This window comes from Dromaius novaehollandiae, chromosome 21 (genome assembly GCF_036370855.1).
Source record: "Dromaius novaehollandiae isolate bDroNov1 chromosome 21, bDroNov1.hap1, whole genome shotgun sequence".
NCBI lineage: Eukaryota > Metazoa > Chordata > Aves > Casuariiformes > Dromaiidae > Dromaius > Dromaius novaehollandiae.
In genome coordinates, this window is record NC_088118.1 from 308,103 (window position 1) to 376,705 (window position 68,603).

General features: G+C 52.2%; 5 protein-coding genes across 13 annotated transcripts in view; 2 read left to right on the plus strand and 3 right to left on the minus strand.

Moving 5' to 3' along the window:
• Positions 1-19,664: 19,664 nt before the first annotated feature.
• LOC112991648 (phospholipid transfer protein C2CD2L) lies at positions 19,665-46,467 on the minus strand. Of its 7 annotated transcripts, none has more exons than XM_064524100.1 (14): positions 46,275-46,467; positions 36,079-36,174; positions 35,481-35,600; positions 33,467-33,577; positions 32,485-32,598; positions 31,641-31,755; positions 31,382-31,496; positions 30,837-30,901; positions 29,711-29,838; positions 29,024-29,195; positions 28,397-28,498; positions 27,666-27,799; positions 26,871-27,153; positions 19,665-25,415 (listed from the first exon to the last, which is right to left on the minus strand). In XM_064524100.1, the coding sequence occupies exons 2-14, from the start codon at positions 36,079-36,081 to the stop codon at positions 25,195-25,197; spliced, it is 1,683 nt and encodes a 560-aa protein (XP_064380170.1). In that variant the 5' UTR covers positions 36,082-36,174; positions 46,275-46,467; the 3' UTR covers positions 19,665-25,194. The 7 variants fall into 7 exon arrangements, with proteins under 7 accessions (XP_064380170.1, XP_064380169.1, XP_064380172.1 ...); XM_064524099.1 differs by having other exon boundaries at positions 46,093-46,467; XM_064524102.1 differs by lacking the exon at positions 46,275-46,467 and adding an exon at positions 44,947-45,221.
• Positions 46,468-46,719: 252 nt separating this feature from the next.
• LOC135330450 (UDP-N-acetylglucosamine--dolichyl-phosphate N-acetylglucosaminephosphotransferase-like) lies at positions 46,720-52,450 on the plus strand. The gene is made up of 9 exons (XM_064524104.1): positions 46,720-46,874; positions 46,955-47,075; positions 47,158-47,371; positions 47,986-48,132; positions 48,265-48,349; positions 49,212-49,400; positions 50,040-50,127; positions 50,478-50,633; positions 51,855-52,450. The coding sequence occupies exons 1-9, from the start codon at positions 46,720-46,722 to the stop codon at positions 51,918-51,920; spliced, it is 1,221 nt and encodes a 406-aa protein (XP_064380174.1). The 3' UTR covers positions 51,921-52,450.
• Positions 52,451-55,020: 2,570 nt separating this feature from the next.
• On the plus strand, positions 55,021-55,918 carry LOC135330452 (histone H2A-like). Its single transcript, XM_064524107.1, has one exon. The coding sequence runs from the start codon at positions 55,021-55,023 to the stop codon at positions 55,450-55,452; it is 432 nt and encodes a 143-aa protein (XP_064380177.1). The 3' UTR covers positions 55,453-55,918.
• Positions 55,835-66,526, minus strand: LOC135330451 (porphobilinogen deaminase-like). 2 transcript variants are annotated; one of them, XM_064524105.1, is made up of 13 exons: positions 66,302-66,526; positions 64,566-64,638; positions 63,814-63,863; positions 63,650-63,705; positions 62,525-62,602; positions 61,597-61,674; positions 60,278-60,353; positions 59,473-59,586; positions 58,939-58,977; positions 58,147-58,266; positions 57,862-57,915; positions 57,180-57,266; positions 55,835-56,913 (listed from the first exon to the last, which is right to left on the minus strand). In XM_064524105.1, exons 1-13 carry the CDS (start codon positions 66,449-66,451, stop codon positions 56,740-56,742), a joined length of 1,149 nt encoding a protein of 382 aa, XP_064380175.1. In that variant the 5' UTR covers positions 66,452-66,526; the 3' UTR covers positions 55,835-56,739. The 2 variants fall into 2 exon arrangements, with proteins under 2 accessions (XP_064380175.1, XP_064380176.1); XM_064524106.1 differs by lacking the exon at positions 66,302-66,526 and adding an exon at positions 65,033-66,075.
• A 67-nt stretch (positions 66,527-66,593) lies between these two features.
• LOC135330449 (vacuolar protein sorting-associated protein 11 homolog) overlaps positions 66,594-68,603 on the minus strand; it is a 10,114-nt gene continuing 8,104 nt past the window's right edge. The window contains exons 13-16 of one of the 2 annotated variants that reach the window (XM_064524095.1): positions 68,516-68,603; positions 67,809-67,980; positions 67,474-67,696; positions 66,594-66,826 (exon numbers count right to left, since the gene is read on the minus strand). The exon at positions 68,516-68,603 is cut by the window's right edge and continues 115 nt beyond it. In XM_064524095.1, the coding sequence (XP_064380165.1) occupies positions 66,665-66,826; positions 67,474-67,696; positions 67,809-67,980; positions 68,516-68,603 (645 nt within the window). In that variant the 3' untranslated portion in view covers positions 66,594-66,664. Of the gene's footprint in view, positions 66,827-67,473; positions 67,697-67,808; positions 67,981-68,448 lie in introns of those variants that run through there. The other variant, XM_064524096.1, reaches the window with a different exon arrangement.

Sequence of the window (68,603 nt, forward strand, 5' to 3'; positions counted from 1 at the left end):
GGGCTGTTCCAGGGTCCTCGGACGGCAACGGTGCTGGTCGACTTTCCCTTGTGCTGCACAGCAGGACAGCTCCGCACCGTGCCCTCCCAGCACCGCCACTCCTCCCAGCAGCTGCCTAACCGGCCCCAATCCTGAGCAAAGCTACGACCCCCAGGAGCCCGCAGCGCCCTCCTACTCTCCCCGCCCTCCCCGTTTCCAAGAGGGACAGCCCCAGCCCCCGGGGACAACCCTGCCTGGTCACGCTGCTGTCCGAAAAGCGGATTCGTTGCCCGCTGTGCACTAAGCCAATAATGACACGCTCAGGAGAGACATTTGCTTATTTATTTCAGAGTTGTGCAAGCCTGGCTGCTCGGTGTTTTCCCCACAAACCAAGCGCAACTCCCCCCCCCCCCCCCCCCCGGCTTTCCAAGTAGCATTTACACAACTTGCAAGGTTTGCAACTTTCCCTCTTACACCGGTTGGTTAGTGATTTACATACAATTCTAATATTGCTTACACACCATTTTAAAACTACGCATGCTCAGGGGAGGGGTCTTCACCCGGGCGCGGGTCTTTCTGACCTATGGGCGTGATTTTCTTGTATTAGAATGAGGACAGTTCAGTTAGGGGATACCTCGAATTCCTTTGCTAAATTGGCAACGTCTACATAGAAAACAAAACATTTTGATTTACTGTTTCTTTAAGGCTTTAGCACTTCTAGCATGGCCTTGATTAAAGAATTATTTCCTCCCGAGACAGAGAGACAGAGAGACAGAGAGACAGAGAGACAGAGAGACAGAGAGACAGAGAGACAGAGAGACAGAGAGACAGAGAGACAGAGAGACAGAGAGACAGAGAGACAGAGATTCTCCTCATCTGCCTAGTTGAAACAGCAGGAACACTCCTTCTGAGCTTCCAAGGTTGTCTTGCAACACCATCGGAGATGGAAAACGCTTCCTGCCCTGTACCGGGGAAAGACAGGGACATTCCACTGTCCCCCGTGACCTGTGGGGACTCAGGCGTGAGTGACACACGTCCAGTAAGGAACAGACCCAGCGGGCCACTGCTGCAGGGCTGAGAAGGCACCGGCCCCTGGCACTACAGCTCCTGGCCTGCCACATGGCCGGCTGCTGGGAACCCCGCTGGCAGGGACCTGCCGCCCCCCCCGGGGCCACCTCGAGAGGCGCAGCATGGTCACCCAGTAGCCCCCACTGTAGTGAGAAGACTACACCTCCCAGCATACCGTGCACGCGAAAATGGCGTCCCGGAAGCCCAGTGCCGGAAGACTACCGTTCCCGGCATGCCATGCCAGGCAACATGTCCGCCCGGAAGCCCAGTGCCGGAAGACTACCGTTCCCGGCATGCCATGCCAGGCAACATGGCCGCCCGGAAGCCCAGTGCCGGAAGACTACTGCTCCCGGCATGCCGCGCCGAAAGCTACGGCTCCCCGCATTCCCGCACCCCAACTCCCGCCCCCCACCCGCAGCGCTGGGGCACCTTTGACCCTCGGCACATTCCGTTCCTTTCCGTCCCGCCCCCCTTCCCCTTCCCCCCTGTCCCCCCGGAAACCGCCGCAGAGCCCCGAGCGCGGCCCCGCCAGCCCCACCACCGGCCCGGGGCTCCCCCGACACCCCCGCGACCGGCCCCGCCTCAGCTCCGACACTGCCCCCGCCCCTCCACGACCCTCCCGGGGCCTCCCCCTGCGATCCCGCCTCCCCCCGCTCCCCGACACGCTCCCGAGCTGACACAGGAGACACCCCCCCCCCCCCCGACCGCGCAGTAAACCGCACCACAGCCCCGGCGCACCCCCTTGCTCCCCCCGCCTCCGTGGCCCCGGGACGCTCCCAGCCGCCGGGACCCCCGGCGCATGCGGGACCCGCAGCCTGCAGCACGCCTCCCCCGGCCCCGCTCACCTCCTCCGCGGGGCGGCTGCCGTGCTCCACGGCAGCTCCGCTGCCCAGCTCCTGCCCCAGCGCCAGCTCCCCCCAACTGCGGCCCCAGCCCCCAAATGTGGGCCTGCCCTTGCCATCAGCCCCACCTGGGGCCTGTCCTGCCACCCAGCTCCCCCTGGCACTCATCGCAGCCCCAGGGCCCGCAGCTGTGGTCCTGCAGGAACTGGGCAGGGGGCCTGGCCATCAGCCCCTTCAGGGACAGCAGGGGCTGCCAGGGCAGCAGAGGCACCCCCACTCTCCTGACAGCAGCTTGCTGAGAGCTGAAGGGAGAGCCCTGCCTGGGGTGTGGAGTGCGGAAAGGGGAGTATGCGGAGCACAAGAGAACAAATCGAGAGCTCTGGGTGCAACACAAGGCCAAAAAAAAAAAAAAAAAAAAAAAAAAAAAAAAAAAACCAACCATAGAGCAAACAGAGTGACTCTGGGGGCACCAAAAGGAGGGCCCTGGGGCACACCCAGAAGCACCCAGAAAACTCCGGGACAGGAGAAAAAGCTAAACAGAGACCTCTGCGGCATGCCGCAAAACACACACGGGGCCCCGGGGCGCACCGAAAGGCACGCAGAGGGCTCGGGGGCAACCCAGAATGTGAACTGAGGGGTCCTGAGGGCATCAGAGGGCAAGTGCAGGGCTCTGGGGCAGACCAAAATACAGAGGAAGGGCCTTGGCGCACACCAGAGGGCTCACGAGGCACGCCGCAGGGCTCAACGCGGCTGACAGGATGGCGCCTGCAGGCTGCCCCAGGCACACGAGCGACACTGCGGAGTGCCAAAAGCAAAGCCGGGAGCGGTTCGGGGACCTCACGCAGCCCTGGAGGGGCTCTGGCTGCCCTCGCGATGAGGGGAAACACCCCCAAGAGCCCTGAGGGTCCAGGCAACGCAAGGGAAATTCCCCGCAGCTCTGGGAACAGCACCGGGCTCTCTGGCAAGCGCAGGCACTCCAAAGTACACGGGACTCGGGGACCAGCTCCCAGCCCCGGACACAACGCGTAACCTCCTCCCCCGGGCATCGTCTTCAGGCAAACCGCCCTGGAGCTCGGCACCAGCGTGCCTCCCCTTACCTGCGATACCCAAAGAGTCACCACCGCACCAGCGTCTGTCCGTCCGTCCGGGAAGGGTCAGCTCCTGCCCCTGCCCTCGACGTGGCAGGTGTCCGAGTAGCCGACAGCCTCCCCCCAATGCTTTTTCCTTCGGGGCTAGGATTCAGCTCGGAGAGCTGAGAGGAAAATGCCTGATCCCGCCTGCCTGCACTTCTGCCCTAGCCCAGGCCAGAGCCCCTCAGGTTACTTAGTCCTCAGCGCTGCCTCGGGGAGGCCAAAATGACTGCTAACGGTCATCAGCGATACTTACCTTAGTTACCCGTGCCAGAACGCCTCCTCCTGCAGCAGTTCCTGGTGATATCGAGGGGCCGCTGCATTCTGGCTTCCTCGTTTCATCCCGTCCCTTCGGTATTAACCACAAGAAAACGCTTGTCCGTCTCTTCTCTTCGTCAGCATTTGCTGTCCTGGGTTCCATCTCTGTAAGGAAGCGATACACTCGCGTTTTACTTCCAGTGAAACACTTAGGTTTACGCATGATCTTTTTCTCTTTACCCTGTTTTCTTTTTTCCCCTTTTCTTTATTTTATTTTCTTCTTCTTTTCCTTAAGGGAAAGGTCTTAATACGGCACTTTGCGCCATACGTCACGGGGTAAGCAGTCTGGAAACGTTACACACAGCAATTAGGGCTAGGTTATTAGGCAGGCGGGCACGTCGCCTAATACCTACCTAACGCCATCTTCCACAAAACCTTATTTTTATTCCGCTTCAGTATTACTGTTACTGTTCTCAAACCCTCGCAGACGCGCACTTAACGGACAACTCTCTCAGTCTTTAACTATGTGGAAGAACGATAGCCCTCGATTTGCCTGTCTCCCTTTCACACCTATTACCTTTTCGAGACAGCTCCTAGCTTCCTCTTACGCTCGGACGCTGGCCTCACAGGCGACGACCAAAATGAACCACTGGATCCCCAGGTCTCGCTGCTTCTCTTCGAGACGTCCCCCTTCGGTGGGCTGCCCTGCCAAACAAACCAAAAAGACTGCCGAGGCCGCGAGGGTACCAGATTTTCAGACCGCTTCTCCCAGGCTTTCGGGGTGACTGACGTCACCGCTTCGCTTCACGTTACTCGCAGCTACCTTCGTCTATTACTTAGGGCTAAACCTGTTTCTGTTTGCAGAGGGGCTTGTTGCTTGTTTAAACTTGACATATAGTCCATAACCTGCTCTGCATGCTCCCTAGTCCCTTCTGCTTTCGCAACACTTGTGGTAATTCGAGGCGGTAATTAAGAGTCCCCATTGTCCCATAGGCTGGAGCGAGACATTGCTGCTGCTCTGAGGAGGTGCCTAAAAGCCACGCTGTTTTCGCTAGCATCACTGGGGCTTCCCAGAGCCCATCGGTGTTCTCTTTGGCTTTTCCCGAGCCTTTTAGGTTTTTTAGGCTATTCCTTAGCCCGCCATTTTAGGGCAATGTTCTCCTTAAGCACTGCGCACAGCACGATTATCCCAGATCAGCCACATCGTGCACATACAGAGGCTTCTCAGAGGCGGCTCAGAAGAAAAGAGAGAAAAATCTCTTTGTCATCTGCGCATCCACCCGTCAACACTCTTCACCAGGAAGTGCTCTAAGTTCCTGTTTCTCTAAAGCGGGACCGAGTCGAGGCGGAGACGCAGATCGCACCCCATCTTTGTTAGAACGCCTCACTGATGCGGGCACTGGGTCTGGCAGCAGTCTGAGGAATGTTTGGGGCCTTGCACAGAGTGCAGGGGAAGGTCTGGAGTCAGTGACAACGTTGCGGCAGGGCTCGGAGGCGTTTTGGGGCCTGTGGGGGCGTTGGGGCAGGATTTGTGGGTGGTTTAATGGCTTTGGGGGGGCTGGTTGCAGGAAGGGAGGGACTCTGCGGGGCCCTCAGGGCAGGGGTGCCATCCCAGATGCATAGGGAGCGCACAGGGGTGCCCTACGTGGCTCTCAGCTCGGCGGCAGGAGCCACCGGTCTCCCACTCCACCAGACAGGGGAGCGGGGCGGGGGGGGGGGGGGGTGAGGGGAGAGGAGGTGGAGGGATCTATGAGCTCGCAGAGAACACCAGAGGAGGCAGCAGGGAACTCACCAAGGGCCCCGCATCCCAGAAGAGCTGCGAAGGACCCCGCGTCCCAGACGAGGCTGCCGTGCCGCTGCTGGAGACATCCAGACCCCCGCGCAGACACCCCCCGTACACACTCCTCCAGGCTGCGTCCGCAGGGGCGAGCGCACGACCCGGCCCGCGCTGGGGAGGAACCGGGGCCCTGCAAGCGACACACGCAAAAGGGAGAGTCAGAGCCGCGCTCCGGCAGACCCGGCGCCGCGCAGACCCGGCGCGGCGCGGCGCCGCGCCCGACTCCCCCCCCCCCCCCCGCCCCGCCGCCTCCACGCAGCGACGGCCCCGGCTGGCAGGACACAGCCCGACACCCGCGGCCACCCGAAGGCACACGCTCGCCTCACCTCGGCCCCCACATGCTCGACTCCAGGCCGCCTCTGCCCTCGCCCGCCGCCGTCTAGCGAAAACACCCGCCCTGCTCGCCGCCATTTTGCCCGCCGCCGCACCGCGCGTGCGCCGGCCGCCCAGGGCTCGCGCCGCCGCACCGCGCGTGCGCCGCCCAGGACCGCGCGGGAGGGGCGGGGGAGCGGAGCGCGAGGGGCGGGGGGAGCGGAGCGCGAGGGGCGGGGGGAGCGGAGCGCGAGGGGCGGGGGGAGCGGAGCGCGAGGGGCGGGGGGAGCGGAGCGCGAGGGGCGGGGGGAGCGCAGCGCGAGGGGCGGGGGGAGCGCAGCGCGAGGGGCGGGGGGAGCGCAGCGCGAGGGGCGGGGGGGAGCGCAGCGCGAGGGGCGGGGGGAGCGGAGCGCGAGGGGCGGGGGGAGCGGAGCGCGAGGGGCGGGGGGAGCGGAGCGCGAGGGGCGGGGGGAGCGGAGCGCGAGGGGCGGGGGGAGCGGAGCGCGAGGGGCGGGGGGAGCGCAGCGCGAGGGGCGGGGGGAGCGCAGCGCGAGGGGCGGGGGGAGCGCAGCGCGAGGGGCGGGGGGAGCGCAGCGCGAGGGGCGGGGGGAGCGCAGCGCGAGGGGCGGGGGGAGCGCAGCGCGAGGGGCGGGGGGAGCGCAGCGCGAGGGGCGGGGGGAGCGCAGCGCGAGGGGCGGGGGGAGCGCAGCGCGAGGGGCGGGGGGAGCGCAGCGCGAGGGGCGGGGGGAGCGCAGCGCGAGGGGCGGGGGGGAGCGCAGCGCGAGGGGCGGGGGGAGCGCAGCGCGAGGCAGCCCAGACCCGCAATGGCCCCACCCTCGCGTGGTCGCAGCGCCGCGCTGCAGCCGGCCGGCTCCCGCGCGCCAACCGCAGCCCGCCGCGCCACCCCGGCGCTCAGGCCGAGCAGCGAGCGCCCCGAGGCTGCTCTGCCCGCGCCCGAGAGAGCGGCGGGGATCAGCGAGCAGGCGCTGGGGCTGCCCCGGGGAGAGAGCGCCGCGGAGCAGCTCCGAGACGGCACTGCCCGTCCCCGCGCCCCCAGGAAGCACCGAGAAGGAAAAGCCCTCTCGGGAAAAGCGCTCCCGGTCCGTGAGCACCGGGCAGGGGGCACGAGCGCGGCCCCTGCGCTTACCGTTACCGACAGAGCGCAGAGTAGCGGCGAACACGGCGACCGGCAGCGCGCACGTGTGCGCCGGCTGCCCGCAACGGTCTCCGTACGCAGCGGTGGCCGCCGGCGGCTGCAGTGCTGCCTTGTCGACACGCGAGGGCAGCCGTGAGCGCGCCGGAACGCAATGCGCATGCGCGCCCCCCCTCCCGCGTGCAGTGCCGCCTTTCAGACACGCGGGGGCAGCAAGGAGCAGGGCGCAGCGCTTTCCTGCCCCCCTTGCAAAATACTCGCTAGGCAAAAGTGGCTTGGGCTCCTCCCGAACGCTTACCTGGCTTCATTACTGCAGCTATTAGGAACCGAAGTGCATAGCCTTCTAGCAAAGGGAACGACCGTCTTTTCAAAACTTCCCCTGACTCCCCAGAATTGTCACTGCCTTGCATCAGCAGCCAGCTTCTTCCAACCCAGCCGCAAGAAACATTTTGCCTTCCCGGCAGAACTTTCTGCTCCCCGGGGGGGGTCCAAAGGAAACCCGTCACTCACTACTGTCTGTCAAAACGTACCGGAAGCCCTCAAATACAGGACAAGACGCCTTCTCTAAGGAAGCTGACTACTAGGTCTGCTTCACAGCAGCTTTTCCCCAGTATCAGGGTCCACTCAATAAGCAAAATAGCACGAGAAATGTTTTAATCCGCTCCAAGTGCTTTCGTATAAGAGAACAACATCAAAATGAGGTATTATTGCATTTAGTCTCCACTACACGTGCTACCCCAGCGCCACGGACTTGCTTTAAAGCATCAGTGACGTACGCGGTCTGGCAGTAATAAATATTCACAGAATGAATACGCACTCGATCGAGTACGGGTGTTCATGAAAAGCTTTGCCAGTGCGTCGCTAGGTAACAAACCTAGACAAGCAGCTATTTGCCCTGATCCTTCGGCTTACATTTTTTCTGCCGGATGTAGTCAAACGTACCTGAACGCAGTGGCCTTGCGAGGCAGTGACACGGTGTCCGTGGGGTGGCCGTTCCAGGGTCTCTCGGGCTGTTCCAGGGTCCTCGGACGGCAACGGTGCTGGTCGACTTTCCCTTGTGCTGCACAGCAGGACAGCTCCGCACCGTGCCCTCCCAGCACCGCCACTCCTCCCAGCAGCTGCCTAACCGGCCCCAATCCTGAGCAAAGCTACGACCCCCAGGAGCCCGCAGCGCCCTCCTACTCTCCCCGCCCTCCCCGTTTCCAAGAGGGACAGCCCCAGCCCCCGGGGACAACCCTGCCTGGTCACGCTGCTGTCCGAAAAGCGGATTCGTTGCCCGCTGTGCACTAAGCCAATAATGACACGCTCAGGAGAGACATTTGCTTATTTATTTCAGAGTTGTGCAAGCCTGGCTGCTCGGTGTTTTCCCCACAAACCAAGCGCAACTCCCCCCCCCCCCCCCCCCCCGGCTTTCCAAGTAGCATTTACACAACTTGCAAGGTTTGCAACTTTCCCTCTTACACCGGTTGGTTAGTGATTTACATACAATTCTAATATTGCTTACACACCATTTTAAAACTACGCATGCTCAGGGGAGGGGTCTTCACCCGGGCGCGGGTCTTTCTGACCTATGGGCGTGATTTTCTTGTATTAGAATGAGGACAGTTCAGTTAGGGGATACCTCGAATTCCTTTGCTAAATTGGCAACGTCTACATAGAAAACAAAACATTTTGATTTACTGTTTCTTTAAGGCTTTAGCACTTCTAGCATGGCCTTGATTAAAGAATTATTTCCTCCCGAGACAGAGAGACAGAGAGACAGAGAGACAGAGAGACAGAGAGACAGAGAGACAGAGAGACAGAGAGACAGAGAGACAGAGAGACAGAGAGACAGAGAGACAGAGAGACAGAGAGACAGAGAGACAGAGAGACAGAGAGACAGAGATTCTCCTCATCTGCCTAGTTGAAACAGCAGGAACACTCCTTCTGAGCTTCCAAGGTTGTCTTGCAACACCATCGGAGATGGAAAACGCTTCCTGCCCTGTACCGGGGAAAGACAGGGACATTCCACTGTCCCCCGTGACCTGTGGGGACTCAGGCGTGAGTGACACACGTCCAGTAAGGAACAGACCCAGCGGGCCACTGCTGCAGGGCTGAGAAGGCACCGGCCCCTGGCACTACAGCTCCTGGCCTGCCACATGGCCGGCTGCTGGGAACCCCGCTGGCAGGGACCTGCCGCCCCCCCCGGGGCCACCTCGAGAGGCGCAGCATGGTCACCCAGTAGCCCCCACTGTAGTGAGAAGACTACACCTCCCAGCATACCGTGCACGCGAAAATGGCGTCCCGGAAGCCCAGTGCCGGAAGACTACCGTTCCCGGCATGCCATGCCAGGCAACATGTCCGCCCGGAAGCCCAGTGCCGGAAGACTACCGTTCCCGGCATGCCATGCCAGGCAACATGGCCGCCCGGAAGCCCAGTGCCGGAAGACTACTGCTCCCGGCATGCCGCGCCGAAAGCTACGGCTCCCCGCATTCCCGCACCCCAACTCCCGCCCCCCACCCGCAGCGCTGGGGCACCTTTGACCCTCGGCACATTCCGTTCCTTTCCGTCCCGCCCCCCTTCCCCTTCCCCCCTGTCCCCCCGGAAACCGCCGCAGAGCCCCGAGCGCGGCCCCGCCAGCCCCACCACCGGCCCGGGGCTCCCCCGACACCCCCGCGACCGGCCCCGCCTCAGCTCCGACACTGCCCCCGCCCCTCCACGACCCTCCCGGGGCCTCCCCCTGCGATCCCGCCTCCCCCCGCTCCCCGACACGCTCCCGAGCTGACACAGGAGACACCCCCCCCCCCCCCCCGACCGCGCAGTAAACCGCACCACAGCCCCGGCGCACCCCCTTGCTCCCCCCGCCTCCGTGGCCCCGGGACGCTCCCAGCCGCCGGGACCCCCGGCGCATGCGGGACCCGCAGCCTGCAGCACGCCTCCCCCGGCCCCGCTCACCTCCTCCGCGGGGCGGCTGCCGTGCTCCACGGCAGCTCCGCTGCCCAGCTCCTGCCCCAGCGCCAGCTCCCCCCAACTGCGGCCCCAGCCCCCAAATGTGGGCCTGCCCTTGCCATCAGCCCCACCTGGGGCCTGTCCTGCCACCCAGCTCCCCCTGGCACTCATCGCAGCCCCAGGGCCCGCAGCTGTGGTCCTGCAGGAACTGGGCAGGGGGCCTGGCCATCAGCCCCTTCAGGGACAGCAGGGGCTGCCAGGGCAGCAGAGGCACCCCCACTCTCCTGACAGCAGCTTGCTGAGAGCTGAAGGGAGAGCCCTGCCTGGGGTGTGGAGTGCGGAAAGGGGAGTATGCGGAGCACAAGAGAACAAATCGAGAGCTCTGGGTGCAACACAAGGCCAAAAAAAAAAAAAAAAAAAAAAAAAAAAAAAAAAAACCAACCATAGAGCAAACAGAGTGACTCTGGGGGCACCAAAAGGAGGGCCCTGGGGCACACCCAGAAGCACCCAGAAAACTCCGGGACAGGAGAAAAAGCTAAACAGAGACCTCTGCGGCATGCCGCAAAACACACACGGGGCCCCGGGGCGCACCGAAAGGCACGCAGAGGGCTCGGGGGCAACCCAGAATGTGAACTGAGGGGTCCTGAGGGCATCAGAGGGCAAGTGCAGGGCTCTGGGGCAGACCAAAATACAGAGGAAGGGCCTTGGCGCACACCAGAGGGCTCACGAGGCACGCCGCAGGGCTCAACGCGGCTGACAGGATGGCGCCTGCAGGCTGCCCCAGGCACACGAGCGACACTGCGGAGTGCCAAAAGCAAAGCCGGGAGCGGTTCGGGGACCTCACGCAGCCCTGGAGGGGCTCTGGCTGCCCTCGCGATGAGGGGAAACACCCCCAAGAGCCCTGAGGGTCCAGGCAACGCAAGGGAAATTCCCCGCAGCTCTGGGAACAGCACCGGGCTCTCTGGCAAGCGCAGGCACTCCAAAGTACACGGGACTCGGGGACCAGCTCCCAGCCCCGGACACAACGCGTAACCTCCTCCCCCGGGCATCGTCTTCAGGCAAACCGCCCTGGAGCTCGGCACCAGCGTGCCTCCCCTTACCTGCGATACCCAAAGAGTCACCACCGCACCAGCGTCTGTCCGTCCGTCCGGGAAGGGTCAGCTCCTGCCCCTGCCCTCGACGTGGCAGGTGTCCGAGTAGCCGACAGCCTCCCCCCAATGCTTTTTCCTTCGGGGCTAGGATTCAGCTCGGAGAGCTGAGAGGAAAATGCCTGATCCCGCCTGCCTGCACTTCTGCCCTAGCCCAGGCCAGAGCCCCTCAGGTTACTTAGTCCTCAGCGCTGCCTCGGGGAGGCCAAAATGACTGCTAACGGTCATCAGCGATACTTACCTTAGTTACCCGTGCCAGAACGCCTCCTCCTGCAGCAGTTCCTGGTGATATCGAGGGGCCGCTGCATTCTGGCTTCCTCGTTTCATCCCGTCCCTTCGGTATTAACCACAAGAAAACGCTTGTCCGTCTCTTCTCTTCGTCAGCATTTGCTGTCCTGGGTTCCATCTCTGTAAGGAAGCGATACACTCGCGTTTTACTTCCAGTGAAACACTTAGGTTTACGCATGATCTTTTTCTCTTTACCCTGTTTTCTTTTTTCCCCTTTTCTTTATTTTATTTTCTTCTTCTTTTCCTTAAGGGAAAGGTCTTAATACGGCACTTTGCGCCATACGTCACGGGGTAAGCAGTCTGGAAACGTTACACACAGCAATTAGGGCTAGGTTATTAGGCAGGCGGGCACGTCGCCTAATACCTACCTAACGCCATCTTCCACAAAACCTTATTTTTATTCCGCTTCAGTATTACTGTTACTGTTCTCAAACCCTCGCAGACGCGCACTTAACGGACAACTCTCTCAGTCTTTAACTATGTGGAAGAACGATAGCCCTCGATTTGCCTGTCTCCCTTTCACACCTATTACCTTTTCGAGACAGCTCCTAGCTTCCTCTTACGCTCGGACGCTGGCCTCACAGGCGACGACCAAAATGAACCACTGGATCCCCAGGTCTCGCTGCTTCTCTTCGAGACGTCCCCCTTCGGTGGGCTGCCCTGCCAAACAAACCAAAAAGACTGCCGAGGCCGCGAGGGTACCAGATTTTCAGACCGCTTCTCCCAGGCTTTCGGGGTGACTGACGTCACCGCTTCGCTTCACGTTACTCGCAGCTACCTTCGTCTATTACTTAGGGCTAAACCTGTTTCTGTTTGCAGAGGGGCTCGTTGCTTGTTTAAACTTGACATATAGTCCATAACCTGCTCTGCATGCTCCCTAGTCCCTTCTGCTTTCGCAACACTTGTGGTAATTCGAGGCGGTAATTAAGAGTCCCCATTGTCCCATAGGCTGGAGCGAGACATTGCTGCTGCTCTGAGGAGGTGCCTAAAAGCCACGCTGTTTTCGCTAGCATCACTGGGGCTTCCCAGAGCCCATCGGTGTTCTCTTTGGCTTTTCCCGAGCCTTTTAGGTTTTTTAGGCTATTCCTTAGCCCGCCATTTTAGGGCAATGTTCTCCTTAAGCACTGCGCACAGCACGATTATCCCAGATCAGCCACATCGTGCACATACAGAGGCTTCTCAGAGGCGGCTCAGAAGAAAAGAGAGAAAAATCTCTTTGTCATCTGCGCATCCACCCGTCAACACTCTTCACCAGGAAGTGCTCTAAGTTCCTGTTTCTCTAAAGCGGGACCGAGTCGAGGCGGAGACGCAGATCGCACCCCATCTTTGTTAGAACGCCTCACTGCTGCGGGCACTGGGTCTGGCAGCAGTCTGAGGAATGTTTGGGGCCTTGCACAGAGTGCAGGGGAAGGTCTGGAGTCAGTGACAACGTTGCGGCAGGGCTCGGAGGCGTTTTGGGGCCTGTGGGGGCGTTGGGGCAGGATTTGTGGGTGGTTTAATGGCTTTGGGGGGGCTGGTTGCAGGAAGGGAGGGACTCTGCGGGGCCCTCAGGGCAGGGGTGCCATCCCAGATGCATAGGGAGCGCACAGGGGTGCCCTACGTGGCTCTCAGCTCGGCGGCAGGAGCCACCGGTCTCCCACTCCACCAGACAGGGGAGCGGGGCGGGGGGGGGGGGGGGTGAGGGGAGAGGAGGTGGAGGGATCTATGAGCTCGCAGAGAACACCAGAGGAGGCAGCAGGGAACTCACCAAGGGCCCCGCATCCCAGAAGAGCTGCGAAGGACCCCGCGTCCCAGACGAGGCTGCCGTGCCGCTGCTGGAGACATCCAGACCCCCGCGCAGACACCCCCCGTACACACTCCTCCAGGCTGCGTCCGCAGGGGCGAGCGCACGACCCGGCCCGCGCTGGGGAGGAACCGGGGCCCTGCAAGCGACACACGCAAAAGGGAGAGTCAGAGCCGCGCTCCGGCAGACCCGGCGCCGCGCAGACCCGGCGCGGCGCGGCGCCGCGCCCGACTCCCCCCCCCCCCCGCCCCGCCGCCTCCACGCAGCGACGGCCCCGGCTGGCAGGACACAGCCCGACACCCGCGGCCACCCGAAGGCACACGCTCGCCTCACCTCGGCCCCCACATGCTCGACTCCAGGCCGCCTCTGCCCTCGCCCGCCGCCGTCTAGCGAAAACACCCACGCTGCTCGCCGCCATTTTGCCCGCCGCCGCACCGCGCGTGCGCCGGCCGCCCAGGGCTCGCGAAGCCGCACCGCGCGTGCGCCGCCCAGGACCGCGCGGGAGGGGCGGGGGAGCGGAGCGCGAGGGGCGGGGGGGAGCGCGAGGGGCGGGGGGAGCGGAGCGCGAGGGGCGGGGGGAGCGGAGCGCGAGGGGCGGGGGGAGCGGAGCGCGTGGGGCGGGGGGAGCGCAGCGCGAGGGGCGGGGGGGAGCGCAGCGCGAGGGGCGGGGGGGAGCGGAGCGCGAGGGGCGGGGGGAGCGCAGCGCGAGGGGCGGGGGGAGCGGAGCGCGAGGGGCGGGGGGAGCGCAGCGCGAGGGGCGGGGGGAGCGCAGCGCGAGGGGCGGGGGGAGCGGAGCGCGAGGGGCGGGGGGAGCGGAGCGCGAGGGGCGGGGGGGAGCGGAGCGCGAGGGGCGGGGGGAGCGGAGCGCGAGGGGCGGGGGGGAGCGCAGCGCGAGGGGCGGGGGGAGCGCAGCGCGAGGGGCGGGGGGAGCGCAGCGCGAGGGGCGGGGGGGAGCGGAGCGCGAGGGGCGGGGGGAGCGGAGCGCGAGGGGCGGGGGGAGCGCAGCGCGAGGGGCGGGGGGGAGCGCAGCGCGAGGGGCGGGGGGAGCGGAGCGCGAGGGGCGGGGGGAGCGCAGCGCGAGGGGCGGGGGGAGCGCAGCGCGAGGGGCGGGGGGAGCGGAGCGCGAGGGGCGGGGGGAGCGCAGCGCGAGGGGCGGGGGGAGCGCAGCGCGAGGGGCGGGGGGGAGCGCAGCGCGAGGGGCGGGGGGAGCGCAGCGCGAGGGGCGGGGGGAGCGCAGCGCGAGGGGCGGGGGGAGCGCAGCGCGAGGCAGGCCAGACCCGCAATGGCCCCACCCTCGCGTGGTCGCAGCGCCGCGCTGCAGCCGGCCGGCTCCCGCGCGCCAACCGCAGCCCGCCGCGCCACCCCGGCGCTCAGGCCGAGCAGCGAGCGCCCCGAGGCTGCTCTGCCCGCGCCCGAGAGAGCGGCGGGGATCAGCGAGCAGGCGCTGGGGCTGCCCCGGGGAGAGAGCGCCGCGGAGCAGCTCCGAGACGGCACTGCCCGTCCCCGCGCCCCCAGGAAGCACCGAGAAGGAAAAGCCCTCTCGGGAAAAGCGCTCCCGGTCCGTGAGCACCGGGCAGGGGGCACGAGCGCGGCCCCTGCGCTTACCGTTACCGACAGAGCGTAGAGCAGCGGCGAACACGGCGACCGGCAGCGCGCACGTGTGCGGCGGCTGCGTGCGATGCTCTCCGTGCGCAGGGGCGGCCAGCCGTGGCTGCAGTACTGCCCTGCGGACACCGGAGGGCAGCAATGAGCACGGGGAATCCAGTGCACATGAGCGCCCCCTTTACGCGTGCAGTACCGTTTTTTTCCCGCTAGCGGGCAGCAGGGAGGGCCCCGGAAAGCAATGCGCATGCGCACCCCCTCTTCTCGTGCAGTACCTCTTTTCTGACGCGCGGTGGTAGCAATGAGCGTGGCCGTATTTAGTGCGCATGCGCCCTCCCTTTACCTGTGTAGTACCTCATTTTGGACGCGCGATGGCAGCAGTGAGCGAGGCGGAATGCACAGCGCATGTGCACCCCGTTTTCGCGTGCAGTACCACCTACTCCACGCAGGATGGCAGCAGTGAGCGCAGCCTAATGTAATGCGCATGCGCGCCCTTTTTACTCTTGCAGTACCGCGTTTCTGCCCCGCGATGGCAGCCATGAGCGCGGCTGAACTCAGCGCGCATGCGCTGTGCCTTTACGGATGTAGTACCGCTTTTTCAACGCGCGATGGCAGCAGTGAGGACAGCAGAACCCATTACGCATGCGCGCCCGCTTCACTCGTGCAGTACCTCTTTTTTGACGCGCGATGGCAGCAATGAGCCCGACCGAACTCAGTTCGCATGCGCCCCGCCTTTTCGCATGTAGTACCGCTTTTTTGACGGGCGATGGCAGCAGTGAGCAAGGCGGAATGCACGGCGCATGCGCGGCACATTTACGCCTGCAGTACCACCTCCTCCACGCGCGATGGTAGCAGTGAGCGCAGCGGAACTCAGTGCGCTTGCGCGCCTGCTTTTCTCGAGCAGTATCGGCTTTTCAACGCGTACTGGCAGCAGTTAGCATCTCCGAACTCCGTGCGCATGCACTGCTTTTCCTTTTTTCTTCTTTTTTTCTTTTCTCTTTTTTATTTTGCGCTTGTATTACCGCTTTTTGGACGCGGGATTGCAGCAGTGGGCGCCGCGCAACGCAGTGCGCATGCGCGCCCCCTTTACACGTGCAGTACCTCTTTTTCCCCGCGGGAGTGCAGCAGTGAGCGCCTCGGAGCGCAGTGCGCATGCGCTTTTTTTTTTTTTTTTTTTTTTTTTTTTTTTTTTTTACTTGCAGTACCGCTTTTCGGACGCGCGATGGCAGCAATGAGCACCGCCGAACGTAGTGCGCATGCGCACCGTCTTTACACCCGCAGTACCGCTCTTTGGACGCGCGATGGCAGCAGTGAGCGCGTCCGAACGCCGTGCGCTTGCGCTTCCCCCCCCCGCTTGCAGTACTGGTTTTTGGACGCGCGATGGCAGCAGGGAGCCCCTTCCGCGCGGTGCCTGTGTGCCCCCGCTTTACGCGTGCAGTTCCGCTGTTCTGACGCGCGAGGGCAGCAGGGAGCGCAGCGTTCCCCAGCGCGCATGCGCGCCCCCGTCTCCGGGTCAGTGCCGCTTTTTTTGTCCGTCTGCGCACACGCATGTAACAGTTCCTCATCTGTATTAGAACATGAACCTGTCGGTTTCTTGTAGAGCATGCATGCACATGCAGATGGGCCACTGCCCTACTGCTGGTTAAGACCAATTAGCTAGTAAATTGAAAAATAAAAGGAAACAGAGTTCCAGTCAGACCCTTCCTATCAGCAAAAAATGGAGAAGTTCTAGCTGAGATTACAAAGCTAGTATTAATAACAATCGTGTGTTATATTTTTGTCTCCCCTGAGCAGAACTGAAGCCTAAGTAATCCATTCTAACCCTGTGGATAGCGTTAGCCATACGTTGCTTAGCTTTGCTTTCATTGGTTTTTGTTCATTTTGTTATTGTATATGAATATCTGCAAAGGGGAAGATGCAACTCTTAAGATGAACTCCTGAGGCCGAAGTTAGAGAGACCAGAAGAAAGAGATCGATCCAATTTACAGGTGCCTCCACCCAGAAACAAGAGAAACGCTGTTTCTCTCACTAGAGATACACGTCCCTCCTGTTATTACTGGCTGTGGTGATTAACAGATCACCCGCGTGCAAGGCAGCATCTCTGCCTGTAACATGAAAACGTGCACTATATGGAGAAAGCTACCATTTCACGTACTTACAAAATATACTTATGTTCTGGAGAACTATGAGAAGCCCAGCTAAATCATTTAAGTCTAGAAAAGCCTCCCACAGTGCACTGTACTTGAATGGACCGTATAGCTTTTCAATATTGGGATTTCAGTACAGCCTTGCCCTGGGAAGAGCAGAAAATTACACACAGCAGAAGACAGAGGTTCCTCAGTTGTGGGCATCGTGAAACACCACACGTGCACAGTGTGTACTCACCTGTCAATGTGATGGCAAAGGGATTTCTGTTACTGAGATGACTAGTGCACTGTAAAAATGCACAGCTCCCGTGTTCCTGCCTCAGGAAAATAGCAGCAGATACTAATCCCTGCAAAGAAGCTGTTCAATCTGAGAACCGTCTTCTCAAGTCTGGAAAAAGCAGTACGCAGTATCCTTGCAAAAAGGAACACGCTTTGAAGTTGAAAACCCTGCTTTACGAAAAGGAACTTGCTTTTCTGCACATCCAGTCAGAACTGCGCTCAGATGCATAATGGCACATATCAAAAGCCACATTTAGCACTTTGTAATGGAAACCAGTATCTTTCAGGTCTGCAACACCAGAGTTGTTACTGTTTTGTCCAATTATCGTGCTACAAGTACTGTAGACTGTGGCATTACTGTGTTACGCAACCACCTCTCTCTTTTGAGAGCAAAACCCAAAGTATAACAACCGCATATTTGTAAAACACCAGTTGTGAAAGACTTTTGCCCTGAGACTACAAACACTACTGGAACCTGCTGACTTCACGGAGGGAGGAACCAGGACAGCAGAAGGGAAAGGAGTTCCAATTTACCCAATAATCAGTGTTCAAAATGTACCTCTTCTTCAAGATTCTTAAAGCAGCAGCTGGAAGAACACCTGGTGATCAGGGGAACTGAAGAGGACGGTACAGCAGGCAGAACAGCTCACTGAATGCGCACTGGTGGCATAATTAAGGGATGGCAGCCAAAAGGGAACTGTGTTTTTCACCTTATTACATACCCAATTGTGAAATTAATTACGTTATTGAATTATTAATCATTATATTTTAGCCACCTTGTAAGGTAAGACACCTATACACCATGACACGTGGATTGATAGGGTGGAAAAAAGACCAGAAAACTGTACAGAAGTGAGGTATCGCTGGGTACGGACAATACCCAGAAGTTTAACTCAAGCATCAGGATGAGCGGTGGTTAAATGTCATCCAAAAAAAAGCCACACGCACAAGAACAAATGCGTTCCTTAAGCACAACTGAAACATAGCTACTATAAGAAAAGGCCGAAGGGGAAGAGGTACTGACTGCGCTCAGAGAGAACTGTAAGGCTCATACGCCAAAGCTTCTCAAGGGCTGGCCAGCAGATGAGCCAAAGAGTGGGTTGTTCTCCAGAAGAGCTCTAATGGATAGGCTGGCAGGCTGGCTGCTCCCCTGACCCCACTAAACAAGATGCGTGGAGGGAAACAAACAAACAAACAAACAACAAAAAAAAAAAACCCAAAATGGATGAAACACCCACAGATCCTGTAACTCAGACTGTACATAAAAGGGGTAGTTAGTGGCTTGTGTAAGCACAAGCCTCAGAACTGTATAAAGCCAAGATAAAATCAGAAGCCTCTTTCACGGGCTTCCCAAACTTGTTTTGTTCAGAAGCTAGAAACTTTATGAATGCCTAGAAGCAACTGAGGTTCTGATACGACCTCTCAAGTATTGCTCCGACTCAGGAGTTATGAATTAATAACCTGTGTGTGAATGATACAGATGCAGCTCATTCACGCACGCACAGATTAAACACGCTGACAGATCCAACAGAACAGTGTTCTGAAACTCTCGGGTTCTCCTACCCTCTTCCCCCAGGCTCCCGCCTCTTATCCCAGTACGCAGCTGAGATGAAGCTGGTCGAGACTGCTTACCTTCCACAGGCAGATGCAGGAGTGAAAGGACAAAGCTTGCAAAAACGGTCCCCTGCTGAGCAGCATCCAGCCTTTCCGCACTTACGCTGTTGACAATTCCTTTTACCGTGATCAGGGATCAAGTTAGGGGAGGCACACACCGCAAGCAATGTTCATTCAAAGAGATGGCTTATGTTCATTATTAATTCAATTACTATTATTAATGCTGGAGGTCTATAATTAGCACCATTTATAATAGTACAGTGTTACAATAACATAATACAACTGCTAAAATTGTTACTATATGGCACAGAATGTCAGTGAAAAACCTGTGCAACTCACAGCCCAACTGGCTCCTGTTCACGTTGCCTGATGTTAGGGCCAAGGCACTGAGCAGAGCAAGCCTTACCTTCCCCTTCGGCTTTCCAGAGATGGGATTTCTTCTGGGAGCAGGGTGGGGGAGTCAAACTAAACCGCCTAAGTCTGCTCTTTCAGGAGCTGTCCACCTTCTTGGCAAAATCACATTCGAGTCCATCATTTTTTCACCCCTGCAGGGGCACAGCTGAGAAACACAAACTCACTTACATTTACCATTGTCCTCATCTAGTTGATGTGTTACAGGACTTGTCCTGGAAACGTAATAGGGCCTCTACCATTTTGGCTCTAAAGCATGTTGATTTTCATCCAGGTTCAAACACGTTACTTGGTCCCTATATTGGAAATTATATACAAATTTGAAAGTTAATTTCCCATTCCCCCCCCCCCTTTTTGTCACTTTTACTGCTTTACCAGATCCTTAATTTCTTCTTTTTCCTGTTGTAATGTTTTTACCCATTTCCACTGATCTCCTTCAGGATCCTTAGGGTGTCATGCATTGGGACACCAGGCCATGGGCTGTCCAAACATAATATGCCACGGTTGTAAAACAGTATGTCATCTAACGCTACTCCCTAAATCTGCTAATATCAAGGGTAAATTTCAGGCCATTGCGTTGCATATTGTCCTATAATTTTATTAAGACTACTATTTAATAACGTGCTTCGTTCTGGAGGACCGGCGCAGGGTCATCCCGAAGGGGCGCATCGCCTCGCCCGGCGGCGAGAAGAAACTCGTCCACGCTGCGCGCTCGCCCCTGCTGCTGAGAGAAACGGGGCCGGGTGCCGATCTCCTCGCCGGCGTGAGTGCGACCCGGCCCCCTGCTCCCGGCCGCCGCCGCCCCCCCGGCCCGCAGCGCCGGGACTTCTAAAAAGCCGAAGCTTTCCTCGTTACACTCCAGCAGGTAGGAAGCGAGACTCGAGATCAGGTTTGCAACTTCCATGTAGTTTAATAAGTTAACAGGTTCGGCCATTACACAGCAATGGAATTCTTCTTAAACATTTACAAAGGTGCTGAATTTCATTCATTTAGTCTGTAATTAATTTTTTTTTTAGTTGTCATCTCTTAAATAGCTAAACAGTTCCTATTTTTTCCTCTAAACCATCTGGGATTAAAATAATCCCCCCAGAGAGAAGGCATCCAAGTACAAAAGAGCACGCACATGTGGGGCACTAACTCAGATTCAGCATGGATATTCGGTCCAGTACCTGTACAAACGAGGAAAGGTGTTGTAGAGCAGTCATGCCTGTAAAAGGAGCTGTGATATCACAAATACACAAAGACCTTTTCCAGAAGTTGGACCACCACTGAGATCATTATACTCATTGTGAACTAGGGGGAGGAAGGGGAGAACAGGACAAAAGACTCCAAAACACACAAACGCCACCCACCCAACATTCAAGTATTTTGAGAGCTGCCCAGAAATGATCTCTCTGTAGGATCAGCAAACAATGAACTGAGAGTAGTTGTCATAGGAAGCAATGTCACTAAAGATAGAAAGCAGAACAAAAACGTTTTAAGCGTACACATTGCCATACGGACACATTTCTAGTCTAGAAGCAGAGCATGCCCACTGCTCCTTTACATCAATCTGAAGTTTTCATTATGCTCCTCCCTGCGGCACTAGGTTTTCTGACCCGCTCTCTCCCTAACTAGTCTCCCCTCCCTCTCCTGCACTTCAGCTAACCTGTTTAAAAACCCAGCCTCAACTACATAAGCAGTGTGAGGGGTCTAGCAGATGCAAAAGTCGGATTTCCTTTTACAAGCCCACCTCTAGTAAGGTCTATTTGAATTTATTTCGTGGACACCACAGAAGCTATTAAGGCCACTCTCATTTTCAGTCACTTCCCACTGTGACCAGGACAGGTCTTCACAGAGCAGGCTCTATTTACAAGTGCATGCAAACACAAATGCATGTGCGCACTGTGCCTCCCTCTCCCTCCCCCCCGCAAATAAGTAGCCTTTGACCTTCCCCTCCAAATATCAGGCCTCAGTCACACATCCATCACACTAAAGCCTATAGTTCCCCTAAAACACTGAGCTCTTTGCAGTTCCCTTCATTCATGCACATGGTTTCTCTTGCCTCGGGAGGATATCCCTTGCAGACAGATGCCAAGGGCTTTTTCGCCAGAGAGATTCTTAAAAGCCTTACCAAAACATGAGAAGAGGGTACATCCAGACAGAAATATACTTACAAGCATACAGCTAGAGAAATCTATTTTCTTCAGGGAAGTAAAAATACACAGTACGGGTAAATTCTAGTAACTCTGTTCAGCCAAGACAGAAAATAAAAAGTTTACTTTGGCTTCATTGAACAGTCACCCTTTCAACTTGTGTAGCCAGCAGTGAAATGCAGCATTTGGAACACAGGCCCTCATAAGCAGGTTGAACTATTTCAGAAACCCCTCTGTGATCAAGCCCACCTCCCTGCCACTCCTCTTCCCCCACATATTTGATCAAGGACCAATCTCACGACGTGCAAGTATTGGGCCTACCCTGAGGCAGCCACATAGCACCCACGGTTCATTTCAGTCTAAAAGTTAGATGGCAGACTGCTCTGCACACCGGAGTTGCTTCAAGCCCTGTTGTTACGAAATGCCACAGACTCTGCAATGGCACCAAGATGAGGGTGTGAGTACACAGAAGTTAAATAGGGAACAGCAGATCTCAAACTTCGAAACAGAATTTCTTTTGTCCTAAAGCAAGAAGCACAAACAGAGATTAAACACATAAGAGATTTCTTTATGCACCAGTTTTAGGGGAGAAACAGCAGTTTTTGGAGGGCAAAGACTTACATGACCTTCCCTTTCCTTCTGAAAGGATCAGGTTAGAAGAATGATTTGGCATGCCAATAATGTCATACACACACACACACACACACTTACCATTCTTGGCTTCCCAAGAGATTCACACAGGCTCATGTGGCTAGGGCAAACAAAACCAGCCACCTACTACTTGGAGGATTAAAAAAAAAACGTGCATGAGAGAAAGGAAACTCTTAAGGGATACAAAGATAAAGGAACAGCACACGAAGCAGGAACATACCAGAACTAAAAAACACCAAGTGTACACAATTGAGCATTGTTCCCCCTACCCCTTGGTTCCTCAGTCACCCATTTACCCAGATACTCTGAAAAAGATTCTGCACTCGTGGGGAACATTCAGTAGATAAGAAGAGATTGCAAGATCAGTTCTATAATGCAGAAATTTGAGAAACAATCATATAGCACAACGCACATCTCCACTAGAACGCACAGACAGATGTGGGAATTAATGTTTGGGGCAGTGCTCTGTCTGAACTTGAGGACAACGCTTTCCTTTGCAAGCAATCTAACCAGATGCAAACTTTCAGGTTCAGTTTACTGCCCATGATAAAAAGCACTGCTCAAAATTCAAGGGGAAATATACACCAACCACTCCACATCTCGTGTTGCATTCATTCCATAGAGTACAGTGCAAGATATTTCCAGATGATTCTTCTGCCAGGTCAGAGCTCAAAATCAAAACAGCAATTCCACCGCAATTCATCTGCAGGAGTATCCCAGAGCCAACAAGCTGGGAACAAATTCAGTATGTGTTGTAAAGCCCACATATGTATTGCAGGAACTGCCTATCTAACACAGCTTCAAAGAGAACCTCAGTCTCCTGAGGTTGATGAAGAACTCTAGTTTTGGTTTTACTTCTAGGTTTCCTATTGCCTCCTTCCTCTCAGGCAGACCAAAGTGTTCTGATTACAACCTAAGTATGCATTTGTCAGACACAAAACTTGCTGACATTTTCCACATCAGGTTTATACCAAAGAGGACAATACTCACTATCCCTGGCAGCCCTTGTGATGTACTCAAATGCCATAGCTGAGTTTCAGATGTGCAGGTGTGAGCTCTGGATATTCACCACCAGCTGCTCCACACGCTGAGACAACTCACTCTGCTCACAGTTTAAAGAAAAAAACCCAAATCTTGAATTTGAATCATGAAAGGTCAAATGCTAAGCCCATAATTGGAGAGCTGCTGACTTCTCTTAAAGTTCCTGTCAATTCAAGCTAGCATTTCTAGGGCAAGGTTTCATGGCCATTCCGATAGCGATGCAGCACTGTCTAGGTTCAGTGCATTTCATTCAAAGCAACCTCAAAATCTAACAAAACGAAACAGAGAATTCAAGTAATGTGAGTGGCAGAGGCAGAGTCATAGCAGGGATAGTGCAAAAGGGAATGCCAAACTGGAACCAAACCCTGGAGCTCTGGGAACAAGGGTGCACCTGTGAATGACACTGCCACGCATGACACTGATCCAGAGAAGGAAGCCTGCTTCCAGACCGACAGCTGAGCTCCTAACAGCCTAGATGCAGACTGCCAATTTCCAACAGTGCTGCAGCAGGAACTGGCCAACTCCATCAAGAAAACTGATTTTCAGTGACTAGTAGTGAGCGCTCTGACATCTGTAGCAAAGAGAGCTGTGAGCAAAGCGACAAAGGCCTACCCACAGCAGTTTGCTGGCAAAAAAAGAAACAAGGGATAAAAAAAAAACATTAAAGAGGTTGGGAATGATAGAAAGACTTCTGGACCAAAAAAAATAGATGGAGAAGAGATTCCTGGTCAGCTAGCTGGACCAGTCTGTTTTATCATGCATGCCCAATCCAGTGGGAAATCAGAAGGAAAAACAGGAATGAGAGTCCTTTCATTTGGCACACATCAGTGCTTTCAATCCAAGCCCCAGGTGACTCAGGCCTTCCCTAATTCCAGACACCTTCAACATAGGCCCTGAAATTCCCACCTGTAAATCCTTTCACGGTGGCATGCCACCAAGCCCATTCCAGTCCTTCAATATGTCCCGTGATGGCGACACCAGTAAGCCAGGATTTGTCTTTCTGAATCACACAGTGCATTGTTTCACACACGATTTGAGAGAACTTGTAATTTTTAAATTGGTCACATCCTGCATGAGGACTAGCGACACTCCCCATCTTGGGAGCTACCGTAAGACAGCAGAGCTAGAGAATCCAGGGAGGCCTAGGTGAGCTCTTCACTGCGATTTTCTCCCTTCTGCTCTGTTCTATTAAGTCTACATCCTGCAGAAGAATGAGAGCTTCCATTCAAACCATTTGCTCCTACAAGATGCAAGCATTTTTCCCAAACACTGCTGTTACACTGATCCAAACAGGGCCTCAGGGGACATTCGGAACATGGGTGTTGTGGTGGAAAACCATGCATTTAAAATGGAAAAGCCTCCTCCAACACAAGCAGTTGATTTTCCTCTGTGCAGCTTTCCCTCAAGAAAACACACACCCTGCTTGAACACAGTGAATCAGATCCTCCAGACTAGTATCCGATGCAATCAAAAAAGGTTCCTTCTACTACAGGAAGCATTTCTGTCAGCAAAAACATGTAAACTCTTGACTCTTTCCACCACATGGCTTCAAGTTGCACAGCAAACTGCCCTTTCGCTAGCATCACCGCAGCCCTCATTATCAGTTTCCCAGCATGACGCTGGTTGTCAGTGCTAAAACTGCTGGAATGCAAGGCCAGGCACTCCACGAGACCAAAAGACAGCATCCACTTTCCCAGTGACTCACCAGTAACACTCCCTACCACCTCTTAAGGAAAAAAAGTCCACTCGTACAAGAAGACACACATGGAGGCACAGTCCCTTCCCCATTCCTGAATACAGGTACAGAGGAGACTGGCGTCAGAGGGTGGCAGCACTGACAGCAGTGACCAGATGTTCTTGCAAGGGCTTGGCCTTCTCTAGAATCTTGCCCAGTGGTCAAGACTTCCTTCTCCTCAGAGACTCCTTTCTTCATCAGAACAGAAGAGAAAGCAAGCACCTCTCGGCACTCTCTGAACCAGAGACCATTCCGACAGCAGAGCTGGGTGGAGAACCACGGCTCATTCTGCTGATAGCTCACAGCCCAGGAACACCTTGCCCCACACCACATCGCACCTCAGTCAGGTTACGGCCTTTGCACGCAGCAGAAGTACTGCAAACATTTAGACTGCCAGTGACTGCACCATTCTCTCCCACCAGAAGAGCCAAACAGGGCTGCATCCCGCACCTCTTGGAGAGGCAGCTATTCTGGTAGTCTCCCAAATTTTAACTCCGAGGCTGTCACATGAGGGGTCCCTTCTCTTTCCAGGAGGGGTCAGATGAAGCTGGATGGCTACGCATAGTCACTTCTGCAGCTCCGGGGACCCCTGTGCGGTTTAGCATGCCAGCTGGATTTCTCAGGAGAGCACAGTGGGTCACAACAGTCAGAGAAGGCCAAGCCAAGGCAGGCGAGCAGCCTAAGCCCTGGGTTCACCACGCCTTTGCTCCCCGAACACTGTAAAGCACTGGGGTGTCTTCCCTCAGCCAACACTGGAAGAAACTGGACTGTAGGTCACAGATACCGTGGAGTGGGAAGACAAGAGACGAGAAAAGGGTTTCTGTGCAATCTTTCTGACTGACTTCTCCCTCCTTCAGTTCTCACCTGTTGTTGTGCTGTCACTGGCTTTAGATTTGGATTTAGACTTGAAGGAGAAGCGCTTGATGAGGCGGCGGGAGAAGCTGCCAGCTTTCTTCCTGGTGGCAGAGCTGGTGCTGACGTTAGACAGGTCATCATGCGACTGGCTCAGGCCTGCTTCCTTCTGCTTGCTCCTTCTCCGGAAGATGAGCTTGGTACCGCTCCGAAGAAAGCTAACTGCAGAGACAGAAGAAGCAGAAGGAAAGCACAATGGTATCCTGCCCTGGCAAGTCTCGGTGTCAATATGCATTGTTTTTGGGCCACTCTCAAATGAGTGGTAATCAAAGACCTCACACACCTTGAGCAGTGAAAGCACACAGCAAGTCAGCGAGTCCCAGCTCCCAAACACAAGGCAAAGTGTGCATTCAGGACAGAACGCAATACCAGCAAGCTGTTTCACTGAACACATTGTCACATGTCCCCTGCCACTCTGAAACTCCTTTTCCAACAAGGTCCTCACTTCTGCAGAATTGCAGAGAATTGTAACAGAAAGGTAAGATTGCTGTGAATAAAAAAATGAGTGGGAATGTGTGGGTGTGGAGGCACCAGCCGGAACACACAGCATGGAAAAAGCCTCTCACACTGGCTTGTGTTAATGGCACCCAGATTAGCTAGTCACCAAGCCTCCAGCACAACGGCTGCAGTTTCACAAGCCACCCAGATCTGGAGACAAAAAACAGCGATGGCTCCTGATGAATCACAGAGGTGGGACGGGATGGAGACACTGTCAGCTCTAAAAGGGAACAAAAAGGCATATCCAAAACCTGCACGTGAAACAATGTTGCAACAGTATGTCCTACAGAGGGGCTTAATTTCTTCTTCTTCCCCCTGCCCACCAGGTCTCTCGGGAGTCTGGGCCGCACATCTTTTTGCCTGCTGATATGCGAACAAGGGACCGACACAGCTCAAATGGTACCAGGGCACAGACTCCAAAATGCTGAAGACTCTCCCATCCCCGTACTCTGAGAAATTGAGATTTTGAGGTTGCTTTTGTTTATGTAAGTTTGTAGCTAGCTGCAAATGTCATGGTCACAAGCAAAGAAATCCAAGGCATAAGGCCTGCCTAACTGACAGCCCCAGAAAGTCTAGAACAATAGCTCAATCAGGGCAGACCTGCTCTATTGCTAAAGGAGGGAGTTAATGGGGTCATCCTATGGCATTACAGGGCAGGGGTGCTAGCTACTTTGATATTAACAAAGGTGATAATGAAGAAAGAGGGAGGGCATCTAGGCCTGCACAATCTACTTTGTATGGCATCCCATTCTGTGCCACGTGCTGTAGACTTCTGGGGAGGAATCGTTATTTGCAGACATGAGTACACGTGCCTGATCTGTACACCCAGAGGCCAGAGAGTCAAAAATGCCTCTCGGCAAGCTGTAAAAGGTTCCCATCCAACAGAGCACAGAAATCTTGAGACCCTCAAGTAATTGGACACCCGCAAATAGAGACGTTTGGACCATTCCAAAGGGGAGAGCAAGAGAGAGATGGGCTCTTCTTGGGCTCTGGTGGAGGCCAGCCATCACTAAGCCAAAAGCTGGTAGCAAATCCACACTTTGGTGGGATACTCAGCCATCGTTTCATCCTCAAGCGCAACAGACTGATGTTAGTTACCATCCAATAGCACATCCTCACCTTTGTGATCTTTCAAGCTCCTGGTCTCCAGGGCTCCCGTGGAGCCAGTTTCAGACTCAACATCTTCCACTGACGGTCTCTCAGAGATGTCCGATCGCGTTGTCTCATCCAGCTCCTGACTGGCTCTTTGTCCTGACAGCGACGCTTCGAACAGCTGTGATGATTCGGTAGAATCATGCACTTGGTCAGCTGCATCTGCCGCTACAGGATCCCGGTATGCGGTGGCCTCCATGGATGCAGCATAACCCAGAGAAAGTGCCATTTCATCTTGGGCAATAGGTACCTGGAAGGGGTTAAAGGGCAAACAAAAAGGAAGACAGGGCCTAGAAGATAAAATTCATCCCTTCTCTTCCATCCATACCTACACACGGATTGTCCCGTTCAGCTCCTCAGTGCTAGAAAGCACTGAGACGCAGTCTCTGCTTTTTGTGCTGAAACATCCTGGAACGTATCAGTATTCCGCACCACCTCCCTCGCTCCCATAGGCAAGTCCCAGGATAACTCCTTAGATTCTCTACGAGGCTCCCAACCGGCTACAAGAGCAGCTTCCCTCTCTGCTGCTGCCCCTTGTGAACTGCCACTGGCAGCTGCACTGCAGACCGGCCAAGTACCTTTGACACCTGTTGGGAAGCAGCAACAAGCTGCAAGGAAGCAGCAGGATGATTCTGCTGAGCAAGTCTTCTGTGCTGGAGCATGCCCTCCCACACTGCTCCCTACGGGAAGGACTGCTTTCACAAACATACTCTTAGAAACAACCTCCCAGAATCGAGATGGAGTCCCCACACTACCAGTTACCTTGGAAACTCCTGAGATGATTAACGTGCTACGTTTTGTTGGGGTCTTCTTGGCAGGCTTGTTGTTTGTCTCAGTTAGCTGCCGGATCGCTGTCTCAGCCACCGGATCCAAGCCATTGGGCATATGGCTGTCCCCTGAGCACAAGGAGAATACAAACAGCATTCTTTAGCAGCGGCAAAAGGTCACTTGCTGACCACGATGCTTTTAATGGGCAACTACAAGTGCGTGACAGCAGAGAACAGTACTTATTAGACTTGTCTGAATAAACTGAAGGAAGGAAGCTCCACATAGCTCTCAGCTCTTCCAGGCACTTGAGAAGTTTGAGCTCCCACCAGGCATATCACCACTACCCACCCCCAACATAGACTTCCAAAGACTTCCCAGAGGCCAGGCAGCCTCTGTTGCAAACTGTCAGAACAGCCACAGCACTGTGCCCTGGAGACAATCAGTCACCCAAGCATAGGGCTAGTAGAGCTCTTTAGGTCCAGATGGCTTGAGGATGTTCTTGTCAAGCAAGGGAACATCCAGAGCCAGGGCCTGGAGAGCCATGGTGGAATCTAACTCCTCTCCCCATTCCACTCAAGCACTTGGACATTCTCTTCCACAGCAAATGCAGATGAGCTAAGTCACCCATACAGGGACATGGGTGATGTGCCTCACCAACCCTGTCTCCAAGAAAGGCTAAAGAACATCACTGCTCCAGTAAGACTCTCAAGCTTCCAAGCACTTACAGCTACCACTGGACAAGGCGCTGCGAGGACAGCTGCTCTCCAAAAGCACCGTTGTCTTCTTCTCAGTCACTTCCACCTTGGATGGTGACCTTGATGGTGAATCTTCGTGGTGAAGGAGAGACAGAGATACAAGATTAGCAGTAAGTAGACACGAAGCTTGGGCAAGTTCACCAACTTATGAAATGGAATTCACACGCCCTCGAGCACGCGCAGAGAGCCTGGAGTGGCTGACTCCATGTGGCACAACATCATGCAGAAGTTCTGCAGCAGCAGGTACAAAATTAGAGTCGGGGCCTCCTGCCACCAAATCACGTCACAGAGGCTCATCCCTTTCACATCTCTCCCTAAACATCGTGCTACACCAGTTCCCTCCTCTGGAGCCACATACAGTTCTCCAGCCAGCCACAAGAAAGGAAAGGAATAGCAATGATGGTCACATGCCAGCCCAGAAGCCAAAAGTGCTGCCCACCCATCCACTGTTCAAGATGCCAGTCAGCAGCAACCACATCATACAATGGCTAGGCGGTCTGGCTACCGCCTGAGTGAATAGCTTTGGGAATATCACAGCCAATTTTGTGCCCCCATAGCAGCCACCTGTACAAGATGCCTGTTCTAGGGCAGCCTTACCCAGCTTGCAGTCTGCCTTGGGCCGGGACTGAATTGTGGTGACAGTAGTCACGATGGTGCCATCGGGCATGATGGTCCGGTCCATTTCAACCTTCTTGGTGGGGGTGATGCTTGTACGCAGAGATGTGGCATGCTGAGCATTCAGAGATGCAGGACACTCCTGGTACAGCAGCTACAAAGAATAAACCATAAGTCAGATGAGGCTCTCCTCCTCCCAGTAGGAAAAGTAGGCAATATGGATGACAAAAGCTACTGCTCAATACTTTCGATACTCCCACAAGCCATCATGCACCTTGGTCTCCACCTAGTAAGCCTGCCCCTTCTGAATGTCTGAGATAGTCCGTCTCCTGTAGGCAGCAAAGACTCCAACTAGCACCTATATCAGAGCGGTGCAGACCCGGGCAGCGTGCTTAGCCAGGAAGATACTTAGACCCCTCGCACTATATCAGCCTTCCTCCCACCAGCGAGGTGAGGCACCAAGAAGCCATCCTCACTGTGGTGTCAGTTGAATGGAGGGATGCTCAGGAACTGCAAACAAGGTGCAAGGTGACACCCCTCCTCAGCCTGGGGATCTGCCAGTCCCCTACAGCATGCCCAGGCCTTAGCACGCTAGTCTCCAGTGAAGGACTAGCACCATAAATGATTCTGGGGCATGCATTTGCAGAGCTTATAAAGTCATAAGCTCACCTCCAACATAATAGTAGCTTCAGCTGCCAATGACTGCCCAGCTCCCGGAGCCAGCAAGCAGACCTGTCTTCCAGACGGTTGTTTGCCCAAAGAGTCAAGCAAAAGCGTAGCATGTGCCAGCAGCACATCTGTGAGACAAAAAGGGAAAACAAAACACGCTGCAGAACCTCAGCAACTTAGAGCTCTTCCAAACTCCCCCTGCTCTTGGGAAGTAGCTCTGTGGGCCAATAAAGCAGATCCCCAAGACTCCAGTAGCTCCCAGGTTCGGCAGGGGCCCCTCTGCTTTACTGATTCACAAATCAACTGAGTTAAAGAAGGTTTGGTTCTGTGGCTTTCTTCAAAAACAGATGCTACGGCTAGTCCCTAACTGAGTGCAAATGAACAGAATTACAAGCCCTCTGCAAAACAAGGGGAAAAATCCCTGTGTCCTTCTCTCCACTTCTGGGTGGAGAATTACAGGCTGTGGGAGCCTCCCAGGTACCAGAAAGATCAGTAAGAGCATGTGTATGGGAAAATGCGGAAGAATGTCAAGGAGACAGGTGACAGAAGCCAGCCAGACTGCTTCGTGGGAAAAGGAGCATCAACAGGGCACATTGACCCATAGTCACGTGGTTGAGCCTGTGCCAGTGTGGTGCTGCACCTGGGCTTTGAAACAAGAATAACGATGAGCTCAATATGCTTACGGCGCATGTGCATAGTACATAAAAACTTCATCTAGTGCCCCGCCCTCGCATTCCTCGCCATGGACCGACACTCAGTGGTGCCACGGACTCTCCTGCTTCATTATTGCCTCAATCGGGAAATCGCTGGGGAAGCTCAACTCAGAGGCAGAGGTAATAAATGCTCAGTATCAACCATAGTGTGCCTTGTGTTTGCGTATCTGTCTCTGCCAGGAGTCCAGAAGGTGCTCCCGTCTCACCCTTACAGCGTGCAACTACGAACAGACTCAAGAGTTATTTCACACAAGGGTCCATATAATGGAGTGGACATTATGGAGTATGAACATCCTTTCCAGAGTTCACAACACATCGCACCAAGACAGAAGACCCACAGACTCAAAGCACAAAGTCCCTTAGGCTCTTTGTCTTCCAGTAATAGAATCCCTTTTATGGCTGCCCATACTCACTCTCTCCTCTGCCATCGCTCCCCAGCACTCGTAGCTTCAGCTCTTTACTTCTAGGCCCCAACTCCCTGTTGAAACAGAAACAGACAGGCTGGTCTTGCAGAACTGCCACAGAGTAAACAACCCCATTGCATATTTTCTCTCCCTCAAACCCACGTGCCTTGGGCATGCTGCAGAGAAGAGAATTCAAGCTCATGTCCCATGCAGCACTGTGCAGACTGTCTAGGGAAGCTGGAAAAGGCTGTCTGGAAGGCTGTGAATGCCAGGCCTTCTCCCCCTGCCACTCCCCCACACTCCCGTAATCAGTGCTTCTGTCCATCCAGTCAAAACACAGCGTTCAGGAGAGCAAGGGACTAGATACGCGGGCTGAAGCTGATCAGCAGAACTGCCTGGCAGCCCAACACATGGGCAGCACAGATGCACACTGCCCTGAGGTGCAGACTTCACCTCTACACTGTCTGCATCAGTTACTGCACAGCAGGAATGACACGCAGAGGCTGTGCCAGCCTGCCTCTGCTGCCCCAGCCAGAAGGAGGGCTGCCACTTACAGAAAGAGCTCCTCGTTCCATTCCATCTCTGCTGCAGCACCAGCTTTCACCGGCTTTGTGCATTTCTGCTGCAGAGGGCTGTCTAGCTCCACCACACAGTGTATTTCCCCAACTCCTGCCACAGAAGAAGAGAGAGCACGTGTGCACTTCTCAACACAATGCACATCTTTTCCATTCAAACCCATCTAAAACTTCCACTTCTCTAACCTCACAATCTATGCACTTCCCACTGGAGATCTAGCAATGCCTTCATGCTTACCTGCCTTCCCTGTGCAGCCCAAGTTCAGCACTTGCAGATTCCGGAGCAACAGCTTAGACCCCAGAGGGGCTGCCACACTGGATGGGGGCTCTCGAGTCACCTTATCGCTGCATACCTGAGGAATGACGAGAGCAAGACCGATGCCTTATCGTTCACTCACCAGCAGACAGCAGCAAGACGCACAGCATTAGTCTCTGCATGGCCTAACTAGCTCCTCACACCAACGTACAGGAATACCCGAGGAGCTGTCAAGAGAAGCTGCAGGTTTCCAGAGCTGGTAGCCTGCAGCAGGCCCACTATTTTTTCAGATATTATAAAGCAGACAGGGAAAGAGAGAGTCAAGAATCAGCTCGCAGGCTGCTAGAAGGGGAGGTGAAGAAGACTAAACACTCAGTTCAGTAAAGACTGTACTGCTCAGGATCTATCCTGTGCTCACCTGCATTTGCTCCCTGACCTCTCAGTCCAAATTCCCTCCCTATCGCTCCTCTTCAACCAGTTTCTGGACTGTTCCATGATTGTAAATACTGCCCCGGAGCCCCAGTGTTCAGAGCAACAGAGAGACTGCTAAAACACAGATTTGTCTCAGGTAGTCTGGCTTCACCTCAAAGTGGCTGGCACCCAAGTCTCAGAAACAAGATACAAATACAACTGCTCTTCAGAGCAATTCTAATTCTTCCTGCTCCCTGGGTCACATACTCCATTCCTGTGACAGTGCAGGCAAGGATGTGGCTGCTGCCCATCCTTGGAGCAAGATTCAACCCTTGGGTTCCTGCCTAAGCCTCAGCCCTCAGAAACACGCCAGGGCACAGCGTTAAAGGCACAAGAAAGACAAGGAGAGCCTTACCGCAATGGCCCCTGCAGTGCAGGCCTTCAGATTCACCATCATGGCTGGCTGCGTGCTGACAATGGTATCCTCTATCAGATCCTTTATGGTGGACAGATCCACTCTTCCTTCATTCTTCTCTCCGTAAATCAAAAGGAAATGCAGCAAAGTGATAAAGAGGCAGACTCATTTTCTCCTTATACAGCTGGATTCTCCAGCTGCCTAAGCCACCAAGGCTCTGCACGGCCTCTCTCCCAGGGTCACACTCTTCCTGTATCATGCTATATTCTTTCTCCCCAGTGCTTAAAGCTTCTGTGTAAGAGCTTCAAGCAAACATAAGCTGCCTAAATAAGATAAATTAAAACTTTACATCTGTAGTCTATCCCACTGCAAGTTTTGACAATACAGCCTTTACAGTTTGTCACATCCTCACAACTTTGTGAGATGCCACTGCTGCACTTTCAGGATAGCAACCAGATTCCTACATCTACTCTGAATAAGGCAGCAAGGGTGCCAATAAAAACACCCATTTGGATCAGAGGGCCTGAACTGAACATGCTATGGAAGCACAAGCACATCTGTGTTTAGTTTGTTAAACCACTAATACCCATGGGCTCTGCACACAGTAATTTTGCAAAAGAAAAAAAAAGAAAGGAAAAAAAATGAAAAAAAAAGCAGCTCGTCTTTGCAACTCTGGCAACAATAGTGGGAGCACCTACGTAGACAGAAAGCATTTTTTGCTATGCATACTCCCATTCAGATGTTACGTGAAACTCAGACAACCGGCACTGGTACTGCCTTGGCTCTCTTGAGGCTGCGCTGTTTTGGTACAACTGAGCTAGCACCGATTCCAAGGTGAAAGAATCCCTTTCCTTGCCCACAAGGGCTGCAACAGTGAGCTGCCAATCTTTCCCTTCTGCAGTGGCCTTCTTCCTGGCTCAGTGCTGTTTCTGCCCCTCCTGACCTTCCTCTATTTGAGTCTGGCCTCCCATCATTTGCTCACCTCATGAGGCTGAAGTCTCGGAAGAACAGAGAGATTCAGGTCTGGTCTGTCCTTGAATGTCCACGACACCAGGAGACCCTCATTCTGTATCTCCTGCAAGTGGATCTCCACCTGGGCCAGAACAAATATACACTGTCAGGAACACCCTCTACTTTCAGTAAATCCTTTTCTCCCCTGCTTCAAATTCAACAACTAAAAGGGCCCCACAAAAGTGTGACAGTAAGAGACAGAAAGCAAGAACACAAGTAGTCTTGGTGCTATGGGAAGAACCAGCTGCAAAAGCCTCACAGCTCCACAGCAAGACCTGACCTCTTCACTGCCATTGGATGCACAGGGACCATCAGAGAGAAGAAAGAAAATGTTATTTCTTTGGCTGAGGGAAAAGCCTGCAGGACGCTGAAAAAGAAGAAGTTGGGTACTATCGTAGACCATTTGCTGAGCAAGATCCATCAACCACTGCCAAATCTGAGCGCACTTCTAAGTTAGTCATACTTCTCTAGGAAAACATTTTCGCACTGAAAACTCATCCAGGTCACCAAGTAGCTTGCAACAACATACCAAGTTCGATTCCATCCTGCGGTTTAAGTGAAAAATTCCATATCCATACACCTGAAAGGTATCATTAACACAACAGCCAGAAATAGAATCACACAGAAAGAACTCCTGCCCCAGTATCTGTAGTAATGACAACAGGGTGAAATTTAGTATCGTTCAGAGAAATCAAAAGATTAACAACTAGAACATTTACCATGAACATAGAAGCTCCTGAGTTTAAAGTGACAGATTTGGGACATGGTAGCCAGATAGGTTACCAAGCGGAGGGGCATGAAAAAAGACAAGATGCATTTGGGAATGGAATACTTGAAGTATTCAGCCCAAGAGGCATACAGAAACATTGTCAACATTTAAAAGGCAGCATAAAGACCTCAATCAGAATACCGTATGCAATTCTCTACAAGAAAGATCAAATCAAAACTTCAGCAGGTGCACACAAGGAGATCTAGAAGATTCCAGTGAATAGAGGAGCAATCTAGAAGATGTTTCAAAAACCACCTGGCTTCTACAGACCAAACAAAGATGAGCAGGGACTGCAATTGCGAGCTATAAATACATCAGCAGCGGACGAGATAAACACCAGGGAGAGAGAGGAGCTTTTTAAATAAATGTGGAACATATGCACAAGAACAAAACAGCATGAGCTGACAAATGTAGGCTGAAAATTTTAATAAAGCTTCTAACTATGAGTGCAGACAGATCCTAGGAAAACTTTCCAATTGTAATATCTGCAAAAACATGGGATTGGCCTTAACTACTCCAGAGGTTACTTCTAATCCTGCTGCCTCTTCGTAGCATACAGAGCAAGCAGTCTCCAAGCAAGATACCATCTCCAGCATCAAGCCCTTCTCCCTGAGGGGGAAATGAAACTCTGGAGGAGCAAGTCCAGCTGGACAGCAACTATGGAGTTACCGCCTAATGCAATTTCACAAAGTTTGTTTTCTGGAAAAAGCATTTCCAATATCCAACGAAAAGAAAAAAAAATGGAATGACACTCCTGAGAAAGTGCTTAGGAGAACACTGACAAGCAGACGGTTCCTCACTGTGAATTTCTTTTTCACTTTGACAACAATACAAAATGGTATTTGTAAATACACACAGGATCAATCTCTCCCTATCCACTGCACTGCAAGAGGTGTTGAACCGCACGCACCCTCTGCTTCTTAAACGGCTGCTTAAAAACACAGTATAGAACATTGCTATGCCTCAAATCTCTCTAGTCCTGGATTTTGTTATGCCTACATTATGCAGGCAAAATCTGCAGGACAAGACTCAGAAAACATAACTCAGTACACAGATCAGGAATTTTGCCACACTGCTGAATACTAGTGATGGAACGATTCTCATTCTGGCACAATGGGGCCTTTATTTGCACTAAGTCCAGTCTTCCTCCCTCAGTCAGCGTAGGACCAGGTGAAAGAACAAGTTCAGCGACAAACTTTTTACAACTGTTTGTTACCTGAGCCTGCAGCAGAGCCAAGGTGACATGATAGGTATCCACAGAAACAGCAGCTGGCGACTGCTGAGTAACAGAGACAGGGAATTTCACAGCTTCAGCTGACAGATTGCAGTGTAGCACCTAAAGAGAAGAGATGGGTTTATACCCTGGGTGAGAGGCAGATGTGTGATGGCAAAGCCTGTAAAAGCAATAGGTTGACCCACTGCGGCAAGAAAGGAATGCCAGGCTTAACAGCCAGCCCCTTCTGCACTGAGAATCTGCCATTTCCAAACCCCGTAAGTGAGGCAGTAAAGATGTACTAGTGATGGAAGATCCTTTCTCCTCTCCACTGAAGGACCCTGACATTCAGGCCCAGCACCACACACCTCAGCTCCATGAGCACGTCCCCCTCGCTGTGCTTTCCCAGAGCTCACCCGTTCACAGCCCAGCACCACCCTAGAGCCTTAATCTCACAGGTCTGTTGACAGGCCTCTGAACTGAACCACAGCCTGTGCCAAAACCTCCCCCAGGTCCATCATCACCATCACACAGGCCTTGGCAATCTCTGCGGAATCCACAAAGAAACCCCACACCGCACAAGAGAATGGCAGAGCCTTACCATGCTGTGGTCTGACTGGCCCTTGCATGTCACGTGGCTGAGGTTTGCTGCTGGTGGTAGCTGAGGACCCTCTTCAAACGTGATCTGCACCGAGCTCTATGGAAAGAGAACTCCGTTAGTCCCCAGTGGTCAGGGTATCCCCGCCAGTTTCAAAGAGGACGAGCGACTCCAGCAAGGGGCTCCAGAGACATTCTGGTGAACTTCCATGAATCCCACTAGTACACAGAACTGCCCACACCGCAGTTCTACCCAGCTGAGCTTGTCCAGGCGGAGAAAGGAAACAAGGTCTGCTTAGACTCATGAACGCTGTTATTCGTTTCAGATAGGTGACCCCAAGTTAGAACGGAAAGTGATTCTGGGTAGCAGTCAACTCTCTAAGGCAGGTGCTTCAACTCCTCATCATAGAAGCTTTGCCGTTTCTTTTCTGTCTTCTGTGCTCTGTTTGACCAATCCTGCCCCAACTAAAAAAAAAGAACCAGCCCCCCCACCCCAAACCAAAAAACAGCAACAAAAAATCCTTATCAGATGACACGTCAGCTCACGTGCTTGGCTTGTTGCCTTTCCCCATGTTCTCCTGATTTATTAGATTACAAGCTCCACTGTCCCCCTTCTTTGTTTGTGGATTTCCCAACGTAACAGGACCAGTTCTCCCCACAGGAGCCTTCTCATAAAATACAAGGCCAAGGCAAAGAGCTGAGAGCATCCCTGCAAGAGACCTAGCCCTCAAAGATTCCCTTTGTTCACAAGGAGCACAGAGAGGTAGAGACGCTCTTTCCTTCAGCAGGCAATCTGAGCACAAGGACCTGACAGTTTTGCCACGCTGCTTGTGTTTTAGGGCCAGGGTCACTGAGGGGCGGAGAGAGGCGTGGGAAACTGCACTCCCTTTTCTCATGTGAACGAAACTGTGTGCTACCACCTACGTGCAACAGGCAGACCCAAATGACGGGCAGAATGGGAGTGGAAGGAGTTCTCAGATACTAATCCGGTAGGCATACGTACTATGACCAAAAGAGCTACTCGCCCACCGAGAAACAAGCCCAGGCACAGGCCCTCATCACAACACAGACACGAGGCAGCTCTCCAGCGAGCAAGCTTCCAAACTGAAAGAATCAAGGAGAATCGATGCCAGCCGAAGACCTTTCACACAACTGGGCCGCAGCTCTTCAGCCCGCAGTCTGGATCACCTCCCTACGCCCAGCAGTGAAGAAAGGGCAAGGACAGCAGAAACTTACACTCCCTCACTATAGCTGCCTCCCCCAGCCTTCACATACGCCCAAAGTCCCCTGGAACTGACCTGTGCTGGCCTGGGCATCTTCTCATTTCATACTAGCAATGCTAGCTGTTTCTTCTCCTTGCAAACCTCCTTCACTCGATCTGCGTGTTCACCCACCTAGATCAGTCCAAAGTATCAAAAGGCCCACCTCAAAGCTGAACATTCAGTACTGCTGAAAAGCGTCGGTCTGACAGCTTGAGCACAGTGCCTTCCATTTATTCAACACAGAGCAGGTCTGGTGCTGGCAGAAATGGGAGGACCGCAGACAGCCTGGTCTCCGTGGCTCTCTAGATCCCAGTGCTCTGCTAAGGCCACCAATGAGGGTGCACAACTCATCATCACAGACAACTGCTGTGATTACAGCCAGCAGTCCAGACAACTGAAATGAAGGATTCCAGTCCCTATCTTGAGGAAATTCAGACATCGGCACCAAGGCTTGAGACAGTCCCCTGCCGTCAAAGAGTATCCACCAGGAATGCCACTTGTGACAGAACTCTGAGCAAGGACCCTTTCCGCAGGAATTTTCACTACAGCTTCAACTACCTTATTATTATATGGAGACACAAACTGACATCAAAGTACACGAGTGATTGAAACACTGCAGCACACCACCAATGCTTATCTCAGGATAGGTGTAGTGGACTACGCAGTCGTTACTCAGAGGTTAAAAAAAAAAACCCTCCTTCCTCCAGAATACGTACCAAGTCAGTTGCAAAGCTGCACACTTCATGTCCTGCTTCGAGCATCTGAAAACCACAGATCAACCCTCCCATGGCCAGCTAGTGCTTCAGCAGTAAAAATTGTAGAGATTCATTGCGTGAATCAGCAGTTCACCATTATTTGGACACTACACACAACACTGCTAATCCCATGTCCTAACAGGAGCACTGAAGAATTAGAGTGGATTAAGAGAAGAACGAAACAACAGGAAGGATGTGAAGTAACTCGCAGGAAGAACGGCTGAGAAGATTAGATCACAACGCAAAACATTATTTTGTTTCCATGGAGGGTCTCAAAACCACATAGTAAGTAGAAGCCAGAGAGGAAAAATTCTGTAACCTTCACCACTAACTTTCAAACACTTTGCAGTTACCAACTATGTTTGCGCAATAATCTCTATCTTACTGGTGAGCATCTTTGCCTAGAACCATACTTCGAGACAGTCACTTACTGGAGGTGCTCCACTCCTGTCATCTAGACTCCAATTTTCAAGATGATTCATCATTCTTATGTCCAGAGGAGATATTAAAGAAAAATCTCAGCCCAATGACTCAAGTATATAATTATAAGCAGCGAGTTGTCTCAGTTGCCCTGTTCTTCCTAATACATCACAGTCTCATTGAACTGGAAAGGACTGGCCAACTTCAAAAGACCACATTACTCAGCCAACTTAGAATAAACTACAGGTACAAAGTAGTATTAATCTATGCATGCCTCAAGACAGAGAGAAAACAAAGTGGAGGAAAAAAAAAAACAAGAGGAGGGTAGCTTGTGCTTGAGAGGTAATTCGATTCATTTAAGTCTTTGACCTACTTTGAGGCAAGTAATTCAAAATCCAAAAAAGGAAATATGAAAGATCGGCTGCTAACATTTAAACGCCTAAGGAAAAAAAAAAAAAAACCTCTTTGGCTAAAGCCGATCTCTTGAGTACCAGGGTTACAAACGATACGTGGCTGTGAAGCAGACTGCCCTTCATCTGCCCACCAACGGTTTCCTCGGATTGCTCTTCCAGAATCCACTCAAGTCCAGATGCTGGTGCACTCTGACTACAAACATGCTCTTATAAAGTTACTACGTGTGCTACGTTCTCACATCCACTGCGATTTGGAAGCACGAGGAAATACAGGCAAACTAGACCTGAATGAGACTAGGACTTTTCGGTTTCTTAATTCACAAAGCTGAAAGAAGCCATGCAGAAAGAGCGAAACTACAGAAGAAAACAGACTATGAAGATGGAAGGAAGGAAGCAGCATTCATCCAGGACTAGAATTCAGGAACATTATCTTCCCTCCACTACCCTTTTTTGGCAAAACATGAGACTTTTGCCCCAGTTTCTGCTTCTTCCTGTCCCCTTCCTGGGACTACACGCAAGGGAGAATGAGACAGCAAGCACAGAGGATGCAAAACATCTGAAAACGCTGAAGAATTCAAAACCATAAAACAACTTAGAGCATGGCAGTTCTCCGGCATGTAAGGATAGCTACTGAACAGGAAAAATGAAGAGAGGAATCTATAGCTCTTCCCCAGCCATACCAACAAGCCTGTGGAAGCAGACTTATAAACCCAAGGGCCAAGACCCTCTGCTCTTCTTCTTTCACACTGAAACCTTGAAATACTTATGACCATCCACTCCACCACAATAATTCCACTACTAAATCCAGCCTTGCAGAGCTGCATTTCCTTGTGGCTTTTCCTCAGCCGACAAAAAAAATGTGACAGCAGAAGGAGCTAAAAATAAGTCTACCTGGAGGGAAATGAGATCGCTTGCTTCTAGAGTAAATCTATCTCCGAGTCCTCTTGGGATCTAGAAAGGAGAGCACGGACGAAGCTGGACTGGGAACTGGGAAGGAGTTGCTGTCAACTGCAAAGAGCAGTATCCAGCCCTATCTCCTTTCCCTCTACCAGGGGCAGAAAGGCACAGATGGGGTGGCAGGGGAAGCTTCTTACCACAAGGTTAGGATATTTTCAATGACAGATAATTACTTTGAGCCACAAAAGAAAGAGCTGGCTTTGTGGATACACCACCAGCAGACTCTGCATGCCTCAGTTTCCGAGCGATAGATCAACTAAGCACATCCTGACATTCAGAGTTTTCCCGCAGTGAAAGGGTCCCTTTTCTTTTCAGGCTGTTGATCTCAGCATCAACAACGAATCTGGCTATTTGCACAACTCGGGGGAGGCTGAAGGGAGGCAGGGAGGGAGGAAAGGAAGCGAAAGCAAGAGCTTTATCAGCTGACATGTTACACACCAGGTCAGGCTTCCCATATCTTCCCATACCCAGCGTAATTATCGAGGGCATAATTTTACAGCATGTAATCTAGTCTTGTTTAGATCCAGCCAAAAGACTCAATTCCAACAGCTGGCAACGGGTAGTCCTACACTGACATTATATAGCACCATGTCCCCGTTCTTCGTGTACCTCACCTTGTAAGATCAAGGACACTGCCCAGTTGGTACTCGCTAGGCTACTGCTCACAAGCAGGTGACCCCGTACTCTGGACTCTTCCCACGCTTGGTATATTTAAAGGACCATTTTCTAGCTTTCCTAGAGTTTGATGAAGGCTACTGAACTAGCACAAAGTAATCAGTACATGAAATGGGACAAGAACACAACAACAAGGCCCGTCAGATTTTTTTTTTTTTTAATTAAAACTTCTTCCCCTCTTTTTAAAGGGGCACATTACCATTTTCTCTGTAGTCAACCATCAAACACAAGCAATCAACACCAATAAACAACATTAAGAGACAGAAAGAATCACCAGAGAAGGACCATCCTAATTCACAAAAACAGGTGGTATACGCTTGCTTTGATACCCCATGTCTAGCAGATTAAATGCATCTTTGTGAAAAGCCCCATTTTCCCCACAAACTTCTTGGGAGCAAAGCACTTGACCTCTTGAAAACCAGACAGAGGAGAAACTTACCCAGAAACCAAGGAATAGCTCTGAATACTCTGTCCTTTGACGCCACCAAAAACTGGACAGGAATATAAACAGGCATTCCCATTTTCTGATGCTAGCCAAATAGATCTAAGGCAGAGAAGAGAGGTCAGAAGCCACTGCATTCCTCTGTTGAAAAGCACAATTTCACTTGCCACAAATAATAACAAATGAGAAACTATGTCAACCTTTCCCAAGACAGGCACAACATGCAAGCATGTTTGGAAAAAAAGAATGTTGATAAAGAGGAAAAAAACTAATTATTTAATATCAAAAAGAACTAATACTCTTTTGTTTCTACAGCTTGTGGACATCAGCATTTACAGGAGAGATCAAAAAAAGAAAGAAAGAAAGAAAGAAAGAGAAATGTCAGTAAGATGACATCAACTGCTACAGCCACTTTTCTAACAAAGAAAGCCTAGAAATTCCTGCAGGAGTTTGCTCAGAAGAGGCCCAATAAAATTTCACGCACGTTCATAGATTTCAAAGCAATCAAACAGACGGCAGTTTTCAGCCAAAAGCAAGTGTAACTCTCACTTTTAAGTAACTGGATGAGGATTTTTTCTCACAGTCCCCGTCGCTTCTCTTGCCTAAGTTCGGCTTTGTGCTCTCCTGAGCCCTCCGTTCAGGGCGCAAGGGCAGCTACCCTCCTCTCCCCTCTTCCTTGAGATTATGGGTGTCCATAGCAACACCCTCCATAAACTCAAGTAAAATATATGCCAGCTCCAGAGGCACCTGTGCCCCCCCCCCCAAAGTTTTTACAAGTAAAACCATTCCATGCTCCTCGTTTTTATTCAGAAGCTCTGGACCAAACAGAGCAGGGCATCAGAAATGCCCTTTTACCACCACCATCAACCTTTTCTACTCAACCAGTCTGTTCTCTAAATCGATACCAGATCGTCTAGTAACTGCACAACACATACTATGACTACCAGCAAGGTACAAATTGAAAAACAATAAGTTATTTAAAGCAACTATCAGGTGGAAAGACTTACAACACTTCCACAAAGTTTCAAGCGATTCCTCAACCTTGCACAAATTTGGCCCAGTCGGTCAAACTAACAAGGCAAAGGAGGGGACGAGAGAGAAGTCGTGCTGTGGAGAGGAGAGAACTTCTGGTGGGAAGGTGAATGCCTGAATGCAATGGAACAAAGAAAAAGTCACCTTGGGTTTCTTCATCATAAGAGAAAGATAAAAACTAGCTGGGGAGTGTCAGTGAGGTGGGTCCAATGAACCAACTCTGTCAAAACCAGCAGTAATAAGCAACACCCAGCTTTATAAGTGGGGTCACTGGCACACCTCAAAATAGTTAGACACAACATACATGAGACAAGTATTAAGAAAGCTAACATTTGCAAAAGATCTTTTCCCAGATCCATCCACAACAGGCAAAACACATAACTGAGCAGGTAAAAACATCACACAGGTAATAGGAGGGCAAAATCCTACACAGAAAGCCCATCTGAATTCATATCTGCACAACACTTTCAGTGGCAGTTTCTACATATTTCTTATGACAACAAAACTTGCTTTGAAGCAACTTGCTTCAAAGCGCTTTGAAACACACTGTTGTTCCAAATAGTAACGCTCAACCACGTCCCCTAGCAGAAATGATGGACAACGAAGTCTCCCAGAAAACCCATCCTCTCCACACAGCAACATACCGGGTACCAGGACCAGATAGCACTGTGTCTGAGTTACTTTAGGAAAACATAACAGTCTATACTCTAAAGATACATTTGCATTTCTTGAGTGACTTTGCACATCCTTTCAAAAAGAGCAACAGACAATATTGTTGAAAGTCCTTTGCCCTGTAACGCTTGACAGCATTAAAGAGTTAAGTCACACCCCATGTTTTCTTTCTGCTTTTCTCTGAGGCTGGAAAAGGAATTCAAGTGTGGCTCATTACTAGCAAATTTCCCACTCTGTTAGTTTTTCACCGCTTAATGCGAGGAGGTAACTATCAACTGAAAAGAATCGCAGGGAACGTCCACTCTCTGCGCTGCAGAGTTCTGCTACGACTAAGGACTTCAGAACTTAACGAACACCAGGAGCCACACAATTAAGATTTGTTCTGTCTCGTGCAGCTACTTTAAAAGACACCTGGTTAGCAAGGCTCACTAACACTTCTGCTCTATCTCTACTTTAAGCAAGAAAAAAACAGGCCAAGACAGAATCACCCTACGCTTGCTGGTGAGGTTAAACCCTACTTCAGTCAAACTGTAAAGAAAAGTCTTTTAAGTTTTGTAGCCTTTATTCAACAGCTTGTATTGCACGGATGTAACTTAAACTGTACTGCCTTAGGGGAAAAAAATCCATTTCTTCACAATGCAGACATGCTCTGTACCGAAATACGATCCTGGGACAATGACTTTGCTTTCTTCAGCTTTATGAACAGCCTAAGAAATTAATTCTCCTTTTGAACACTGCTTTGTGCAAGTAAAAAGGACTTCTCTGAAAGAGACAACAGTACAGCTCAGGCGAGACATAACAAGACAAGTGTTTCTTCCTGTGTTGCACAGGATTCGACAGCTCCGGTGTCACAACTAACTCGCCTTCCTCAACGGTCCGTCTCCCTCATTTCATCCCAGCGAGTTATCACGGGGGGGTCACGCTCAGGCAAAGGAAAACGCAGAGGAATGAGCTACTACACGCCGTGTGCTGGAAAAACTAGCGTTTAAACATCCACAAAGGAGACAAACTCATGGCATTACCGATGAGGTTAGACTTTACGAGACATACCGCGTCGATACAATTAACAACAACGAGGGGGACAGCGGAAGAGCAAACGCTTCTCCTTCCTCCCCTCTTCCAGCAATCCCCGGTACTTTTCACGTTCTCGTGCTGCACTTTTTTCCCTGCCTGTCGTTCAGGATTTAACTCATTTTGGCAAAATGAGATTTTCCATCCCATGTCAGCATGAGCACGATTTAACACGACATTCCTCGCGAGTTTAAGCTCTTTCCGTTACAGCACAGCAGCCTCACCGGACCTTCCGGAGCTCTCGGTTTTCCCACGTACCTGATCGGAAAGGAAAGGGCCATCTCTCGATTCGCCCGCCCAAAGGAAGCAGCCTGGCGCAAACGGCAGACCCTGGTTCTCGCGGGCGAGAGCCCTCACCCTCGCAGGCCGCGCGCGCTGCTGTGTCACCGATCACGTCCTTACGAAACCGGTAAGGTGCAGTCGTCTCACCGAAGCCCGACGCTAAACGCGTCAATGCGACAGTAACACCGGGAGACTGAGGGCAGGGGACACCGGAAAACCCGCAGGAGGTTGCTGCGGGAACCCGGAGGCAGCTCCGCCGGCCGGGCCCGAGCCGCCTCCAGCCCACGCGCTGCTGACCGCGCACCCCCCCGCGCCGCCGCTGCCGCTGCGCCCCGCCCGCGGCCCCGGCCCCCCGCGCACAAAGGCCGCGCCCGGCGAGCCGCCCCCCCCCCCCCCCCCCGCGGCCCCGGCCTACCCCGTGCCGGCGGGCCTGGCCGTTGAGGGCGCGCACCCAGGCCCGCTGCCACTGCTCCCGCAGCGAGCGCAGCGCGAGCAGCGCGGCGAGCAGCGCCCGGGCCCCGGCCTCCTCCGCCGCCGCCGCCCGCGGGGCCGCCGCCCGCCAGAGCTGCAGCAGCCAGGCCGCGACGGTGAGCAGCGAGGCGGCGAAGAGCAGCACCAGCGCGGCCCAGCCCGGGTCCGGCCCCATGGCGCCGCGCCTCACGGCGGCCCGGCTCGCATGGCGGGCGGCCGCCGCGGGCCCAGCGCTGCGGAGCCGGAGCCGGCGCCGGCGCCGGCCCCGCCGCCCCCGCCCCCGGCCCCCGCCCCCCGCGAGGGGCGGAGGCCGCCGCGCCGCGCCGCCCGCCCTCCTCGCGGCCCCGGCACCGCAGCGGCCGCCACGGCGCCCCCGGACGCTCGGCTCCCCGCGGCCCTGGGCCTCGGCCCGCGCCTCACCCCCGCGGCCCTGCTCGCCTTCCCCTCCGTGCGGCGCGCCCCGTGCCGCCAGCCGCCTGCTCGTCTCCGCACGCGCCCCGAGCCTCCTCTCCTGGCTGCCTGAAACAGCAACGCAGACACGGCCCGGGCGACACGCTCCCCGAGCGTTCCTCCAGCTCTGACTAAAAACACTGTCCCTCCAGTTCGTGCTGCTTTTCCGATGCAGCAACGGGCATGCTCACCCCGGGCACGCAGTCCGTTACAGAGCCGGCGGCCATTCGCTTGCCTGCTTCTGGCTTAGGTGACCCTCGCTGCGGAGGGCAGGTAAAATGAACAGTCACCTTCCAAAACACCAGCTGCGAGACAGCAACTAGAGCTGCGGGGGGTCTTTGCCCAACCATTCTGCCTCTGCGCGGCACTTGCCCCCCTCGGAGCAACACGTGCCTGCCTCAAAGTTTATTTCAGCCTCCACTAAAGCGTGCAAACTCCTTTTTACAGAAGTTCAGGAGGCAGTACACCTGCAAAGGCTTCCCTCAACACAGCTGCAGCTCTGTTATCAGCACAGAAAAAGCCATCGGAACCATCCCGGGTCACCCCACCCCACCAGAACACACACGGGACAAAAGGCGGCGATTCTCGCCACTGCTGCCCCTTCTGCTGTGTTTTGCCCTCTCGTGACTAACATCGGATATTCCACCGCAACGCCAAAGAACAGAAATTGCAACTATCCTGTCTTTCCTGCAGAAATGGTTACTCGAAGACCAGAGACTTGTTACAGGTTTCCTGTCCTGGTGCGTGAAGACCAGTGCCACATTTTATTTATTTTTCAACGAGCGAGGAACTGTGGGGGGCAATAAAACCGCGAGCCCCTCCCCCGTTCACTCTTACGCAGCGAGCCAGGGCTCCCCAGGCAACCCGAGCAACCACCAGTCCACCAGCAAGCGCGCAGCCGAGCACGGCGGAGACAGGGCGGCCCAGAAGTCACCCGCAGCTGCCACCACCAACGCCGCATCCGCGGCCTCGGCAAAACGCGTTTCTGGTGATCCCAAAGGCTGCGGGGGGGGGGGGGGGGGGGGAGGAGGTTCTGGTGCTGCTGAGGGCCGCTGCCTCCGCCGTCCCCACTGTCTGCCACGAGCTCTTCCGCCCGCACCGCCGTCTGGCCGTTACCTTCGAGGCCACCCGCCACCACGAGGGCCCTTCCCAGCACCGCCGCCCGCCGGGACCGCGCACCGACTCCCCATGCCTCGCCGCCACGCAGCGGGCCCTGCCTGGGCCGCCCCCGCCCGCAGCTCCGCCACCCCGCCGCGCTCCCGGTGGCCCAGCACCCGCGGCCGGAGGAAATTACGTACCTGGCGACGAGCAGGAGGTGACGCGAGGCTCGGCAGGCGCCGCGGCGGCCATGGCGGTTGCGGGCACTGCGGCCCGGAACGGAGCTCGTTGCTGGGCCGCCCGCGGCTGGAACAGGGACTGCCTGCCGCGCAGGGCGCTTTGTTTTGCAGAGGCGCGCGAGGGCCAGCGGAGGCTCCGGCGCGGGGCACAGACGCTTACGTGCACCCTCAGCACAACCGAAAGCGCCAGCGGGCCCGGCCCCCGAGCAGAGCCCCGCGCCGCTCCCGGCTCTTGCCAGGGCCAAACATGGCGGCCGCAGCCCGCCCCTCACTGCCAGACGAGAGAGGCGCGGGCGCCCGGTGTCTCCTTTTATAGCGTCCGGCTGGAAACGCGCGGCCGAGGGCGCCGGCGGACGGCGCGGCCCCGCTCCGCGCCCTCGGCAGGGGCAGCGCCCGCGCTGCGGCCATGGCCGGCTCGCCCGCCATGCCGCTCCTCATCAACCTCGGCGGGTCGCTGCTGGGCTTCGTGGCCACGCTCACGCTGATCCCGGCCTGCAAGGACCGCTTCCTCGCCGCCAGGCTCTTCGGCGAAGACCTCAACAAGGCCTGCCGGCAGCCCATGTGAGTAGCGGTGCCCGCCGGGCCGCGCCGCGCCGCGCCGGGCCGGGCCGCGCTGACTCCCCGTCCCCCCTTCCTTCCAGCCCCGAGGCGCAGGGCGTGATCAGCGGCGTCGTGTTCCTGATCGTCCTCTTCTGCTTCATCCCCGTGCCCTTCCTGAGGTACTTCGTGGAGGAGCAGTGCGCGGCCTTCCCGCACGATGAGGTGAGGTGTCCCGGCCCCGGGAGCGCCGCGGGCGTGGGCGAGGCGCAGCCCCGGTGATCGGGTCCTGCTCTCTGTCCTGCAGTTCGTGGAGCTCATCGGCTCGCTCCTCGCCATCTGCTGCATGATTTTCCTGGGCTTTGCTGATGACGTTCTGAACTTGCGCTGGCGCCACAAGCTGCTTCTTCCCACCATGGCTTCCCTCCCGCTGCTCATGGTTTACTTCACCAACTTTGGGAACACAACCATTGTGGTGCCTAAGCCCTTCCGGGTGCTGCTGGGGATGCACTTGGACCTGGGTAAGTTAAGAGCTGCTGGAAGACAGTAAGTGACAGGTGGAAGCGGTCACCTGAAACTGGGACACGTAGCAGATAGCAATTTTCACACTGCAGAAGAAACTCAGGAAAGATCTTCTTAAGCACCCACTAAGAAGGCATAACGACACCAACTAAACCCTGGGCTAGAAAGTGCCCAGCTATCTGCATAGAAACCCAGCACGCACTGACCTATGCCTAGACAGGCACCAAACATTTTTTGCAGAATCCTGGGGTATGGCATCTGATGGGGTATATGGCATATGGGGTATGGGCACCGGAGTGCCACGTCCATCTGGTACCTAGATGCCAATACCAAAACGATCAAAGCACAGAAAGAGTGCTGTAGCCATTTGCTATTTTGCAGCTCTTGGTACACATACTCGCTTTGCAGCAGTAGCCATGCTGTACGTGTGCGTACACATGATATCAGATTCATAGGAGAGGGAGTTATTTGTTAATAAGCTACCGATTTTGAAATTTGCTGAGATTGCTGGGTAGTAGACTGTTGTACAAGGGTAGCACTTTACTTCAGTACACTGCATCACAGCCTGCTTCAAATGTGAATACTAAAGCACTTGCATCACTCTGATCTGCAGGTATCTTCTACTACGTGTACATGGGCCTGTTAGCCGTGTTCTGCACTAACGCCATCAACATTCTCGCTGGAATTAATGGGATTGAAGCAGGACAATCTCTGGTGATTGCCGCTTCCATTATCACATTCAACATTGTAGAGTTAAACGGTAAGGAGGAAAACATATTTTTGAGGTATAAAGAGCAAAAGGAGTTAGAATCCTAGATTTCAGTATCTGGTATTACTAAAAGTGAACTGATCCTGACTTACCACAAACTCATTTTGTTTCTTTCTTCTACAGGGGACTATCGAGATGATCACATTTTTTCTCTTTACTTCATGATTCCCTTTTTCTTTACCACACTGGGCCTGTTTTACCACAACTGGTAAGAGGATGGACATTCAGAGAAGTGTCCTCTGTCTTTACTTTCTCCCTTTTCAAACAAATAAAGAAGGAATTCCATGCAGGTGGAATACTGGAGCATAGCAAGATTCTTGCCAGAACCAAGAATGCAAAACACTGATCCATTGACAGCTTTTGTTTCTACTTAAACAATTCAGGTCACACTGGTTCGCTAAACTGCACGCAGTACTCTGCCTTGGATGCCCCACTACACATATTTACACATTGTTTTCTCTGCAAGTCAGGCTGTGGGTTCCAGTCCCACAGTTTCTACCATACATACCTGCAACAGTTGTTTTTGCTGTGTTCTTCAGGGCAGAACTGAGATTTGCAGGCAACAGTCTTGCTGTTCTAGGATCTGCATGACCAAAAAGATGACGAGGGGTCAGTATTCGAAAAAACCTCTGCTCAGAGCATTTCAGTTTTAAACTCATGGACCAACTGCAACATTGCAGGTGCAGCTCTTGTATCGTGCTCTAGGCTATTGCGTGCACGAGTGGTAATACTTGACCAGGGATATTGCTGTTGCTTATGTAGCATGAAGGTATGTCAGCTCAGGAAGTTTCTCTGTGGTTCTGGGATGTGGTATGCTGGCTGGCTGCTTCATCCATTTTCCACAAAAGAACTATGCTAGCAGCAATTACATTAGTATAGTGTGAAATCATTATTACACTTCTGTTTAGCAGAGAATTAATTGTCTACATTACCTGAAACCAAGCCAAGTGGGGCTGCAGTTCCCTCTTGACCCCTAACCTGCCACATGGAAATGCGTGCACTGATTATAGTCATTCTTATGGCAACAGTGATCTTGACAGACCTTTGCTCTTTTGGCTTGTGGATTGCAGGTACCCATCCCGAGTCTTTGTTGGGGACACCTTCTGCTACTTTGCTGGCATGACCTTCGCCGTGGTGGGGATCTTGGGACACTTCAGTAAAACAATGCTGCTTTTTTTCATCCCACAAGTGCTCAACTTCCTCTACTCATTGCCTCAACTCTTCCACATCATTCCTTGTCCCCGACACCGGCTTCCCAGGTAATGTACATGACTCACCTGTAATGTTACCAGAGATGGGTGCTTTTTATCTCCAGCACCAACTAAGAAACAAGAACCATGGTGGGTACATGTTCTTTTTTAAAACCTATCAAAATAGACTGTATAGTTAAAAAGTAGCTGCCTCTCTCCGCCAATTATGGTTGAGTCCTACAAAGTCATACAGGTTTCTCAAGGAAATTAATAATTTCTTTTCTAGGTATAGAAGACTGATCTTTAACAATGTTAGACTTGATTTATTCCCAGCTACAAAATTGAGAGAAATTGATACAGGCCACTGTCAATGTTACTAGAGTACGATCTGCTAAGATTTCATAGTAGTAGGCATTCTGTAGTACTGTACCATATCAGTGATTGTCTCTGCACAGTTGCTTTTTATTTTTAAAACCATACAACTGTATGCAAACATTTGGAGGAAGTGGGGGGGGGGGGGGGGGAAGGAATCTTCTCTCAGTTTTGCCTGATCTGAGGGACCAGGTATCAGCAGGTGCTGTTCTGTATATCAGATTATTTCTGCTTTTTCCCCTACTTGATTTCTGAACTACCCAGGTAGAAATCTCTATCTGGTTACACAGGGACCATTCTGTCTCCTTGCTCCTAAAATTGTAATGTTTCTTTTAGGATCAATCCTAGTACAGGGAAGTTGGAGATGAGCTACTCCAAATTCAAAACTAAGAGCCTCTCAGCCCTGGGAACATACATTCTGAAGGTAATATGAGAAAGACTAGCGAAATCCAGACATGTTTTGAGGCAGTGATCAAATGGAAGAGGAACAGTATGGGAGGGAAGGCAGAACTTCTGGGTACAGTGGTTAATTCCTAGCTCAAATCAAAAAGAAAACAGTCTGGTTAGTCCTGTCACTGTCCCTCATGGACACTCAGTCACATTAATAACCGTACCCTAGTAGTGGTCCCAGGACCCTCATAGGCCTATCCCATCTTTTCAGTAAAAGCATGAGTCAAACCACTGGCATGGTACAGCAAAAGGAGTCTTGGGCAAAACCAGCTGGTGAGCAGCAAACGTACCTGGTGAAATAGCATGCAATATTTCTTTCCCCAGGCAGTAAAGATCTTGCACATAGTAGATGTGAGGAGTGGAATGGATGAAGATGGCGAATACACCGAGTGCAATAATATGACACTTATTAACTTTGTTATAAAGCTGACTGGACCTACCCACGAGCGAATTCTCACTCTCCTGTTGCTACTCATCCAGGTCAGAAAAGTGGTCTCTCAGGTAGAAGGATGTACTCTGCAATAGAAACAGATCCAAGTCAGTCTCAAGAGCATTATGGAGAATGGGGGGGGGATAAAAGGTCATACTTTCACACAAGCAGAAAATGAGCTGTGGAACTTGAGGAGAATCGGAGGTTTACATAGCTGAAAGAGGAAATAAACCTTTCTCCCCCAGACTCTGTTCATTGAGAGCTAATAAATACAAAGTCACAATGATAGCTTGAAGATCCCCAAAAGCACAAGTCTCCAGATGATGGAAAAACAGTAGGAAAAGTATCACTATGTGCTTTCCTTGTCAGTCTGACCTAATACAGCCTTTTCCATGTTTCTGTTTTTTAAGTCATACCAAATAACACAGTACCAGTATTAGGTCCAGCCACTGGCCTTGCATAGGTTTGGTGTGCGTCTTAGTGATATATGGAGTCTGAGCGGGATGTAGTAGCTTTCTGAAGCAACGTAGAGTACCAAGGTAACATACCTCACAGATACTGCTCTCTGCTACCTCTATTCAGCATGTGAACTCCCTTGCCCAATATTATAGGCGCTCTATTTTTAAAGAGGCCTGTATTGCTTAGTTGCCCATAATAAAGTTATTTTTTCATGCATCATATCTGAGACACTCTCATCAGGAAAGAGAAGAGACACTTAACCGAATTCCCATTCAGGAGGAAGACTTCCAACGAACAAGCCCGGAGATGGAACAGGGCTTAGGCAGACTACATCAGGGATGGGAGAGGATAGGAAGTACACACAGCTTCATCTTGATCCCAGTCACATCAGAGAAGTTTTGATAGTGACTTTTTGAAAGGATGCTGAGTTACAGCTTTGCGATGAGGCATTTCCCATTACAAACAATAGAGTTTACACTAAAATACAGGTTTGTTAAAAAGGAAAGCATTATTCCCAACTGTTCACCTCCTCTGCATATTCTGATAATGTAAACGTGCACAGGCACATACAAAATCCCCCACGGATAGTTATGATTCTGATACAGAGAACTGAGAACTTTGGCCAGACTTCTGTTTTTCCTTGTGCTACACCTAAATATTTTAATATTGTCGTATAGCGAAATAAACCATGTCTGACAGCATAGCACAGCAGTCTATCTGGAAAAGCATAATCTGTCAGCCTGTAAATATCTAACACTGTAAGGTTTCAGCCGTCTTTCTTTCTTTTTTTTTTTTTTTTTTTTTAAACCTAGGTCCTGGGCAGCATAATTGCATTTTCAATCCGATACCAGCTAGTGCGCTTGTTCTATGATGTCTGACTGGGCTGCCAGGAGCAGGGGAAAGATTTGCACCTTCCAGTCGATCTCTTGCTTTCTCCGATTGCTGACCAAATGTTTAGAGTGATCTTATTCCGGCCCTGTGAGAATCTCAGGACGCCTTTTAAGGTGCAAGCAATTACCCTGTGCCGGCCAGTCTTGAACTGTGATCTTGTGTTTGTGTACAAGAAGGTGTCCGTCTGATTCTGCTGACAGAAGAGATTCAATGCTACTTGAACGTCATTGTTATTGGGAATACCTTCCATAGGGGAAATGTGACCCAGATCATCTACTCAGAGTGCTTAGGGAAAGTGGGAGAGATAAAAGCTCTATATACAAATAAGCATGTTACTATTCCCTGAAAGATAAAACAGCAACTTCAATTTCTGTGCGACTCTGTATAGCAGAACAAGTAAACCAGAATCCCCTCTTGGCTATGCCAGTCCTATCTTTCATCCATGAACATAGAATAACATGCTATAAATCATACCCAGAACTCAGAGCACTCTAATAATAAAATACCTTGTGATACAGTTCTCCTTTCAGTGCTTTGCCACAGGAAGAATACTGACATACAGTGAAATTAGTGTGATACATCCCTGTGGCCTTTTGCCCTGCTGGGGGCTGTTAATTTCTACAGTAGACTGCCTCCCTTTTCACAGCAACTGGGAATATTCCCACTGAAGGGCTTTACCTTCTGAATGGCTTTATCATCCGTCTTCCTTCCTGGAATAGAACACTTCTAAGGCTAGCAGAGTAAGGGTCACCATGTCCTTTCACAGCACAGGACATCAATAAAAGCCTTATGTTAATCTGGGAATGAGACGCTGCAGGCTGCAGTTTAATTTTTCTTATCCACATAATTATTCATACAGAATTTTCCGGCATCATAGTTCACCACAGAATTGCTACCTACCTGACAGAATAGCACGCATGAGCATCACTGGAGCATCAGCAGTAGGTTAAAGATTCTGCGTGAGACTGATGGGAATGAAACGCAGAATAATACAACTACAAAGATATGGACACTGAGATGGGCGACATTGGAAGCTGCTGAATCTGGTAGCCTAATAGATGTAAGGTTGCTGCATCTCCATGTCCCCAGGTCCAGCCACTAGTAAGGCTGAGAATGTGTTCCCAGTAGGCACAAACACATATGGCCAGCCACACAGATCAACAAAGCACTCAAACATGAATGATACGAGTGGCCTTATCCTCCTTCCCGGCTGATCAAGATAGTGGTCTGCTAGTAGAATATAATTTTTATATATATATATATAAATACACACACTATGGATCCCTTTGGTAGCTGGCCCCTGGACTCCTTGATCTCCTCAGTTGCAGGTAGCAGGGCACATGAATCCCTGAGGCCAGCAGCCCCGCTCCAGTTGCTCATACTCTGGCCTCACACACAGACACACACAAGTAGATCTCTCTGGTAGCTGGTCCAGACCGACAGCCTTCCCAGTAGCTGGCTTAGACACCCTCCCCCTCAGCCCCGATTTTTCCAGCAGCTGGCTGGGACCTACCTCCAGTAGGTAACTTGCTGACCCAGGTGTCTGCAGTATCTGATCCTGAATACCTGGCTCTGAAGCCTCTCATGTTACTTGCTGGCTAGTGCAACTTGATATCCACTGGGGATTACACAAACTGACGCACACCCCCACCCCCCAACCAACCACCACCACCCACAACCTGCACACGCTCCGGTCCCCCCAGTTGTTGGTACCACAGTTGCACGAGCCTCTTCGGCCAGTGATTCGACTCCAGCAGCTGGCACTTAGACCTCCGTACACACAGATGCACACAGAATAGAGTCCTCTCATCCCAGAAAGAGCTAGAAATAGTTCAATAAGAGGACAGGACAGACCATGGTCTACCAAGCCTACCAACCAGCAACATAAGTACATGTGACACCTCCCACCTCCAACCTTGTATTTTCTTATGCTCATTCCTCCCATTCCATTTTGACACCCCCCTTTCCCCGTCTTTGGGCCTTCCGCTAAACAACCCGTAATAAGTCTCACACATCCCCACAATCCCCTTAAAGTGCCACACAGCAACTCCTGCACATCCCCCGATGGTTTTCTCGCAGTATCCCACTCTGAGCCCCACACCCCTGCAGGCAGGGACCCTCAGCCTGTGGGCATCTTGGGAGCCCCCAACTCACCCTGGAGGTGTCACTCCCGGAGGTGGCCCAGGCCAGGGCCCAGGCCCTGGGGTCGACCGTCTCCTTGGAGGGCTCTAGGAGCAGCCCAGCTGTGGCAGCATCATGCTGATGGGGGGGGTCACTGGGGTCCCCCATCTGCTGCTGTTCCTCCGCCCCTTTAGGGTACTGTGACTAGCCCTTATTCACATAACCTAATAGGTGCTACGGCTAAAGTCCATTATCTTGCACTGATCTAAAACTATTACCTGCAGGCAACGTGCCACAGTCAGCTTTGACCAAAATAAACCTGATACGGTTCTGCCCTCAGGGGTACTGTCACTCGCGCAATAAATGCTTTTGCTGCCCCAAGGCTGTCCGGACGCGCAAGCGGCTCTCTGCGAGACGGTCGGTCCCTCCCGAGCGCGGCCGCCGGAGATCTGCCCAGCCGCCGCCGCTCCCGGCACGCCGGCCAGAGGTCCCTGACAGGCAGCTACGGCCAGCACTGCGGAGCTCTGGCGGCAGGAGAGAGACGGGGGGAAACGGCAGCCCCACAGCCGACACCGGGGGCGGCACCGCCGGGCCGCGGTCGCCCCCAAGCGCGCGAGGGGCGGCGGTGCCACACGGCGCGCGGCGGTACCACACGGCGCCACGCCCCTCCTCCAGCCGCGCGAGCCCCAACTGCCTCCCGCGGTATGAATTTGGCGCCTTACCTCCTTATTGGCCCGTCGCAGTCGCCAATAGACTCGAGGCGAGCGCCTTCGGATCGCAAAACCGACCAGTCAGCAAGAAGGTTCTTCCGGGCTACGCACCAATTGCGAGGCGCGGCGGCGCTGTCCAATGAGCTGGGCCCTCCTTTGCCAGAGGCTATAAAGGGGCTGGGTGAGGGGCCCCCGGCCCCATTTCGCGGTGCAGCTGCTGCGCAGAGGGTGCGAGGCGACACCGTAGCGAGACGCCATGTCTGGCCGTGGCAAGAGCGGCGGTAAGGCCCGGGCTAAGGCCAAGTCTCGCTCGTCCCGGGCTGGGCTGCAGTTCCCCGTCGGGCGCGTGCACCGGCTGCTGCGGCGCGGGCACTACGCGGAGCGGGTGGGGGCCGGCGCGCCCGTGTACCTGGCCGCCGTGCTGGAGTACCTGACGGCCGAGATCCTGGAGCTGGCGGGCAACGCGGCCCGCGACAACAAGAAGACGCGCATCATCCCCCGTCACCTGCAGCTGGCGGTGCGCAACGACGAGGAGCTCAACAAGCTGCTGGGCGGCGTCACCATCGCGCAGGGCGGCGTCCTGCCCAACATCCAGGCCGTGCTGCTGCCCAAGAAGACGGGCGGCGGCGGCGCGGGCCCCGCCAAGGCCGGCAAGAAGGGCGGCGGGCAGCAGTCGCAGGAGTACTAGGGCGGGCGGCCGAGCCCCACCGACGCCACACACACAAAGGCCCTTTTCAGGGCCACCCACATTGCTCACCGGGAGAGCTGCGATCCGCGGGGGAAGGGGGCGCGTCTCCGGCCCGCCGCCGTGCCGGGAGGCGGCGCCAGGCGCCGCGCCGCCCCCCCGGCCGCCGGGGGCGCCGCGGGGCTTCCCGCGCTCGGCCCGCGCGCCGCCTCCGCCTGCAGCCCCGGGGCGGGGGGAGGGGGCGCCTGAGGGAGCCGGAGCCCGAGCGCAGGGGTGGGGGGGGGTGGGGGGCGCAGCAATAACGGAGTGAGACTCTTACGCCGCCCCCGCTCCACTGCCATCAAGAACACTGTAAATACAAGCGCTGCTCCCCAGGGCCACTTGCGTCCTTTAACTTCACTGTATTTATTGGCTGTTACATTCAGTGGACGTTGCCAAGAGAATAAACAATGCTTCATTTCCAAAACAACACCCCGGTAAGATGCCATGTCAGTGTTCCTACAAGGCACTAGCGCAGGAGCTCTGGAGAGAGAACCTGCAAAGGGAACTGGACATGTTAACTCTTTACTACAGTACAAGGAAATAGCCAACAGTTACAGAAAAAGGCACCATAAGCCCAGTTTTCTTCCTCTTTAAGTTTAGATCAAAGTTGATTGGTTATAGTATATAAACGACTGTCTCAGATTCCATCTATCCAGGGATAAATTAGCCATCCAGGTACTTCAGATTAGAATTGATTAGTGGTTGGTGGCAAATTTAGATCTGATACTTCAAACTTAATTCTTTAACTGAGGCCTATGATGAACACAGTGTCCCTGGGACTCTACTATGAAGAACCCTGTATTAGCAACCTAATTCAGCTCCCTTCCATCAATCTGATGAATGAACAGGCCCAAATAACAGTCAAAGAATTATGCAAGTTCTATAACTACCCAGAGGACATTATTTTCTTTAGTACTGTCACAGCTTAGTCTTTAATTTGTATTCAGTTCCTTATTTCTAAATGCTGTATGAGAACATTTCCCAAGTTTGACTTTCTAGTGACAAAATAAAATAATTGAAATGAGCTTCACAGAGATAGCTTGCAAGTTGGAGAAATGTAGAACAGGATGAAATCCCTGAAAAGCTAAGTACTCACAAGTTAACTTTGTATTTCAAGTTTTTATGTCCACACATCAGATGAGACTGATGTGAATGTTTAAATAAATCCCTTCCCCCAAAGGATGAAGATACAGCAGCTGCAGAGGCCTGAGCAACAGCTGTAGCAATCATGCCTACCGCACCACAGGTTTAGCGGGCATCATTGAGCTGCCTTGCTACACTAAGGATATGTTTAGCCCCCTTACTCAGAAGTAAATTAGCAAGTTCAACACCAAGGTTCTCTGCAGCTTGCTGGGCCTGACAAGGAACAGTCTTGGCCGTGATGCCAACATGCTGCACATCATCATTTGGTCCATCTTCATTCTGCAAATACAAATATCTCAATGTAAGGCAGCAGGAAGGAATAGGCAGTCAATTGTTTAATCCATGCGGAGACCTGGGTAAAATGCGTGGTCTGAAGAGTCCAGAATGGTGGTGTCCTGTTACAGTTTCCAAGAACTCTTATCAGAACAGGGGGGAATGAAGTTGAGGCTTTGAAGGACCAGACCAAAAGCAATAGATATCAAAAGGCCTGGTTTTGTCATCCAGCTTCAGGTTTGGATTTTGAAGCCAAAATGCGGTTCACGTACCTGTTGTGGATAATTAACACTGGTCTGCATAGTCTCCTTCAGGCTATCGGAACCGTCCAAGCTGTAGACTGCTCCAGTCAAATACAACTTAGAAAGACACACAGAAAGGATTAGTAACATTTCAAAACAAAACAAAACACAAAAACAACCCAAGCCAAGCATCTCCTTAAAAAAAAAAAAAAAAAAAAAAAAAAAAAAAAAAAAGTCAAAATATGAGCCAAATCTGGAGGAGAATGCTTTCATAGCCCAGTGGGACCAGCAGGAATAGAGATATGATAAAGCTGTAAGGAAAGCAATCCCTGCTAGGGAAGATGCGACTTTCTTAGAAAAAGGCTGAATTTTTTTCCAGCTTTCCATCTTCTTAATGATTGTAGTGTTGTGTAAAAACATTGATTTTCAGGAGTCAGAAATGAGACTTTTCCAGACCTAAGGGCAATGCTACCTTTAAAGGAGGAAAAGCCTGATTATAAGGGCATTTTCCAACACAGAGCTTCAGTGACCAGACCCATTCTCGTAGCCCTACTTTGGGCACCAACCTGGAAAACTTGAATCAGGGCCCTATCTGCTCTACTCAGTTGTAAAGATGTCTACTGGAGTTAGCTTCAGGGAAGTCTCGGGGAATATGCATACATTGGAACAGTTTTTCAGGACTAATCCCAGAAAAATACGAAGTACTCCTTACCTGGCCATCTTTCAGCGTGGTGTTGACTGCAACAGGAACACTACATCCACCCTCCTAAACCAGAAAGAAGCTGACACTGAGGTTGCTACCTGACACATTCAAAGCAGAAGCTTCTGCAAAATTTGTGTTGCACACAACTCTAGCTATCACACTTCAGTCACTTACACACACACAATCTATTTGGCAGACTTACCATACCATATTTCCAGTTTAACTCTAGCGGAGCCATATTTACTGCTCCTGCAGGATGGAAGCAAGCAGAAAAAGCAACAATGCCACACATACCAAATGTTTCATAAAGGCTCTCTCAGCAATGCAGCATAGCACAGTTTCTCCATCATGCAGGGCAGATACCATATTCAGTATCTCTTGGTCTTTGGCACGAACTTCCACTGCTAAGGCACCCTACAAGAAGAAAATTTAAAACAAACAAACAAACAACCCTTCAGCTTTATGCATATGCATCTCTGTGTCTTCTGCATCTTCTCATGACTCAGCACAGTCATGAAACAAAATTCATAGGCTCGGACGCATTTCACTTGGGAAGTTTAGACATTTATAAAAATAAATCAGGAAACAATCCACTGGTTGCAAAGGGTTCTTTTTCCACCTAGAAACAAGTGCATTTGGACTGTGTGCCGAGTGCCATGCTTCAGCTCCACACTGCTGGGGTTAGCAAACTGGGAGTAAGGGGGGGAAGGTGGTGTCACAGTGCAGAGATACTGCAGCAGCTCTCCGCAGTTAGCCTGGTGCAGCTCAGCACTGATCCTGCCAGGGCCTCCCTGACTTTTGCAGAGACACTCCAGTGTAATTGTGTCACACGTTGCATTTATTAACCATTTTTCCATTACTGATGATGCCTCAGCCCCCAAAACAAAAGCTAGCAGAGAACTGCCTACTATTCTTCCCACAGTCTGTGCATAAACAGTTTAACAGTCACCAAAAGAGACCGACGTAGTTATTTGGCAACTAACAATGGAAATACTCGGCTGTCACACAGTTATCTACTCTGACACATTGTACTGCTGTTGGCTTTCCATACACAGTAACGCTTCAGACGCACAAGCTGTAACATACCTGTCCAACAGCATACAGACAGTCTTCCGGGCTTAGGATCTAGAAGGAAGCAGAATCAGAATTAATTCAGGTTGCACAATTTAGAATAGAGAAAGCGAGAGCTGAATTCTATGCTGACCTCCAAAATCAGCTGATTGTGTGCCTGACCATGAAAATATCACCTCCTCCTTCCTGTGCCTCAGTGTTTCCATCCCTAACATGAGGTAAGCTACTTCCCTTCATTAGGATTGTAACATTTCATTAATTAGTTATCAAAAATATCTTGGCTGCCCACCGCTGTGTTGCTGGACACAAGTATTGTGAAGTGCAGGGAGATTATCAGATTACAAACTCTTTCTGCGCCATGAAAAGATGCATGGTAAATTTGTACTTGTAAAGAAACAAAAATGCCTGAAACGCATCAAACCACAGGCTAATGTGGAAGTGGATTCAGCAGGCTGCATGCTCATCTGTGATGGCACTAGCACTAGGCCTGAAAGCGAAGCAGTTAGTGGTTCAGAAGAGAATGTTGTTTTCTGCTCTGCTGCTCTTTACCTGGCCAATGCGATTCTCCCAGCCCATTCTCTTCAGCCCAGCAGCAGCCAGGATTATGGCACTGAAGTCTTCCTTCTCATCGAGTTTCTTCAAGCGGGTGTTTAAATTCCCTCTCTGCAGAGGTGGTTAAGCAAGTATAGAAACAGCATGCAAACAGTCCTATAACCCTTCACTTGAGTGTGTTTACAGAACGCATAGAGCTTGACAGCCTCCAAACGAGAATCAGTCAGGGTACCATCCCGAAACAAGTGTTAAACATGGACAATTGTTCCACCATCTTTCGAGAGAACTTTCCTCAGTGCTATGGAATATTCATTCAAGCACTGACTCTCAAAAGATATCCATGTCATTTAAGGTGCACTGTTGGCACCTGACACCAACTCATTTTGCAAGGCATAGAACTGGGTTACTAGGACCGAGATAACACTGCTTTTTACCACTAGTTCAGTGGCTCAAGTCATGTCTAAGGTATTGGGGACCAAACGACAGTTGGCCACCACTGTAACAAACACACGGGAGGCATCTGTCAAGCAGGTTTCAGAACATTTCTTATTGTAAAATGCTTCTACCTCTTTAAAGCTAGAATAAGGCCAGGCCTTTTCTTTACGGTTTCAGAAGAAAGAGGATTGAGACCATTATACACCCCTCTCAGAATACATTAGAGGAGGTAGCCTTGGGGGAAGGGGTTTGTTCTTGTAGGTCTGGCATTGAGAATCAGCCTTGATTCTAGACTTCGCATTACAGTAAGCTCTATTTTCCTTTTTGCAGCTTTATACAGCTCCCACTTTTTGCCAGGAAAGGATACGATATCCCTGAATTCTAACTGAGGGAACCTCTTTTTGAGCTGGGCTGCTCGCCGAAGTGAACTGGTTCCAATTACGCTGTTGGAAAAATCAAATCAGTGAAATCCAGAATACTCCTGCACTTACCTCCAGCCAAAGATATGTCAGAAGTTTCAAGGAAGCATTCAGCAATTTTTTTTTTTTTTAATTTCTAACAGAAGTGAAGATCTTGAGAATCTGCCTACAATTTATATTTTCTTGGCAGAAGGAAAAACTACTTAGTGGGGTTTAGTACAAAGTCTGGCTGAAACCAGAAGGCCATTCACAAGGGACTGATTTTACAGGAGAAGCTTCTGGAAGGCAGCCTTTAGCCATCGTCAGGGACTGATGAAACTTCATTTAAAGAGCATGACCACCTCCAACCAAGTCATCTCCACCGGCAGTCCACAAAGAAAGTTGTCACAGAGAACAGACTCGGCTGTCCCAAACTAAGGCAGATGGAACCAGCCAACCTAAATGACATAAGATGACAGAGAACCTTTGGAAACAACAATGTGCATAACTGGACACCATGGAAAGCTGCCAGTCTGGCCAGTATTTCCTTTCCAGAGATGTATGCTATTCACTTTTGTTGGTACCCTAGAACCTAAACCAGATATGACCTTCCAGCTACCCAGTTACACAGAAGTGTGAATCTACGTTTGTGACACTGCTACTTTGTTTCTTTTGTTTTTAATACAGAAAAACAAAATCTTTCTAATACAGTTACCTTAATATGAGTAATTTCACTCAGCAGTCTCAGGCAAAAGAATCCAATAACCTCTATGAAGAGGCACGGAAAACCAGTCAAGTAACTCAAAACAGAGAAACTGCTCATCTCACAGAGAACCACAGGGAGGGGAGGCGAGGCCAAACAACCAACGAAGAAATCAGAATTGGCTGGGTGAGAACAACGAGAGCACGGTTCAGGCCAGTACAAACTAAACGATGCACTAGACACAGCCTAGACTGCGTGCCCTTCCCTGCAGCGAGCACTCTATAAAGGGTGAGGAATTCGCTCTGGAGGCCATGATAAGGAAGGGTCTAACCTGAGAAAACACTGAATCTCAAAGATGGCTGCAGGGATCCAACCTGACTCAATTAGTCTACAGCACACCTACAAGACAGTGTTGCTCCTTCCAGCAAGTGAGTTCAATGTAATGTATATAAAAAGCTAATTTTAGGCAACATAGAACCACTAAAGAAAAAAACAAAGGAGCATATCGACACATCACTGGGAAATATTAAGAAACCCCTTCTTTCCATTTCTACACCTTACTGTCTTCCCCTTCTCTCCGCTTACCTCTTTTCAGGAAGGAGGCTGAGTGTTTTCCCAGAATTCTTGGGATGAAAGACAACAGCGTCATGTGGGTTTTCCCTTCTGCAAAGCAAAGCAAGAGCAGAATAGCCAAGACATCATTTAACAGAACGCTGTTAAAACTTCAACAGTTCTTTTCTCAGTCCTCACAGGAACTGTCCCCAGCTCCAAAATAAGCCCCTTTACCCTTGTAAAAGTAAGGATTTCCAGCAAGCCCACTGGCCACAGAATTCTAGGATAGCTACAGCTCTACCACCGATTCGGAGAATAATCGGAGGGTGAACAAACTTGGAAGAGGCAGGCATAACCTGCTGACGTGCTTAATCCTTACCTGGAAGAGTTCACTGCAGGATGGGGGGAAACAGTATCTCCTACGGACCTTGCGCGTGCCCACAGGCTTGCGCTCCCTCCCTTTACCATTTTGCCTATTCCCAAGTCAGGTAGAACAGTAACAAGCACTGTTGCACAGTGACCTACATGGATACCAATCACCACATGGCACAGAAATCCAGAAGACATTTCATTAAAATGGCTTTTAACTGTTACTAAAACAAAGCAGATTCCAGCTACTGACCTAAATGAGAGAGGGGTCTTAAGTGTCTGCCAAGCCTTGTGCAAGCCAGCCCTTCAGCCACAACTGCCCCATTGCTTCCTCCAGGTTTTAAGGAGGAGTGAAGCAGCCCAACATGCCATCTTTGTAATGGCACAAGTGTGGCAGTGAAGAAAAAGAAGTAACTAACAGGACTGTGTAGTCAATTTTACTTGCGAGAGTCAGGCCTGACAGACCTGAGTTGTTTTGTTTGGGTTTTTTGTTTTCGTTTGTTCCTAAAGAGAACCTAATTTGCTTTTGCTTTTCTACTCACACTTTAAAATGCCGGTCCCTCAGAGAATCAAGCCTTGCATCCACACTTACTTGCAGATAGCGCCAATCGTAAAGCCAGGAGGGAGAGAAGTTGGCAGGTCCTTCAAGGAGTGAACCACCAGGTCAACTCTAAAAATTAGGAGACAGTAATCAGAGTACTGAAGAGATGGTCGGGCCCGTGAGGTACCTACCAGAGCCTGCAAGTAAGGTACGGAGAAGTGAGAATCCGCACTGGGCATTAATGTGGAAGAGAGAGAGGGATTTCAGGATGCTACAGCCAGAATTACTAGAGAACGACAGTGTAACATCAGAAAGGTCACTTCATCTTTCTCTGTCCCTCTTTCCCCCCCGTAAAGATTAGGATAATGCCTTCCTCCCACCAGTGCTGCAAGACACATTACAACAATCAGGTTGAGTCAGGGGAAGATGCAGGAGAAGTGCACATGGAGAAATTCATTGAACCAGTATGCAACCAGTATGTTGGCTGATATTACACTTCAAAGTGAAAATAACTGCTAGCCAAAGTACAAGCCGTCTGCCTCATTACAAGGACAATGAACAAAACAGTAAATGATTGTGCCTACAGAGGGTTTTTTTACTGACTTTACTGGAAAACGTTATCACGTGCCTATGTGTAAGAGAGGCAAAAGAAAGTCTTTGTTTTTAAACCCACTTTAACGATGCCACAAGCACCACAGCAACTCTTCTCAGGATATTACAAAAAAGCAATAACCTCTTTCTGCTCCACTATGAGTCTGAACTGAGCTTTTCTGTAGAAACAAGATACAGTAAAAAGCAGCACCACCTCCCCATGTCCAATTCTCCAGCGTGCTTATCAACAAGTAAAATTACTAGGCCAAGTGTTTTAAAAATAATGTAGTTGTAAGCAGGAAGTAGATTAGATGAGACATCTACTCTGATGCGCATGTAACACGCAAATCGCATAGGTGAACCAACCAGGGCAGACTTTGTGACATGACAGCTTTTCTTCAAAACATACAGCCTGAATCTAGAGCAGAGAGTAAAAAAAAAGACAGTGACTTATCCAAAAGGGTCTCTTTCTTAGTCTATGACGTAGCAGAAAAGGAGGAAACTAGATCACATGTGCAGCAAGTCCAGGATGTCCAAAGAGTACCATGAATGCCAGGCAACAAAGGGAAAGCATTGAGCTCTTACTCATTTCTTTCGAGTGCATTTTCCAGCTCTTTGGTGAAGAGGCTCTTCTCCCCAATCTAAACGTGAATGAAGGAACGCGAAGCACAATAAAAAGTTTGCAAATATACCATCATGTACAATTACTCTGCATTTAGAGGAAAAAAAAAAAAAAAGAAATTCTTTACCTTGGAAAGCGCTGTATCCAAGATCTTGTCTCCCGTTGTTGACATGGCAACTGTTCAGCAAGAGAGAGCACAGGCAAAATGTAAGGCATGGTCAGCACACGTAGGCCTGGACTAGAAATGGGTATGTAACACACGACACACAGTAGTACAGCGTTACGCACTGCTGTGTGAACACAGACTCAGGATAAACATGAGAGCAGTTCACTTCTAGGAAAGTGTTGTACTTAACGCAGGCAAAAAATGAGATTTCTTTCACTATCCTGGAAAACACCAAGAAAGAAAAGAGGGCATGTTTTGGGAAGAGCAGGCTCAGTGGAAATTGTCCAGGTCTTTCCCTGGAGCGCTGGCAGACACTCAGCAGCTTTCTTCAGTGCAAGACCGGGCTCCCAGTTCTTCCTATGCTGTTGAACGCCACAAGCCCCAGACAGGAAAGCATCCTTGGCGCATACGCTGAAGTCCAGGGTGCGGCCAGACTGATGCTAGGTTCTCAAAACGTAGCAACGTAATACCATCTACATTGTGTACTCAGATCCTCAGCTATTGGTAGTTTCTGAAGTCCATCTTTCTTCCTTGGAAGACAGCAGCAGCAGTTGCCCGGCCACACATCCCTAACTGAACTCAGACTGGACTCCCGGATAAGTGAGGGATAATTCTCCTCCTCATGACAGCGCTCTAAACTCACATCTTGTACACAAAGATAACCGGCTGGCTCCTGCTGCTATCTACCTCAGAGCAACATCCAAAAAACTTACCAATCTCATAGTGGAGGTCGGGATATAGCTCACGGAGCATCTCAACTACACTATCGGTCTGAATCCGGGCCAGCTGCAACAAAGCAGAAAGCAAAGCTCCATGCAAAAAGTGCATCGTTGGTACAGTAGCTAGAGAAGCCTTTAGCCTTCTTTGATAGTCACTCATAACCATGACATCCTCTAAAACATAAGCATTAGAAACAAGTAGCATCACACAAAATAGCTCATACGTACAAACCTTTTGAATCTGTACTATGACCAGAGCACCCCACGTACTAAGTGTGTGCCTGAGGAGGCACAGCAAAGAGATTTTATTCAGCTAAAAACGGCAACTAGAGCAAACGACTCAATGTCAGGATTCGCACACTCTACTTCCAGCTGTTTCGATTAAGTCAGCAGTTGTCCTGCAATCAGACATCCCATTTCTGTACACCACCCCAGCACCTTTATGCATGGGCAGCACTTACCTACCTAACTTTAGGCCACCCTGCTTCATCTCTGTGGAAGGCCACTACTGAAAGAATGATGCTAAAGACATGTCATTATTTTATTACTTTTAAAATTAAGGCAGATCAAAACTTAGGCTTTCAGATGTATGTGTACAAGCAGCAGAAAGGCAAACAAGACCATCCTGCTGCCACTCACTGACAAACAAACAAGTCATATCACATGCTAGGTACTATATGCTTTTTCTAGGAATATGAATTTTATCAGTGCTGCAAGTTTTGAAAGGAGCCAGTAGGATTTCACTTTGCCTGTGGAAAGTTTCTGCTGCAGGCAAATCTGAGTTACTCGTGCTGCATAAGATCAGAGCTCTATTCAGAGGTTCTACGGACAAAAGAAAGTAACAGCTCGAGTCTGCACACAGAGCAAGCAACAGGTCTTAAACCAGTAAAATACAGGAAGAACTTTTCCTTGTACAATAGCAGCAGAAGCAAGTAAAACAGAACCAGTATAGTATTAGCAGAGAAACTTTCCACAAATACAAGCAGCACTAGAGTCAAGCAACCACAGCTGCATAGAAAATGGGTGTTTCAGTCTCTGCCCTGACGAGCTATGTAGCCTAGGGCAACTGACTTCGTTCTCAGGACTGCGGTTGCCCTAACATATAAAACGAGCATAAGTAGTTGTTTCCCTTTGTAAAGGGCCGCAAGAGTCTCAGGTTGGAAACGGGGATAGCACACATGCAAGGCTACGTCCCTTGCCCTGAAGCCCACGCGTAACGCCTTCCCACCCTCTCCGAAGCAGGGAATTCTTCCTAGAACTTGCTAGCAGGATGAAAAAGTTTATCTCAGAACAAAAGCCTCAGGGACGTTTATCTCCCCTTGCTATTCCGCTCCTCCCGCCGCAGCCGGATGGCCAAAGATACCCGCGCTATCTGCGGGCACCCTCTGCGAGGGCCGAAGCAGGGTGCCTCTTCTCGGCTGCCTCCCTTTAGGGCTGCACGAGCCCTGCACGCTCGCAGGTGCACAGCGCGGCCGCCCTCGCCGCGGAAAGGCGCTCGCTGCCCCGGTCCCGGAGGGTCTGCGCCAAGGCAGCGCCCCTCGGAGCTGCCCGTTACCGCCTCCCGAAGCGCGCCCGGAGCCCCGTCAGCACCGGGGCGGGCGGGACCCCCCTCCCGCCACCCCAGCGCCGGCGCGGCAGCCCAGCCTCCCCGCCCCGGCCGCGGCCCCGAGGCCGGCGCTCGCCTCCCCGGCGGCAGGACCCCGCGCCCAGGAAGGGCCCCCCGGGCTTACCTGGCTCCGGCGGGTGCCCACGCGGACCGCTCTGCCGCCCACGCCGTTCGCGCCCGGCGGCGACGAGCGGGGCAGCGGCCGCTCCCGCTCGGGCTCCCCGCGCCCCGACCCCGCGGCTCGACTCCCGGCGGCCGGGCCCGGCGCCGCCATGGCGCCACCTCCGCGCTCCCCGCTCCGCTCCGCTCTGCTGCACGGCGCCGCCCCGCCCCCCCCGCGCACGTCACGTCCGCCCCCCGCCCCGCCCCGCCCCCGGCGGCAACGGCCGCTCGCGCCGCCCCGAGAGACGCCGCGCTGCGCGGGCAGGCCGCTTTATTGGGGGGGTTGGGGCGGGGGGGGGTACAGGAGCCTCGGGGCGCGGCCGCGTCAGGTGCTGCGCTTGGCCGGCACGAGCAGCTCCCGCTGCAGGCCCGCCTCGATCGTCGTGGCCGACCGTCCCGGGAAGTCGGTGATGAGGGTGAGCTTGTTGAAAACGCCTCGCCCGAAGTAGTCGGCGACAACGGAGAAGCCGTCGTTTGAGCACTTGAGCTGCGGGACACAGAGCGGCGTGATCAAGAAGAGCCTGCAGCCCAGCCCTTCGTCCCTCCCCGCTCATTTCCACCCCTCTGCGCTGCAGATACGCGTGCACGCTCTGCGGCACTCACGGCACACAGGCATAAGAGCGCCTTTCTTGCATTAAGCTTTTCTGCGACGGGGACATTCAACCTCTATGAACTCAGCTATTCCTTCTTTACTCTTCCGTTTGAACCACGCACAGAGAAGTTGAAAATAGACATAGTACCCAAGCACAAAAGCTACTGAAAACACACTGCCTGAGCCGCTCTAGTTTTTCCCCAAGGCATGAGCACGTTCCAGCCGCTACCCCATTCTGAACGTCGCTATTTGGTCCTCAGGGAAACACCGTGCAGAAGCACCACCCGTAACGCATGGGAGCTGCACTGTCCCCGTGCCCCTTTAAACGGCTGCTACTCCATCTTTGCAGAGCATCGAGGAATCCTCTTACCCTAAGAGCTGGAGTGACTGGCTTAGGTATAACGCCTCATTATTCTCACTCAATAGACCCTTGCCTACAAAATAACTTCCAGCCTCACCCTTCTCTACCAGCCTTAGGGGCCTGCAAAGCAAGCTCAATCCTGTTTATTTAAACTTGGCAAGCCAGGCAGCACGTTACCCACCTGATGCTGAAACTGGTCATGCAGATCTCTCTTCTGCTCCTGGGCTCGGATCATGTCCATCACTTTGCGATTTTCTGGCATGCAAGTAGGGCATTCTGAATCGCTCTCAGAGTAGCTTTCAAAGCAATGCTGGTGGAAGGAATGACCACACAGGAAGTGGACTGAAGGCAGCTCCAGCGCACTGGTACAAATGCTACACTTGGTCTTCTGAAAGATCTTGGGACTGAGACAACAAAAGGAAGGAGAAGGGTGGAAAAGACAAGGTACATTTTCTTCTTAGTAAAGTGGAATAACTTTCTACCCTATATAAGGCAAGACACCAAAGAGTCCCGCACCTTGCTTTTAGCTCTTCAATCTCCTGGCGGATCCTCGTGGTTTCTTCTCGGTACTTTTGAATTCTCTGCTCGTCCTGCTCGATTTGTCGGCTCTGCTTCTGCAGTTTGTTGACGAGATAATCCTTAATCACAGACAGTGTGGCTGTGGAGTTATGAGCCAGAGTCTGCACAACTGAAGACAACCAACATGTTAGTTTAAATGCCGGCAAAGAGCTGCGGCTACATTAGTCTTACCTGGATGGACCACTTTCTTTTAAGAGGTCGCTTACAGGCAAAGAGGTTCGGTATTTCTACTGAATCACAAACCTCATTTAAAGACTGTTTAAATTTGACCATTCGAGGGCCACAGCAACTAACGTGCTTCCAGAAACAGGTGACTGGGAGCATGTTTGGATAGCTCAGATCAAAGGGACAAAGCACAATTAGATGAGATTCTATTCCTACTTCCCAATCAATCCTCTGCGGGAGTTTGGGCAAGTCCTTCACCTCCCCACACTGACGGGAGGGAACACAGAGATGCGTAGGCATCTGTGTTTGAAACTGCAGATCTTTGCCCCCAGTTAGGGAGCTGTCACTAGCACCACTGTTCCCTATAGTGCAGCTTAGTACTTTGAGTGGTGGACTCGAACTTCATTGATACCTTTCAGACTTCTAGTATACACAGAGTGCTATAAACCAATCTTTTTGGTGCCACGTCTCAGTATTACCAAGCAGTGGAGGCATAAGATTCTTGCTCTCAATGTGTTTCAGCACTGCAGCAATATACTCCTTACAGTCCTCCTCCTTCCGTGCAAA

Coding starts and splice junctions, on each gene's coding strand:
- LOC135330450 (XM_064524104.1), top strand. CDS start 46,720: ATGGCCGGCTCGCCCGCCATGCCGCTCCTCATCAACCTCGGCGGGTCG. Junction 48,350..49,211: donor GGCCTGTTTTACCACAACTG/GTAAGAGGATGG, acceptor TGTGGATTGCAG/GTACCCATCCCGAGTCTTTG. Junction 50,634..51,854: donor TCCTGTTGCTACTCATCCAG/GTCAGAAAAGTG, acceptor TTTTAAACCTAG/GTCCTGGGCAGCATAATTGC.
- LOC135330451 (XM_064524105.1), bottom strand. CDS start 66,451: ATGGCGGCGCCGGGCCCGGCCGCCGGGAGTCGAGCCGCGGGGTCGGGG. Junction 57,267..57,861: donor CCACGCTGAAAGATGGCCAG/GTAAGGAGTACT, acceptor TGTCTTTCTAAG/TTGTATTTGACTGGAGCAGT. Junction 56,914..57,179: donor GTGTTAATTATCCACAACAG/GTACGTGAACCG, acceptor TTGTATTTGCAG/AATGAAGATGGACCAAATGA.
- LOC112991648 (XM_064524097.1), bottom strand. CDS start 44,701: ATGGGGCCGGACCCGGGCTGGGCCGCGCTGGTGCTGCTCTTCGCCGCC. Junction 35,601..36,078: donor GCCAGTCAGACCACAGCATG/GTAAGGCTCTGC, acceptor TCTTCTCTTTAG/GTGCTACACTGCAATCTGTC. Junction 28,499..29,023: donor CAAGGCAGACTGCAAGCTGG/GTAAGGCTGCCC, acceptor TTCACCACGAAG/ATTCACCATCAAGGTCACCA.
- LOC135330452 (XM_064524107.1), top strand. CDS start 55,021: ATGTCTGGCCGTGGCAAGAGCGGCGGTAAGGCCCGGGCTAAGGCCAAG.